The 69,491-nt window shown below is 49.7% G+C and overlaps 4 protein-coding genes across 4 annotated transcripts; 3 read left to right on the top strand and 1 right to left on the bottom strand.

Moving 5' to 3' along the window:
* The first annotated feature begins 1,327 nt into the window (after positions 1–1,327).
* Positions 1,328–4,234, top strand: POU3F1 (POU class 3 homeobox 1). The gene has a single exon (XM_032877319.1). It carries the CDS (start codon positions 1,350–1,352, stop codon positions 2,706–2,708), a length of 1,359 nt encoding a protein of 452 aa, XP_032733210.1. The 5' UTR covers positions 1,328–1,349; the 3' UTR covers positions 2,709–4,234.
* A 17,125-nt stretch (positions 4,235–21,359) lies between these two features.
* On the bottom strand, positions 21,360–30,482 carry UTP11 (UTP11 small subunit processome component). Its single transcript, XM_032877318.1, has 8 exons — positions 30,332–30,482; positions 27,147–27,208; positions 25,610–25,712; positions 25,112–25,225; positions 24,519–24,612; positions 24,298–24,428; positions 22,382–22,492; positions 21,360–21,659 (listed from the first exon to the last, which is right to left on the bottom strand). The coding sequence occupies exons 1-8, from the start codon at positions 30,392–30,394 to the stop codon at positions 21,576–21,578; spliced, it is 762 nt and encodes a 253-aa protein (XP_032733209.1). The 5' UTR covers positions 30,395–30,482; the 3' UTR covers positions 21,360–21,575.
* A 4,667-nt stretch (positions 30,483–35,149) lies between these two features.
* On the top strand, positions 35,150–42,725 carry FHL3 (four and a half LIM domains 3). Its single transcript, XM_032877317.1, has 6 exons — positions 35,150–35,301; positions 39,940–40,113; positions 40,199–40,373; positions 41,333–41,502; positions 41,599–41,785; positions 41,918–42,725. Exons 2-6 carry the CDS (start codon positions 39,958–39,960, stop codon positions 42,070–42,072), a joined length of 843 nt encoding a protein of 280 aa, XP_032733208.1. The 5' UTR covers positions 35,150–35,301; positions 39,940–39,957; the 3' UTR covers positions 42,073–42,725.
* A 4,050-nt stretch (positions 42,726–46,775) lies between these two features.
* SF3A3 (splicing factor 3a subunit 3) lies at positions 46,776–68,142 on the top strand. The gene is made up of 17 exons (XM_032877316.1): positions 46,776–46,990; positions 47,276–47,323; positions 48,534–48,586; positions 48,692–48,797; positions 51,104–51,176; positions 51,531–51,622; positions 52,892–52,974; positions 53,700–53,838; positions 54,542–54,610; positions 55,022–55,089; positions 55,244–55,351; positions 56,685–56,754; positions 59,397–59,561; positions 59,651–59,761; positions 60,978–61,068; positions 66,772–66,827; positions 67,838–68,142. The coding sequence occupies exons 1-17, from the start codon at positions 46,895–46,897 to the stop codon at positions 67,913–67,915; spliced, it is 1,506 nt and encodes a 501-aa protein (XP_032733207.1). The 5' UTR covers positions 46,776–46,894; the 3' UTR covers positions 67,916–68,142.
* Positions 68,143–69,491: the final 1,349 nt, after the last annotated feature.

Here is a 69,491-nt window from a genome sequence, read left to right as displayed (position 1 = left end):
CCCACCTTCCTAACAAGGCTTCCTCCATCTCAATTCCCTTTTCAGCAGCCCCCCAGCCAAGTCCGTTAAACTCCAGCACAGGGCTCCAGCGAGGCTGGACAGCTCCTGGCCTGCATGCAGGATTTCTGAAGTGCCAGCCGCCCTTTCCCAAGTCCACGCCACTCCTCACCTGGAGCAAGTTTCGCGTCCGGGCATGACCCGGTCATGACCTCGGCCAATAAGCCGGTAACGCAGAGGGAAGGAGCGAGAAGGCGGCAGCCGCGTGGGATAGATACCCGGGGGCCCAGTATGTCCACCACCCCCGTCGGCGGCGTTTTCCCCAAGCCTCGGTCTCCACCTCGAGGTCCTCTCACTCGGAAAGCCCGGAACGCGGCCTGGTTACGGGAGCTCCCGTCTCCCCGCAGCATCGCAGCATCGCAGCATCGCTGCGGTGCGGACCCCGAGCCGCCCGCGCAGTTCTCACCTGGTCCGCGTAGCCGGGAGGAAGGGGAACTTGTACGAGGCTGAAAGCCAGGGCCGGTCGGACTCGGCCCGCGCCCGACGCGCTCTCGGGGCCGCCGTAGGTTGGCGGAGTTGCGACGCTAGGTCTAGAAGGAGAAGAGGGAAAACGGGACGGGCCGGGGAGGCGTGCAAAGGAGAGCTCCGTGCCGGGTGGAAGCGCGGGAGGCGAGGAGGCCAAGGGGAACAACCGCGCCGGAACCGAGCCGGGACCCGCGCCGCCTGCCGCTCGCCGCCGCCGAGACCCGCGGGAATCCCGGCCCGCCGGCAGCGGCACTGCGGAGGGAGGAGAGCGGGGCTCCGCTGCTTCTCGGAGCCCTAGCGCCTCCCGGAGCCCGCAATCCCCGCCGCCGCCTCTTGGCCGCCCGGGCAGGAGACGGGCGGGAATTCAGTTCGCGTGGAGTGTGGGACCTGCCGGGCTCCGAGTCTCCTGCTCCGGGGGTAAGCGGGGCCCACGCAGCCAGGACGAGAGGGGGTGGGGTCCCAGTGCCACCCCCGCGCCACTCCCCACGTGGCGGCCGCGCCCCCGGGGCGTGAGTATGTACGCGGACGGTAGGGGGGCCGTGAATGAAGCCCCAGCGGCCAATCAGCACGGCGGGCGCGCGGGACCCCGGGAGCGAGGCCCAATGGCGAGCTCTGGGCGGCCCGGCCGGGCGGCGGGCGGACGCGGGGGGCGGGGGCCGTGGCCGGGGGGCGGGAGGCGGCTCCGCGGGCAGCCAATGGGCGGCGGGTGGGGTGGGGCTCCGGAGCGCCAAGCGGGTCGGGGCTTTAAGCCGGCGGAGCGCGGCGGCGGGGCCCGCAGACGGAGAGGAGCGGCGGCGGCGGCGGCGCGGCGCAGGGCGCGGGGCGGCATGGCCACCACCGCGCAGTACCTGCCGCGGGGCCCCGGTGGCGGAGCCGGGGGCACGGGACCGCTTATGCACCCGGACGCCGCGGCGGCAGCGGCGGCGGCGGCGGCCGCCGAGCGGCTGCACGCGGGGGCCGCGTACCGCGAAGTGCAGAAGCTGATGCACCACGAGTGGCTGGGCGCGGGCGCGGGCCACCCCGTGGGCCTAGCGCACCCCCAGTGGCTACCCACGGGAGGAGGCGGCGGCGGCGACTGGGCCGGGGGCCCGCACCTGGAACACGGCAAGGCGGGCGGTGGCGGCACCGGCCGAGCCGACGACGGCGGCGGCGGAGGAGGAGGTTTCCACGCGCGCCTGGTGCACCAGGGGGCGGCCCACGCGGGCGCTGCATGGGCACAGGGCGGCACGGCGCACCACTTGGGCCCGGCCATGTCGCCGTCCCCAGGGGCCGGCGGGGGCCACCAGCCCCAGCCGCTCGGGCTGTACGCGCAGGCGGCCTACCCGGGGGGCGGTGGCGGCGGCCTGGCCGGGATGCTGGCGGCGGGTGGCGGCGGTGCGGGACCCGGCCTGCACCACGCGCTGCACGAGGACGGCCACGAGGCGCAGCTGGAGCCGTCGCCTCCGCCGCACCTGGGCGCCCACGGACACGCACACGGACATGCACACGCGGGCGGCTTGCACGCGGCGGCGGCGCACCTGCACCCGGGCGCGGGCGGCGGTGGTTCGTCTGTGGGCGAGCACTCGGACGAGGACGCGCCCAGCTCCGACGACCTGGAGCAGTTCGCCAAGCAGTTCAAGCAGCGGCGCATCAAGCTGGGCTTCACACAGGCCGACGTGGGGCTGGCGCTGGGAACGCTGTACGGTAACGTGTTCTCGCAGACCACCATCTGCCGCTTCGAGGCCCTGCAGCTGAGCTTCAAGAACATGTGCAAGCTCAAGCCGCTGCTCAACAAGTGGCTGGAGGAGACCGACTCGTCCAGCGGCAGCCCCACCAACCTGGACAAGATCGCGGCTCAGGGCCGCAAGCGAAAGAAGCGCACGTCCATCGAGGTGGGGGTGAAAGGCGCGCTCGAGAGCCACTTTCTCAAGTGCCCCAAGCCCTCGGCGCACGAGATCACCGGCCTGGCCGACAGCCTGCAGCTGGAGAAGGAGGTGGTGCGCGTCTGGTTCTGCAACCGGCGGCAGAAGGAGAAGCGCATGACCCCGGCGGCTGGCGCGGGCCACCCGCCCATGGACGACGTTTACGCACCCGGCGAGCTGGGGCCGGGCGGGGGCGGTGCATCGCCGCCCTCAGCGCCCCCGCCGCCCCCGCCGGCCGCGCTGCACCACCACCACCACCACACACTGCCCGGCTCCGTGCAGTGACCCCGCGGGCCGGGCCCCCGCCGGCGCGCAGCGAGGCGCCGCGCGGCCTGAACTCTTTTTGTTCGGTTGCTTTGGATTTTACAAAAAGCCCAGAAACTTTCGAACAAAACCAAACACCCGGACGACCCTCTCTGGCGAGCGGCGAAGACAGCCGATAGGCTGCGTCGCCCGAGCCCCGGGAGAGAGGATCGAAGATCCGGAACGCGCCAACTCACCCCGGGCATCCTGCCCGCCGCCTGCTCCCTGCCCCCATCCCCTCGACGACCCCCGCCCCTGCCCCACCCCGGGCTGTTCGGGGCCGGATCCCGGCAGCGGCTTCCCCACAGCGACAGGTAACGCGGTACGGGGTTAGGGATCCCCGGGAGAGAGGACGGAGAGAGGAGGGTTCCCTATCCCTCTCCCCGGCGCGGACTCCCAAGCCTGCGGGTCGAGGGTGGGGGACTGTCACTTAATTCGCTCCACGCCTCTTCTCTCCCACAAGGATGCGCCCCATCCCCTTACCCTTCCCTCGGGCTTGGTTTTTTACGGTTTTTATTTATTCATGGAGCCTCTCGGCTCCTGGGGTCCTTCTAACTCCGCCCGCGCCCTTAATTTAAATCGCTGTATACTGTATTTATCGGGGCCCCGGAGGGGAGGCCGCGAGAGCCGCGTCTGTGTATAAAAGCAGGAAATAGCCAAAGCTTTAATCTAGCCTAATTTATTTTTTTCCCTTACCTTCCCTTTCCTACCCGCCAAAAAGCAAAACAAAAACAACAACAAAAAAAACTAACAAAAAAAAAAATTCGAGTGTTCATTTTTCGTTTCGTTTTATCCGAGCTGCGATTCGGTTTCCCGGCCACGCGGGAGGGGTCTGCGCTCCCACACACAGCCCACGGGAAGAGGCTTCTGCCGGGCTGCAGACTGACCGCTGCACAGCAGGGCCCCCGCTCCCCGCGGGACCCTGCCCTCCTGGCCACCGACAAACGAAACTTGAAAAAGTTGGAGATATTTTTTAACCAGCTGTAGAATAAGCCGTTCCCCTTAGAACCTTCTGCCTGATTCCCTGCATCTTCCGCCTGCTCCCTTTCCAGCCCCACCTGGGATGCGGGATGCTGGGGCGGCCAGGAGAAAAATTCCCCAAGTTTGGGGTGAGGTGGGAACCATGTAAATATGTGAGATATGTACACACATTTTGTGCTTGGTTTTTATTTTTGGTTTTTCCGGGCTGCCCTCCATCCCCATCCGAAAGGATTTTGTACACTGAATAATCCGAAAAAAAAATATTTTAATATGATTTCCAGATTTCTGACCCATCTCTATTTATTTTCTGGATGTGTTTGGAGCTTCCCCCCTTCTCCATTTCTTGTTCTGTTTGTTACCGTTTGGATTTAAATTTTGTTATTTTATTTTTCTTATTTCTCAGAACAATGTTTTGGTGCATTCTTTGTATCTTTATTGCAAAAAATAATAATAATGTAGACTGGGAAGTTCCCCTTATATTTATGTTATAGTAAATATTTTATTACTCACATAAACATGTACCCCAGGGCTGTGTCCTGTCCTTTTTACTACCAGGGTTGGGTCGGTGTGCGGGTGAAGTGTTGGGATACCCTGGCTAACCTCCCCTGAAGTTCTGGCCACACTATCTGGGACAAAGGTGACCACGCAGACCTTCTTTCAGGCCCCTACGAGGACTGCCTGCTACTTGGGCAACGAGTGAGCATAGGGGAAGCTGTCTCGTGTCCCCTCCTGTAAACAGACTATCCTGAGATCAAACCAGGGCCTCCGACACTGCAGACACCACACTGAATCTAGGACAGACAGCCATTCCTCAGGTACAACTCAACTGCTGCTCAGCCAAGGAAGAAGCCTGCCTCACCTGGACCAGCAGCCTGGTACCTCTGAGTGCCCCCCTGCCCCCAAGACGTCAGGCCCTGGCTTCAGTTTCACTTTGTGCTCCACGTGTGGAGTCCAGGCCAGCTCTACCCTTCCAAGTCAGGGGGCTGTTGGAAGCGGGGTCAGGCCACGTCAGCCCGCCCCAGCTGGCTCTCCACCCACAAACACACCATGTCCAAACCTAACCTGGATCCACAGGGAATCCTAACAGCTTCCACAGCGGCCCTGCAGGATGTAAGTGGGCCTGGGAAGGGAGTTCTGCCTGCTTGTTTGGCAAAAGCCGGTCCCCCTCCTCTGCAAACAAACCGTCTGGCCCAACTTCCCTCTGTGGAGGAATGAGAGCACAGACAACTGTGCCCCCACAAAGCCCTCCCATCTCTCCAGGGAGGGATACCCAAGGAACCCCCCACCCCCAACACTCAGGGAATGATGCGTATGCCAAAAGGAAGATTTGGCGGTTGTGCAGCCCTGACCTGGGGGAGGGGGGGTGGGGAGACATAGTCTCAGACATCTCCCCCCTCCCCAGAATCCTGATGTGTGGGGGTGGACAGGGTTCCAGGGCCAAACCCCAAGATTTACCTGTGTCCCCATCAAGATCCTCTTTTTCCTTTAAAGCAACTTTTAAAGAGACGAATGAAATAGCTCTTCTTGCCTCCTCACTAGACGCTGTTCCTTTCCCTTCTCAGGAGAAACCACATGAGGTTTCTTTCACTCTTCATGGACACAAAGCCTGAAGCAGCACAACTGCTTGATGGGGTGGGGGGAGAAAGTTGTGTCCTTAATGAGTGTGTGTGTGTGTGTGTGTGTGGCCCCCTGCTTCCAGGGAAGCGGCCCAAGCCCAGGGCTGGAAGAGGCCTTGGCTCCAGCCGACGCATCCAGGCACCCAGACAGGTGTTCCCCGGCCACCAGCTTGGTGGTCCCCAACCAAGCTGAGGCTTTGGGATGATGGTACCAGGCTGAGAGTTTCCAGTGACTTTCTGGGCTCTGACCCTCAGTCTCAGGAGGAGCTGTCTCTGCAAGTACAACGGCCGCTAAGATTTTCCAAGGCTCTACTCACCACTGCTTTCTTTTTCCTCCCTCCTTCAGTCCAGCCTGGTGGGCGCTGAGCCCTGTGATTGGCACCCATGTCCCAGCCATCGCCCGCCCTGGCGGGCCAGTGAGCATCCTCAGGCTTACAGATGGGGCCGGGGATGTCACGGCCAGGTGACGGCATGGCCTCCATTTCCTGCTCCACTAAGTACAGAACTTCAAATCAGTCCCGCACTCCCCCACACTGTCTCCTTATTTCTCCGCTCCTGGATTTGTCCCAACCTCGGGGCCCTGAAATGGAAGCAAGCGAAGCTCAGGGCTCCCTGCCGTCTGCTCCACCCTGAGCCTCAGCAGGTCTGGAGGTCGGGAAGGCGACAGGGAATACGGGGGCCTTTCACTGGCCTCTGCCTGCAGCTGACACCAATTGACTGATTGATTTCCTAATCGTCTGCTTAATCCCGTACAAGAGGGTGGATTTATTATTTAAGCAAGTCAACTCAAAAAACAGCAAAACAATGTGGCCTCCCAAGAACCAGCGGCAGCTGAGGAGAACAAAAAAATGGGAAGAAAAAAAAAAAGTGGAAACAAGGACGGAAGAAAAGCTTCCACGCTGTGAAGATTTTTACTTAATGAGACAGCAGCCTAGGACAGCTACCCAGGGACCAAGCCCTTGGTCACAGAAGTCCCCAGGGCTCCTTTCCCCAGTCTCCAGCCTGGGGTGACTATAGGACCCACAGCACATTTGACTGTGGAAGGAGAAACCAGAGGGAGAGAGAGATTTGGCCCTGGCGTCGTCTTCCCTCCCTGGCTCCAGTATGGGTATGGTTTAGGAAAGGTCTCGCCATCCCGCGTGGATGCGGAGCCACCGCTCCCGAGAGCCTCTGACTTGCCCTCCTTCAAGGGAGGCAGACAGCCCTGGCATCAGCATGCAAGAAAACCCAAGTGTTCCTGAGCAGAAAGCGTCCTCTGAGCTCATGTCTCTTCCCTTCTCTCTTGAAGAAAAGTATTGTCTATGATCATGTGGCCACAGATTGTGTCTGTTAAGAGAGCATCTCTCTCCCCATAGGAACCTCGGTGTGTTGGTGTGTGAACCACTGTGCCTACAAATCTGAGCCACTCCCAGAGACCACACTACGCCACGAATGCTTGGAGCTAAGAGAACACTGCTAGTGTGGGGGGGGGTGGCTAAAACGGGAAGAAGGAAGGTGGCCACTGTGGTCACCTGTGCTCCCCAAGGCAAACGCAGAAGGTGCCTGGCCCTAAACCCCAAGGACGTCTGTATTCTTCCCCCCACCTCCTGCCCCAGGAGGTTGTGCTGGCTTGTATGTGCTGGCTCAGGTCCCATGCAATCATCCCTTGACTCCAGGACCCGACTGGGCACACACAGGACTCGCTGACTCCCAACCACCGGTACCTACTCCCCAGAGCTGTTTGGAATCCAGTCTCCTCTGATGAGGCTCTGCATGTGGGAGGGTCAAGATCCCAGTGATGACCCAGGTTCAGGCTTTTCCCAGTAAGGCTTGAGCTCCAGAAAGCTCCAGATATGAGACCCATCTGAGCAAGGGTAGGAGTGAGAGCAGTAGGCTGGTTATCTGGCCCAGCTGCTCCCCTAAGCTTAGCAAACAGGAGTCACCCAGGGCCTCCAGCTTAGTGACTGAAGTCAGAGGAGCCAACAGTCTAGTCCCTGGAGCTACTGTTTGGCCGGCACTTCCGGGGCTCCATGTGGGAGGACTGCCCTCTATTGGTCCCTGAGCTGGGACATGGCCACGGTCACCAGGGCCAACCTCACAGCTAAACATCCTTCCAAAGTTCGGCTTCAAGTTGGCTACTCTATCGGGGGTCAGGTGCCAGGTAGAGCAGAGGCAACTGTCACCTCCAAGAAATCAAGCCTGAGTCACACACACACTCACACACAGGCTTGCCCACACCCTTCCTTCGCCCATCACCCCACCCATTCCCCCAGCCATTCTCAGGAATTCGCCATCACACTGCCTCCTCTCTCTCTCCCACTCACACCCATCCCCAGCCCTCCTCCCCTCAGCCAACTAAAACCCCGAGCCCACCCTTGCCAGTTTGCCCCCTCACACACATGCTCACATACTCGTGGTCACACCCGTACCACTGTAATGCTTCCCCGGGACCAACCCTGTGGTCTCCAGCACCTAGCTCTCCAGAGCTACCTGGCACTTGTAAACATTCGATTGAACACACACAACCATGCTTTGCAGCATTGGACCAGGGCCCTTTCTCTCAGAATTTGCAAGCACTTACCCCACAAACTGCTTTCCAATCCCTGCCCATCATTGTCCCCGGCTCCTCCCAGATCTCTCCTGCTCCCTTCAGATAATTAAAGTTAGGCTGTGTGTTTGTATGTATGTGTGATCTTATTTTTTAAACACACACCCCCACACGTACATATGCGTGTATATATACAAACACACACAGCAATTAGATCTATCCTTTCCTGCCGTCGTCCCTCTTGTGCAGCAAAACCTCAGCAATGCACATGTCCCCACATCACCACGCGATGAACCATCCCCTGGTCCTAGGCTCCTGATGTCACTCACACACACACACACACACACACACACGCACTACTCTCACACAGTCGCACCCACCCCACAGCTCCCTGGTAGTTTCTCCAGGGACACGACCCACCTCCCACCCACCTCCAGGGCATCTGAATGGGCTCCCTTCAGATGAGCTAAGTACCAGGAGGGCTCTGCTTCCACGCCCCCCAAGCACACAGCCAGTGGACATGTCTTTAGCTGAGCCTGACCAGGGTGGGTCTGGGTATTATTAGGCTGCACAGACAGCACGGAGGCATATGGTCTCGTACACAAGAAATAATGTTCATGTTAAATCAGACCTCATGCATAATGCATGGTGCCTGATCTCACATTATTTTGGGTGTTCGTCAAAATCAGTGTTCTTTCTTGTGAGGGCTCCTGAAAAGAAGGGGGAAAGACGTTTGCTAATTGCACCCACAGCCTGGACCCAGGGAGCCCAGAGTGCCCTGGGAGCGCCCCTCTGGCCCCACGTCACCCACCAGTGGGGCTCATCCCTCTGTCCCCTCTGTCTTTCCCTGTGGAAGGAGGGGCTGACTGGGTTTGTAGCAGGCGAGAGGCCCCGTGTTATTTTTATTTCTTTTCTCTCGGCTCTCTGTCCCCGGAGGGTTCTGGGGAATAGCGGTGGCTCCGTCGTTCTCACACCCGATTCATTTGCCGTTTTATGAACTCCCCGTTGATTCATCGCCTCCCTAAGTCAATGATTCACTCCTGATGGCTTTTCAGAAATCCTTCTTCAAAGGCTCCAGATTATTCAGCTCTGAACAGGAGCAGACCCGGACCCCGCGAGGCTACTGCTCTCCCTGTTTTGGGTGGGGAATTGTCACGGTCTTTGGCCTTTCCCTGGGGCTGGCCACCCTGAGGGGAGGGAGTGTTTCCTCCATGTGGAAGCTGCTAGAGTTGATCCCGGGGAGCTTGTGGGCAGACCTGGCTCTCCAGGAAGGCCCCCTCCAGCTGTTGTGAGTCACCTGCCTTCTCCCATCGTCATTAAAGTGCCCAGGAAAGCTCTGCATCTTACATCTAATGGCAAGCAGACAGCAGAAGGGTGAAGCACAGAATCTGTAGCACCAGACAGATCAGGTACAAATCCTGGCTCTTCCTCTTTGCAGCTGTGTGACTTCAGGCCAGCTACTTACCCTTTCTGTGCCTTGGTTCCATGATACGTTGACAAGGACAATTCCTACATCATAGAGCTATTTTGAGAATTAAGTGGGGTGACGCACAGAGTGCTTGACATCAGTAGGTGATGAATGAAAGCTGTTTTATTGTGGGGCCCATGCAGGGCCTTGTACAGAAACAAGTGAACGGGAAAGACAACCAAAATGTAATGAACTTTGACCATGGCCCCCACACTGCCCAAGGCTTTCTGACACAATACTTATCCAGCACTTACTTCGTACTTACTTTCATTATCTCTCATTACTTACTCTTATTTTGCAGATGAGCAAACTGGGACCCAGAGAGTTTTAGTGACCTATCCAAGGCAGCATGACTAGTTAACGATCAAAGCTGCAATAAAACCTACTTTATCTGACACCTAGGTTCTATTTACATTCCCTGCTGGGGCAAAGAGCAGCAGCCAGTGCTTGGGGCATGTAGCCAAAGCAGAGGAGCTTCCAGAACTCAAGACTGGGCCAGAGAGAGAAGCTTGGGGACGAAGCGTGTGGGAGCTAATGGACTAGGATCTGCTCCTGTTCTCCACCACCTTGCCATCAGGTAAGTCCCATGAGGCCCAGGGAAGTTGGATGCCTTGCCTAGGATCACCCAAGAGGTCAGGAAGCCCTTCCGATGCGTCCATTCGGAGAGCTGCATACTGAGCAACCACATATAGAGGCAAAGAAGGTGGGCCCTGGTGTCTGCCCAGGCTTTCATTCTGGCTACACCACCTGCTGCCTGTACTGTGGGACCTCAGGCAAGCTACTTATGCTGTCCATACCTCAGTTTCCTCATCCATCAAAAGAAAATGATAGTACCTGCCTGGCAGGACTGCTGAGAAATATACATAAACACTTCAAAGAGTGCCTGGCATGTTGTAAGTACACATTAAATGTCAGCTATAAAATTAATTTTATATGTACAATATATATTATTATATTATTGCTGGGCTGAATCAGTGTGGAAAAAATGATGCCTAGTGCTTCCCCCACCCCTAGAATTATTGCTCTTATTTCTCAAAACCGCTCTGGAAAGACAAGTTCAAGGTCTCCATCCCCACTCCACAGATGAGGAAATAGAGACCCAAGGACATTGAGGGACTTGCTGAAAAGGACCCAGAAAGTTAGTAGCAGGTGCAGTCTCCCAACTTATCCCTTACTTATGCCTCTTCATGGTAACCCCATGTCCCCAAGAATGTGCACTGAGCTTCTAAGTCTCTGTGTAGGATCTGGGGAGATAGCTCCCACATGGTCAGAGAAAACCTCATAGATGGTACCATCAATTAAGCTGGGTCATGAAGAATGAATATGGGTTGGCCTTGGAGCTCTCTGCTCAGGGTTTGATCCCAAGGAGGCAAAACCACTCAGCCCCAGTGCCCTCAAGACCCCACTCATTGCCCCTTCCTGAACCTTATCCTTCTTGCTCCCCTACCCAGGACCCTTCCACTAATGGGCTCTTACCTCCTCATCCGATCCGAGCACAGAAGACTCAACTCAGGATTAAGGGTCCCCTTGACCCTGAGGAGCCACCTGCTATGAGACTAAATCTGACTATAGATTCCTTCAGATCCCACCCTAAGAGGTTGACCACCAAACTATGCTACAGGGCATCCTTACATCAAAGATGGGGTCCAGGTACCTGAGTCCAGGCCTCACTCCATTGTCCATCTTCCTTATAACCCAAGTTGGGTCATCCCTGGAGTTCAATATGTGAAGTGGGCATTCCCTCATTTATCCTTCCATCTAGCCAGCCAGCCAGCCATCCTACATCCATCCACTAGCTCATCCATTCACCAGTCCACTCATCACTTATCCATTCATCCATGAAACCCTCAACCACCTTCAACCAACCATCCATTCATCTACCCAACCATCCACCATCCATCCACTCATTCAATCATCCAGTTTAACAATCAGGCCCTATGTTGAGCACTGAGAACACAGAGATAAATCAGACCAAGCCCCCTGTCCTTAAAACACTCCTGGATTTGCTTCTTCTCCTCCCTACCTCTCAGTCATGTAGTGTAGGCATGTGAGGGCCCAAGTGAGACCATTGTTTGGGAGGAAACAATGAGGCTATTGTTACATCTATGCATCTTGTGTGTCAAAGCACCAAGAACCTCCATGCTCCATTCATTTCTTCAGGGCCCCACAGAATATACAGTCAGTATGGCTTCTGTATGGCCCTAGGAGGCCTTAGGCTCTGATTTCTCACTCTAGGGATATAAAGCGCTGACCTGAACTAGAGAGATTTCAAAGGAAGTAGAGGACAGGAACGCACTTATGAACATAACTTCTGCCAAGGCCAAAGAGCACCACTGAGACTCAGTTTTTCTACCAGAAATGGCAGCAGCATCTCAGCACCAGGGACATATGGAGAAATGTTCTGGTCCCAGGCCTGTCACCACCTAGCTGTGTGAATTTAAGTAGTCCCCGCCATTCTCCAGACCTCAATTTCCCCACCAGTGTAATGTGAGGGGTGGTCCTCTCAGCTCTGAGGTAGACCCTCTCAATCACTGTTTCCCTTCTAGCCTGGGTGGGCCTGCCCCTCTGACAATGGGGCCTCTCTGAGTGGCCCACACATGAAGAAGGGTAGGAGATGATGTGGTGGGTGTCCACAGCCCAGAGTCCTCTGACTATTCAACATCCGCCACCGCCCACCCCCCCCCCCCTGCTGCAGGCACAAACAACCCTTAGTCGCCCCCCCCCCCACCCCCCAGAATCTGGGCACAGCTGGGGCTTGCTATGCCCTGGCCACCCCATGAATCACCCCTCTATGGTCCCGCAGGGGAGTGGTCCAGGGAGCATCCTACGCCCCCCATGGGGTGAGAGCCAGAATCGCAGCCCTCAAGTAGGCAGTGTCCACAGGAACAATGGGGGCCTGTGGCTCACAGCAGGAATGCAGCCATTGTCCTGCCGTGGCCCCCAACCCCAGGGCCTCAGGTCCCCAGGCCAGGCAGGCTGGCGTGGGTCGGTGCGTCAGGCACTCGTGTGCCAGGACCAGGACACATGGCCTGCCGGTTCCCCTCTCTGGGCAGGCGGGTGGGTGGGCCCATGGGCCGGACCCCATCCCCACACCCAGCCTCACAAAGGATCCCGTGCACAGAGGGAAGAGAAGCAAGAGGGCCCAAAGAAGCCAAGCCAGGCTCCAACCCACCCATCCCTGGGGTACTTGGAGCAGACTCAGAGAAGGGGCCTCGCAGCTCTGAGACCTGAGCTATACATCACAGTGGGGAGGGGCACCACATTAGAATAATGCAGGATTGGAGTGGGGTTGCTATAGCGACGTATTAGGGCAATACATCTAGGGAGCCCCGGCCCCTTGGTGATGTATGACTCTGCTGAGCTGAGGGGAGCAGGGGGAGGGGATCTATCCCGCCCCTCTGAGGGGAGCACAGACACCAAACATTCTCTTCACTGGGGGAGAACATCTGCCTTGGACTCCAAAAATAGGCTTCTCAGAATCCTGTCAAGACTGAAAGAGATGCTCTGCCAACCCAACCTCCAACAACCCCACCTTCGTCCGTGCTCTACTCGGCCTCAACTGCAGATCCTGGCCTCAGCCTCAGCCCCAGCCTCAGCCCCGATGTGCCCCGTGCCAACCTCAGCCCCGATGTGCCCCGTGCCAACCTCAGCCCCACCCTCCGTCCCAGCCCCCTCCAAGCTCTGTCCTTTTCTGCTTCAGTGCAAAGGACCACTCCTGCACGATCTCCCCAGCATCCAGTGGGATAAACAGAACTATACTGGGGGGGGGGGAGGCAAAAAAGGGAATAGAGAAGGAGGTGGAAATGTCCAGAGATGCTCCTCAGCCAAACCACTCAAAGCTGTTAATTTGAGAGATGCCTAGAGAGTAAGTCTGAGGTCACGCATGTTGTCCCTTTCTCACCCACGGGCCTCCTTGTGCTAGTATCTGGGCACCCATCCCCATCTGATCCCAGGTCTGGAAATTTAACTTCCCTCCACATAGCACCAGGGCCACCAAGGGGATGCAGGGTAGACTAGCCCTGAAGAAAAAAAGGTCTACGGGGCTCCCCACAAAGGAGAGCTCATTTAAAAATCTTTGCATAATGTTCATAATGTTATTTGGCAAAGTCAGGCCCTAGGCTCCCTTTCAAACTGCTGGGTCAAGTCATTCGTAGTGGCTTGCCCCAGCTCAGAGGCCCTGGCCCTCAACCCTCGGGAGACCTCAGGGAAAGACTCTCCTGGGAGAGCCCCCATTGGTACATCTGCCTGAGCATCTTGGTGAGGAAGAGGACAGATAACCCCACATAAGGATCCGAGGTATGATATGAGCACCCCTGCCTCTATTGGGACTCTCCCTGCTCATACCCTTGTCTGTGGTTAGCTTTTACTATGTATGTGTACGTGTTGGTGCACACGTGTGTGCACGCACCTTGCCTCCTCACTGAAGAGTAATTTTTCCATTAACTTCATTGATCATGTTAATTACACCACCCAAAAGAAGTCTTCTTCCCTTTTGAGAGTGCCCACGGCCCTGTGCCAGAGAGGGCACTATGGCTCCACGAGAGGTGGAAGATGCTCACCGGAGAAGTTGCCCCCTCTCCCACAGATGACACAGGTCACACGGTAAGCCCAGGGAGGGAGCGCTGATCTCCCCACAGACACATGTGTCCACTCTTCCCGAGAAGACAAGTGCGTAGACACACACGCATGCCCACTTTGGCCCTATACTGGTGTTGTCTCCACAGCAAAAACTAAGTTCATCCTCGATTGGAAAGAACCCACAAAGGGTGTTTCTTCTCTCACTGTCCTTCATCCTCAGGGTGCCTCCTTGCTCACGCTTACACACACACGCTCACACACAGTACACACACACACTCACACACAAGTGGAGCAAAGAGAAAGGGAAGAGAGAGACTGAAAGAAGGTAGGTGAAGACAGAGTGTGTGTGCCCAGAGGGCAGTGCCTCGGGCGGGGGTGGCAGGGTGCCCAGGGCACTGAGTGGGCAGGAGAGCTTCATGGCTTCCTCTCTTCCCTAGCCAGCGACCAAAGGTCAGCCCTGGCAGCTCAGCCACGTGCAGTCCATCCACCCCCATCAAGTCATGTGAGGCCAGAACCAAGTCCTCATCAACATGCCATTGTCCTACAGGGCCCAGCCTTGGGCTGAACTGGACCAGCCCCCTCCAGCCCAACTAGTCAGTGCCCCTCCAGAACTGATGGTCTCCACCCAATGGGACCCTCTGGGGAGGGGGGGTCTTTCAGCCCCTATCTTGAGAGTCTTTCAGCCCCTACCTGGGTGATGGTCCCCAGAATCCTGGCCCTCTTTAGGGCTTTCCATCCCCTTCTGAGAAATGGGAAGAAGCCCGCTTTCCATTTGCACTGAGAGTGCCTGAGTGGGAGCCACAGAGTAGGGGGAGGAAGGGCCCTCTTCCCGTGTTCCCTCCGAGGGGCACATACACCATCCCATGTCACCCCTCCCTGCCCATTCCCCCAAATGCTCTGGAGGGGAGAGTGAAGCAGAGGGGGTTGAAAAGTTGCCCTGAAGGTCATCTTGAACGTCAGCACTGGGAGGGGCCTCAGAGCCCCTTGCGCCCTGGCTCCTAGCCTGGATCACAACACAGGCTCCATTGACTCCTGGGCACCCTTTTTCCCAAGATGCACGCAAAGCTGTGGGCTTGTGGTTCCTGCCCACGAGCCCCTGGGCCCACAGGGCTCCATGGAGCCTGGGCCCACAGGACCCACCCAGGGAAAGAAGCCAGAGCTGGCTGGATGGCTAGTCGTGGGTGGACCCAGCTCCCAAGGGGCTGGCCTTCTTCAGAAGGAGGAAGGGATGGTTACGGCACCAGCGCAAGAATCTCTTGGATCTGGGCTGAAGGCCCTCATGGCCAACCTCCAGACCCTCCCCTGGCATGGAACCAAAGATACTGGGAACCTGGCTGGGACAGATTCTTCGCCAGCACCACCTGTACCCACCCCGTATTCCTTGCAAAAACAGGGAACCCCTGCCCCCCCCCCCATTGAGACTAAACCTGGGGTAAAGTCGCCCTGGCCCACCCTCTGTCTCCTAGAAGGGAAGTCCAGGAGAGAGAAGATGATGTGTCTGGGGGAGGGGGCTTGGAGGAAAGCTGGGGCAGGAAGGGGAGGGCTGTCCCAGCAGGATGACAGAGAGATGATTAAACCCACAGAGAAGATTGATAAGGGAGCTGAACAGCTGCAGCTCTGCAAGGTGGGCTGGGGACAAATCTCATCTTGTCCTGGCAGCATTCAGAGCACTGGGGGGCTGGGACAGCCAGGATGAGCTCATGACCTCCACAAGCTCCCAGGGCAGGGATGGGGTTGGGGGTTGCGCTCCCACCTTCTTCCTCTCAAAGGCCTCTGATGGTGGCTCCCAGAACCCAGCCCCCATTCCTACCACCCTCCCCACTTAACACCCCGGTGCACCTGGGCAGTGTGCCCCTTCTCACCGGCGCCCCCTTCACCCACAGCCTCTCTGCCACAGCTCTCACTCTCGTTATTATTAGATGTGATTTACAGCGGAAACGCTGAGTCAGACAAACTGAGACTCCCCAGACGGAAGCAGTGGCAGAGGACAGTCCAGGGGAGGCAGCCCTCTCTGGACAACATCCTCAGAAGCCAGCGAGCAGGTGGGGCTCCAGGAGGAGCTGGAGGTTCACCTCTATCATTTCTCCTGTCTGCTCCAGGCCCAAGATCCTCAACTGTGTCTCCTGGGACGTCCAGATCCCCTTTCTGACCCCCACCCAGCCTCCTGGCCTATTCCTGTCCACCCAGATCTGCCTTGGCAAGTCCCCGGAGAGCAGCCCAGGGATCCCGAAGTCTTAAAATCTGGGTGGTTCTACTGAGCCGTTTCCTCAAACCAGGGCCCGTGGTTCAGAAGGTAGCCCCTGATTCCCAGAGATGGAGACAGGCAGGAAAAGTGCACTGTTGGGGTCCCAGCCCCCCACTCTGCAAGCAGCAAACACGGGCACGGTGCGTTCATGTGGGCGTCCAAAGGCACAAGAATGCGTGGGGAGCACGCACTCCTGCTTCCACCTTGCTCAGAAGAGCTCAGTGGGCAGGTCCATCTTCACTCCCTGGGTCTCTGACTCCCTAGCAGGGAGGAACTGGGCATTGTTGCCAAAAATAAACGTTCCCTCTCCCGCTCCCTGGCTCTCAGCTCCCGCTCATTAGGATGCGTGGCGTTTGGCTGCGGTCCCACACCTTGCAGCTCATTATAAATATGCAGTCGCTGCTGGCGCTACCCCAATCATCTCTGCAATCAGAGCTTTTAATTAGGTTAATTAAATTGTATCAAATCTCGCAGGGACGCAGTTCACTGATGCTGATGAGGCAGCCAAAACAGACCCCAGCTCCCCCGCTAATGAAGGCCGCTGCCTGCCTGCGCAGTGAGGGAGCCCGAGCGCATAATAAACGGGCGCGTCCTTTGGGAGGAGCCGCTGCCCAGGCCCAGCTCTGGGGACCTAGCAGGAGGTCTGCCTCAAGTCCACCAGGCTCCAGCTGCAGCAGACTCCCATCCTGGGGACCATCCCCTTCACTTGAGAGCTAACTGGGGCAGCTCTGGGAGCCCGGGCGGGTGGGCAGTGTCAGGGCCCCGAGCCACTTCTACACAAGAAACTGGGTGTGCCCCCAAAACCCAAATGATCTCATCTGAGGTTCCCTCTTTATCTCTCCCCCAGAATGACTCAACAAGGCCAGGACTCCCATCTCCTAAACACACACACACTTAGCCCTGTCACTTTCCCTCTCAATTGTCTTATTAGCCAGAGAGGCCAGGCTGGGACTGGAAAGCTCACCCAGCCATCGCTGGCCTAGTCTCCATCTGCCATGGAGGCCATCTGCCCCTGTCGGGGGTCAGGCAGGGAGTGGTTTATAATACTACCAGCCAGTAACAGGAGGTGGACTCCCAGTCTCCGTGTGCCAGATGGACCCTGCAGCTTCCCACCTACCACCCCACCTAAAGAGCCCTCTCTGAGGGAGGGCCTTGCCCTAACCTCCTGGGATCAAATTAGCTAAAGATGTGAGATGGTTTCCTCCCCCAACCCCTGCCACTCCTGAGCTGACCGGCCCCACCCCTTGGCAATACTACTGGCTCCAGAGCCAGAGGGCTCCGCAAAGGCTCTCCCCTGCCTTTAAGCAGGAAGGCAAATGCTGCCACCTCCAAAGGGGCTGTCCCCAATACTCTACTCGCCCTAGCTCCAACCCCCACCTCTTAACCTCTCTGTCACTGGTCTCTGGCTGAGCAGATGAGGAGGGGACGGGGAAATTTCCAGTGCTCTTGGGACATGTTGTTTCTGCTGTAAAAGCTGGGGTTTTTTGTTTTGTTTTGTTTTGTTTTTGGTTTGGAAAGGTTTTTTTTCCACTCAGTAATGTAAAAACATGAAACCTGAAACCAACCCCCCACATTTGTCACCTCAAAAGAGAAGCCTTTGGGGTAACTGGGAGAAAGCTAAAAATGAGTCAGGCTGATTCGGGGGGGCGGGCGGGGGGCTGCCCAGCTGCCTCCGGGGCACCACAATTTCATTAACACTTATGATCTGAGCATGGCCATCAGGTGACAGATAACAGGAGGAATGGAAAGGGCTTCCTTCCCACCCTTAACCCCAAACACAGCAGTCCCCAGAAAAACTCCTCTTGCCTAGAAATAGTCAGGTCCAGCTCTGTTCTGGCCCAATGTCTACTACCACCAAAGCAGGGGACTCAGGACTGTACCACAGGCCTGGCACCAAACACGGTGTTCCCCGACACGCGAGAGGAAAGGGCTCTCATCGTTATCAGAGCTATCAAGTGAAGCAGACAAGACTGGACAGAGACAACTAGGTAAACTTTGGTTACGGGAGATACAGAGGAGACAGAACTCTCCAAATGTAATGATGGTGGATCCAGGAATGAGGAACACAGAGATTCCATACAGTCTGAAGAAGCAGGAGAGATTTTTTTTTTTCCCTCTCCAACCGGAGCAGTTTAGGAAAGCAGCAGCAGCATGACCCGTGCAGCCTCTTGAGCTTCCACACTCTACGGGGCGGACTTGGGAAAGCCGGCTCTGCCTCTCAGGCTTTCGAAGCTTCTCCCCAATCCTTCCATGCACTTTCTGCTGAGACAGACCCACAGACCTGGGTGAGAGCCCCGCCAACAGGGAGGTCCAGTGACCGGCTTCGTGAGAGAGCGCGTACCCTCTGACCCCCGGAGGCAGCCACCCAAACCCTCTGACCCCCGGAGGCAGCCACCCAAGCCCAAGAAACCTGCCGGCTCAGCCCCGGCTCAGCCCCAGTAGTACTCCGGGTCCACCCCCAGTTCCTCCACTCACCTGGGGCTTTGAGCCAAGACTCCCACCCAAGCTTTACACCCCCCCTTGCCCAACACCCTGTGCATGAGGCTGTGAATGGCCGCGCTGGGAGAGCTTGAGGAAGGAGGCCGGCACCGCACACCCACTTGCCTCACCAGTGCAAGTCTCAACAGGCCCTGGCCTCACCGGCCTCTACAGGCAGGCAGAGCAAGTCTGCGTCTGCTGGCTGCCTTCCCTGCTGGAGGACGTGCAGCTCCAATTGTTCACTGCCCCACAGCCAGCAGCGGGGGGAGAGCCAGACACAAACTCTCACAACTGCACATGGGGAGACCCCTACCATTTCCCGGTGGAACCACCCTCAATGTGGGACTCAACGATAAGCCTCCTCCGTAGGTCTCACTAGAAATGAGGGGAAAGCCCTTTCCTGCCCAGGCCTTGTCTTGGGGCCACACTAATCTCAAAGTGGTGGAGCAAGCGTGGAGAAAATTTTTTTTCCCAAGAGCTCTCCCCCATGGCATTAAATCCAATAAAGAGGCACTGAGCACCAATGGAGCACGCGATGCTTCCAACAGAAGCCAAGAGTGCTGAGAGGGCAGACACCAGCACCCAGAGAAATAACCCCAGCAAAGGGGCAGCAGCTCCACCTACTGGGCCTTTTCCTACCCTGTTGCCAAGAATCAGTTCCCTCCAGAGTTAAAAAAAGATATAATCCAAGAATAAAGCTAGGGCCTGACACATTCCTGCTTGAGTCACAAGGGCTCTAAGAAGTGGCAACAGAGTGGAACTAAGGCAGGACAGCTGGGTTCTCTACTGGGGAGACCTGGGTGTCCCACAGCAGTTAAAGTAGCTGACACTCTGGAGACCTCATTTGTACAAGAGACCCGAACCACACAAGTTCTGACTCAGAGAAATGCTTTCCACCTCCGTAGACTGCCCACGTTCATTCCCCTTGGCCTAGCCACAGCAGGCTCCACCAAGAACCCAAACCAGCCGCTGGGCCTGGAGGGGTGGATCCTAAGGAAACAATAGTCTTTCCCCTTCCCAAGCAATGAGCCAGGAGTCTGAAGCCCTGCCGAGCACCAAAGCATGAAGTCCTGGCCTGTTTTTAGGACGCATGAGGCTGGAGCATGTCTTGGGTTAGTCACAAAGGAAAGCCACTCTCTCCTAGAGCCTCAGAGACAGCCCTCAGTATAAGAGCAGTTCAGGACACCCAGTTTTATCCCCTCACAGTTCTCCGCCTCCAACCTGGCACTTGCGGTACTCCAAGAGGACGGGCTTTCCTGCCCCATCTGGCCTGTGCACATGCCTCTTCAGGTATCACTGTGTTCATACGCAACATGTGAGGACCCTGTGTGTCACCTGTGGACAAGAGTCATGTTCGTGTACCAGAGGGTACACAGATGTGCATGCACCTGTGTTTATGAGGTCTGAGCTGCATCTTGTGTATCTATTAATGGGAGACCCGATCAAGTACCTTTGTGTAATGTAAACTCCAACAAAAAGGCATCAGGTGTACTCCTTACCTCCTACCCAGCAGGGACAAGGGATAGTCAGAGCAGCAGTACCAAGCTGTTCTGTGTCAAGAACAGATTTCTGCTTAGTCTGCCCACCCCTCTGTCCAACACCCACGGGATAAATCCCTTCCCTGGCTCAGAACTGTCCCCCAGATCCTTCATGTCGTAAGACCATCAACATGTACTTAGCTCACCACCCCCCAAGAGGGAAACACACAGACTGGGAAGCCCTTCCTTCCTTAAGGCAAAAGCTGCTAGCTTCTATTCCCCAGCCCTCTTCCTATTTTCCAGGGATCCCAGATCTAAACCCCAATGGGTATACCCTGAGGAAACAGGCTTTCATTTTACACTTTGTACAGGAGCCTAGCAGTCATAAGAACATACTAAGTTTTAAGGATGATTTTTTTTTCTTTTTTTTTTTACTCTTTAAAATCCAGACACAGCTGTTCCCCCTCCAGGGGGTGAAGTGTAAGCAAGCCTCCCAGAACCCTGCTCCTCCCACCTTCGCTTTAAGCATGCTCAGCCCTGCCTTGACAGCCTCAGCCTACCTCCCCTCCATGGGCAGGGAGGGGTGAGACTCTGGGAAGAAAGCTGCTACACATGCCCTGGAGTCCCTATCGCCAGGGCAAAGGCCTGAACCAAGCCATTTATAGCCTTGGAATCATGAGTTGGCCAGAAGTGCAGAAGGCAGGAACAGAAGGCCTGGTCTGTTTGAGCTTCATCAATAAGGAGGTGCCACTGTGGGTTCCTAGTTCCAAGGTTTCTATCTGTAGCTATAAAGTGTAAGAGAAAAAAAAAATTCCTCCTTGGCTAATTTATGAAGCCACCTGAATAGCCAATAAACACAGAAGGAAGGAGGGTAAAATCAGTCTACCCACTGGATAGGACATGCAAATAAATGATAAAAATATTTATTTTAATTTTTACTACGGACATATATTACTTTTTAAAAATTTAGTGATGTAACAAAATGGAAGGGCTAACTTAAGTAAAAAAGGTATAAAATTGTTTGCTATAACTTACAGAACACAAAAATAAAGCAAACAACAAAAAAAAAACAGTACATGCCTTTAGAGAAGGGAGGAAATAAAGCAGAACATTCACAGTATTGTTCACTTCCAATGCCCTAGCTCCTAGCACTAATAACTATTTGGTGTTCTTCAGTAAGTACTGGGGTTAGAGATGAATTCATTTTTTTCCAAATTTGTCACAATGAGATTATAGAACGGTCATCATGAAGAAAATACATAGGTATATAAAAATATATTGGGGCATGATTTCATACCCCAAAAAAAGTAAGACAAGGGAAAGCGTTTAAATGTTGTTCGCAGAAAAATATCAAATGCCAGATCTGTAATAAATGAAAGTCACAAACAGGAAAAACCATGTCATTCAGACTAATGGAATGCGAAGTCAGGAAAAACAATTATTTTCCATGTGGAATGACAAAGCTTATCTACGCCACTTCAACGTTTTCGACGACACTGGAATTTGTAAATAGCTGGAGAGTTCACGGTTTGTCTCTTCACCTTCACCTTCTGAGTTTTATCCTACAAAAGAGTAAAAAAGTTACCAGTAAACAGCAGGAGAGGGTTTTGAAAAACAAGAAGGTTAATAAACTACCTATTAGAGAGGCCCTAGTTCAGTCCTTCTCCAAGTGCAGGAGAGACGAAGCCATCACCCCAAAGTATCCCCAAACACAACGAATCCTTTTCTCCCCCGGGGATCTAGAATGCTACCAGTGTGTAGAAGTTCTTGGAAAAACGGAGAGGGGAGGGACTCAAATCATTTTTTTGTAGGGCATATTCTCACAGAACCCTAGCTGAGAAAGGCAGATCTGAAGGATCTGCAAAGCTGAAGAATCTGACATTTAAAGGAACAATAAGAATATGAACGGGACGCCACATAATCCTTAGTTGTGCTCTTTAACTACACAATGTTGTCTATTTTTAAACACCAGTGAGTGACACGCACTGTTTTGTTAACCTGTTTAAATGTTACACGTAGCTGCTCACAAGCTATAAAGTTCATGTGCTACCTGATCCTACCCTTTGCTGTTCCAGAGCACTGACTAATAAGCCCCTTATTACCCTTCTTAATCAAGGAACATTTCAACACTGTCAGAGTAACAGACACTGGCTCAAACCACTGCCCCTGAGGAGCAGACATTTTCACTGGTGTTGATTTACACACAGCTGAAATCCAGTTTCAGTTAAGACCTTTACAAGAGGAAGGGGGGGGGGGAGGAAGGCCTCAGGCTCTCTCTCCTCACCAGAAGATCTTTTCGTGTTTGAATTTTCTGTGCAATAACAAACAATTTCTTCTCACGTTCAATCCGCTGTGTCAGGCAGTTATACTGCTTTTGTCTTTCTTTAGCTATCCGCTGCGGAAGAAACACACACACATTTTCAATAAAATGAACAAGATAAAAATGAATAAAAAACCCGCTTTTTAATCCACTTAAGTCCCAATGCATAAAAGGTTTCATCAACTCCCTTCTCACTCAAAAATCAACACAACAAGGGACTATAAAATTGTCCATTTTAGGAACACCACAATCTAGAGCTAAGCAGAACCCTGGAGACTTGCCCAGGGACACGTGGTTCACCTGGAACAGAGTCAGGACTGTCCCGAGAATCTCAGAGATCCCAGGAATCTTTCCACTACTACACTAAGCTGTTCAACCTCTATGTGAGCGTCCCGGTTACCTAAGGCAATACAGGAATGAGCCAGACCTGGAAACCCTACACAATGTGAAGAGAGGACAGAAAGGCCACTGGCCAGTGTGCTGGTGTCTGAGAACCATAGAATTCAGAGAGAGGGACTTTTTCAGTGAGAGCCGACCCAAGAACACTCCCTGCTAAATACCCCTCAAAGGCCAGGGGTCCTTAAATTGGGGGGAATTATAAACCCCTGAGAAGCTCATGAAAGCTCTGGATTCTTCTTTTTTTTTTTTTTTCATTCTTTCTTGAAATAAGTATGTATGTGTGTTGGTACAAATCTGTGCAAACATATATACCCATTTACACAAAGTATCAGTGTGTAAAGAGTGTTCACAGACTTCCTGAAGCCCACCCAGATGCCCACCCCTCCAAGTTACAGGTTAAAAATTCCCTTGCCATCACCCACCAGGAGTCTTAATGAACATATTTTTGCTCTCAAAAGAACCACGGAAAGAAACAATACCACTCGACAAAAATGGCAAGAGCCAAACCTTCCCAACTTCTCAAAAGGCGTGCTGGTGAACCGTTCTGTTTGGAGCACTAATCTCTTTAGGGACTACCACAACACTTGAGAAGTGTTAGTGACACAGCTAACTGAAAATACAACTAATTGACAAACAGGGTTATCACGAGGACACTAGTCAGCCAGCTCCTCAGCTGGAAGTGTTATCGTCAAGAGGGGACTATGACTGGGCTTCAGATTTAAACAATGCACCAATTCTAGCACAGTCTCACAGCAGTGGTTTCAGACAGCTTTTGTTTTCACTTTATTACACAGACTGTCAAATTTATGGGATTACCCAATACAGTCAAACTAATTAGGAGTATTTATATTACCACAGCAAGTTTAGCTGCCTCTGAGCTAGAGAAACTGCTGTGAAATTAAACATTGGAAGCAAAGCTGATGCGGTGTAAATGATTCAAATCAAAACAGAACAGCTGTCTGCTTGAAACACACTGACAGCATTTTTTTAAATGAATCAGTCAGAAGTGAGAGTTCAACTCCAGAAGGCTTTGAGAAAAAAGCATGTCTTCTGCACAAACCCAGTTCCAGAGATGGAAGGCACCATCAGGAAAAGTCAATACAAAACTCTGGTTACAAATGCATAACACGTAAAGACTTTCTGAGATATATGTTTGGTGCTAAAGGTTCGGTATCAGAATATACCAAATCCCTTACTCTTCAGTGTCCCCTCCTCTCTCTGCATCAGTCACGAGCCTTAAAAGCACAAAGCCCAGAGAGAGAGGTGGGATTCAAATAATGCAAATCTAAAAACCAGACCCTAAACTACTAACCATTAGGCCCCAAGTTCCCCAATCTTAAAAACCAAGGACCCAAAACCAAAAACAAAACCCCAAGGAACCCTCCTCCACTCCCATCCCCAATACAGTGACAAAAACCAACCAACCAACCAACCCTAGATGCTCCTAAGCTCAGACTCAAAAAAACAACAGAGGAAATTACCTTCAGTCGAGTCTGCTGGGTAACCCCCTTCACTTTCTCCTTCTGCAAAGTCTCTATTGTTGGTCTGTTAAAGACTCTGTCAACAAGTTCCGGGGCTGTTTGCAGGTGAGTGGCAACATCAAACTGCTCAACTGAAAGTCAAGACAATTCTTAAGGCACCACGTAATGCCAAACACAGACCAACACGCTAGAAATCCCAGAAACCCTCATATATTTCATACCTTCCTTTTTAGTGTCAAAAAAAAACACATGCTTATTCTGCTGCTTCCCCTGGAAATCCAGCAGATGGAGCTCTGATTTTAGTCTTTCAATTTTCTAGAATACAGAACATGATCTCATTTTACATCGGGTTCGTCCAGGGTATCAGAAATGAACGTGCACAAGTTTAAACCATTTCACATCATTATCACGAGCCACCAAAAAAATGTGCCTCATTTTTTTTTTAAAGGAAAAGGTAACTAAAATTTACCAAGCACCAACCACATGTCAGGTACTGGGCTACACATTCCACAAAACTCACTTAACATTCCCATGAGATAGAAATGAGGCATCAATCTCTCAAAAAAGTTAATTTGTCCATAATCATGGGGCTAATAAATGACAAAGCCAGAATTCAAACCTAAATAAGTCTCATTTCCAAACATGAACGCTTTTCACTCCACCATATTGACTATACTTCTAAATCACTACCACCATCAAGAAGCACTTTTAATCTGTAAATGCCAGAAGAAATCAACTTATAATTTGATACCAGTGAATTTTTATTTTTCTTCAATAACAAAAATACACCAGAACAACGGGTTTCAATTATTACCTTAGCTTCTGCAACCCTTTTCATTTCTATGTATTTGACATCCTGGGTCCTCATCAGTTTCAGTTGTTCTGGAGTTACTTCCTCTTTTGTCTCCTTAATAACGTGAACTCCATCCTAAAATCCAAATTTAAAACATACATTCCCTATGAGATTAAAATCATGAATAAGTCATTAACATAGCTCATGACTGGAACAAAGACAACCGAATACCATATGCAACAGCGGTCCAGTACACTAAGCCCAAGATGCATGTTCAATTTAGCACCTTGTCATCCACTCTAAGAACAGCTCCAGACATAAGACAACTCAGATTCCGGAGCAGAAATGCATGCTGTTCATGAAGGGGCAATTTGCCTTGGATACGGACCAAGAACACCTGGACCAACTAGAGAAGGGCTAAATAAAGGCCAAGGATCCTTCCTCTCCATCTCTTCCCCCATCCTTATTTTCTTTAATGAGGTGGAGCTCAGAATACCAACTGATCCATTAGGCACCCACCTGGAGTTTAACCCGAGTCATTTTGTAGTAGAATTCATCTGGATTTTTTTCAAGAGCCTTCTTCCGGAGAGCTCTGAGGTATTCCTGCTTTTTTCGGTAGTCACTAAAAGGTTAAATGAGGTTCACAACAAAAACAAAAAAACTCACAATGAGCAAACTTTACAAGCATCTAAAGTTTACTTAAAATGAAACCCAAAAAAGCCAAAGCAATGACTAGATTTGATCCAGACTCCACAGTCACGGATGTTGAGCTACTGTCTGTGTAGGCTCCTCTCCTATCCCAAAACTCACCTGAGATTAACATCTCACATATTTTAGTGCCGTTTACCTCCTCAAAGGGAAACACCAAACAAAGCACACATCAGAGCTCATTAGACAGGGTTCTCTTTTTTTCCCCAAGATTTTATTTATTTGACAGAGAGAAAGAGAGATCACAAGTAGGCAGAGAAGCAGGCAGAGGGAGGGGGGAAGCAGGCTCCCCGATGAGCAGAGAGCCTGATGCAGGCTTCGATCCCAGGACCCTGAGACCATGATCCAAGCCGAAGGCAGAGGCCCAACCCACTGAGCCACCCAGGTACCCCTAGACAGGGTTCTAAAGCAAACTTGGGCACCAAGTGACCAAGTAAGATTCAAAAACTCCACAGTGCAATACAGCATACGGACTAGAATCATGGACTCTGGAGCCAGACTATTTGGATGAAAATCTGGACTCTTACCACTTCTGGCTAAGTAATGTGGGTAAATTAGTTAACCAATCTGTATCTCAATTTAATCTGTAAAATGGGTATGATAATAATAGCCTCCCAGAAGGTTACTGGGAGGAATACATAAGTGTAAAAATTGCAAGTCTTCTAAAACACTGCCTGGTGCAGTAATAGCACTCAGTTATCATTATTAGCCTTAAAAACTCTGGGACGCAGAGCAATCCACTTAATCCATCACCATCTGTACCAGGAGCACAAAAGGACCTCAGCTGACAAGCATGGTTAACAAACAATTATAAAGTATTCTGCAAATAAAGTGCTAAAGGAAAAGAATGGGGGTAATTGTTTTATAAAATGTTTTCAGAGTTCATTATCACCCACGCTTCGTCTTATGAATCCATCTTTCACATCTCTTCATTCCACACCACACACGCAGTGATGTAAGAGACTCAATGACTGGAATTTTAGATTTTATCTCGCATTTCAAGAAAAGGGAGAGGGAAAAAAAAGATTCAGCTTTTGGCTCACACACCAAGGCAGGAGCAAATCAAAGCCAATCTGAGAAAACTATCTAGAGCAACATAATTAAAAAAAAAAAAAGAAAAGAAAAGAAAAAAAAATTTCACAATGCAACTACAGTTAAATAAATTATGCTCTGCCCAACAAAGAGAAAAGGTTAGGGTCACAGACAAGTATGTGACAGGTTGCCAGAGTTTTGGCCATTTTGTCAATGGCAAGAAATTATCCCCTGTCAGACACTTGAGCAATTCAGCTGCAGGGCAGGGAAGCTGTCAGCTTTCTTGGCGGCACCCCCACCAGAAAACTGAACTCACTCTGCACGAAGTTTGTAATCTTTCTTTTTCTCCAACAGGCCCAGATGTTTTCGAAAGCCAGGCTAGAAGGCAAAAGAAAAAAAAAAAAAACTGCTTAGTTCCCTCAGCAAAAACATACTGAAATCAACATGACATCTGACAGGAACAAGAGTCTCTGGAGTGCTCAGTAAATCCATGTCCTTGGAGCCAACTTGCTACCCTGTTCCCTCCCCTCCCCCAACTTGGCTCTGCCCAAGGATGAGAGGTACCACACAGCCGCCAGAGAGGTCATAAGCACCGCCATAGTAGGCTTCTTGGCCTATTAAGGACAGAGAGAGGCAACAATGACTCGGCACTAAGCAAGCAGTTGCCAGCTGTACTAAAATTACTACAGACTTAATCCAAGGGTTTATAAAATACTATGAAGGGAAAACATAATAACAGGGAGGCAACTGTGGCAAGGGCACTAAATTTAGTTTGGAGAATGAGGTTCAAATCCAAGCTTTACCTCTTAACAACCTGTGACCTTGGGCAAGTCTCTTAACTTCTCTGAGCTGCTGGTTCCTAATTATAAAATGAGAGTAACAGTACCTGCTTCTCATGGTTATCATGAGGATTAAATGAGCCTCTGTGAGTGGGAGTGTCTGCACATGGCCTGGCACAAAGCAGGTACCCAGCATATTACTATTCTATATTTGGTAAGAAATATGACAGAAAAAGCCAAGTGTGACACAAAATACTTTTTCTGGGAAAAAAAAAAATACTTTTTCTGACACAGAACTTGGATAGTATGGAAGGCACAAGGATTGTATCTTGGCATTATCTTTCTACAAGCTATTTGTTGAGCAATTAATACATGTGAGTGTCTGTGCTAGATGTTTCTGCCCACACGGTAACAGGCCACAGTTATTAGGCACCAACTCTGTTACAAAACAATCTGCTATGCTTGTTACAATCTCATTTAATCCCCACAACAAACAAGAGAAGTAGATAAAACACACAACTGTTATCCCAATTTCCCAAAAGGGGAATGAGGCTTGCCCAAGAACACAGAATAACTGGCAAAGCTAGAACTGGAACCCGTTCCATATGGGGCCACAGTCTGTGCTCTTCCTCACCACACGAAGACTACATCCTCTTCTGTTCTGAATAATCTCAACTTTTGAAGAAGTACATAATACCTCTCTCTGATTAAATTTCTCCAATAATTTAGATGAGATTTTTAGTCACGTCTCTTATCCTTGAAATGATGTAATAAATAACTCAGTAATTAAAATAACACCAACACTAAAAAGAAATAATAGTAACAAACAAAATACAAGAACAGGTGCTGGTGAGGACATGGAGAAAAAGGAAACCTCTTACACTGGTGCTGGGAACGCAAACTGGTGCAGCCACTGTGGAAAACAGTAGGCAGCTTCCTCAAACAGTTAAAAATAGAACTACTCTATGATCCAGGAATCACACTACTGGGTATCTATCCAAAAAATACAAAAACACTAATTCAAAGGGATCTGTGTTACAGGAGACCCGGCATCTCAGTGAAGGATCTAGAGAATAAAGTCCAAATTGACCCAAACATGAAGCGCTCCTGTCAACATGTCCACCCACCTCACCAGCATGGCCTTCTCTTCATCTCTCCCACAAAGACCCTCTACTCCTACTCAGACATGACCATGTCATGCTTACAGCCAGCCGAAGAAGCCCGGTCTTCTCTGTTAATCCAAATCAACTATTTACAACTGCGACTTTAGACACACTATTCAATCTCTTTAAGCATCAGAGTCCTCATCTGGAAAATGAGGATAATATCCACCTCACAGACATGCTGCAGATTTAAAGGACATGATCCTGTACAGCTGTTGGGCTGTACCTAGCATACAGTAAGTGCTCAAAATGCTATTATCATTGCCTTTCAAGTCCACCAAGTTCTATCGTGATGCTTTCCCTCATCATCTCTACTCTTTGCTTTCAAATTCCTCATTTGGCATTCTTCATGTGCCATCTCTTATAAAGGTGCCTCTTAATTCATCTTTTAGTGGCCTCTGGATTCAAAACATGGGGCCTGATTCCTGGCTTTGCTGCTTGCCAGTGACACTGTATGTCTTTGGGCAAGTTAACCTATCTGAGCCTTAGCTTCCCCATCTGCAAATGTGAAAAAATAGTAATACCTACTTCCAGACGGTGTGAGAGTTAAATGAGATAATGACAGTAAAGCATTCTGCACTTTCTCTGGCTCTGGACACAACAAACATTTCTATCATTAGTTTTACACAAGTCCACGAATAGGTTCAGACAAGGTGGCAAACAAATTTCACCACTGCTCCCAGCACACCACTGAGCACACAGCAAGTGCACAATAAAAGTCTGATAAATGCTATTAAGCAGGAAGACTGAACAGCAGTCAAGAAGCCTTAGTTCCATCCCATCAGTCAGAAACACAACTTTGCATGCGCCCTTCTCCCTCTTCCCCAACTGCCAAATGAAGCTGGACCAGATATCCCTAAGGGCCCTTCTGGATTGGTTACGATGTGATTTCTAAGCAAAGTGGAATGAATACACTGATTCTTCATATACTAAACGAATTTCTACTCAACCTTCTCAACACAGACACACCCTCCAAAGTCCTACAACTGTTTATCCACCTGAATTTGGTGTTTGTCACTAGGCAAGTCACTTCAGCTCCCTGGACCTCAGCTTCCTCATCTGTATAATGGGGATAGAAAACATCAACATTACAGTGTGAGACATAAACAAAAACGTTATGTGGCGGAGCTTCACGGATTTTGCACAATGCCCACGCCAGACGGTGATAAAAACATTATCATCACCAACCTCTTCGGTCACAGACCCCCTGTGCAGCGGGCAGGGCCCACAGATGCGGTTCCAGTTCCAGCCCGTGTGCGCTCTGACCTCACCTTCCCCCCCCCCAGTCAAGCGCTTTATACAGTGTCTCACCCAACTCCCTCCCTGAAAACTCTGCAAGACAACCAATGCTCCTCCTAGAGCGAGAACGACGACCCCCGACCTCGCCAAGTCGCGAGGCTCCGCCCCAGGCACGCCCGCGTCTTTAGCATACATTTGAGTTTATTTACGTGCCCCCTAGACGTTGGGAAGGGACCGGGGCCCGCAGGTGGAGAGAGGGAGGAGGCGAGGGTAGCACATGAGGCCACGGGCCAGCACTCGTGGGGCCTGTGCGGTCCTACCTGGCTTCGCTCTCGATGTTCCCGCTGCCGGGATTTAGCCGCCTTCCGAAAAGCCGCCGCCATGTCTGCTCACGCCTGTAAAAACTCGAGTAGACAACGCCTGCCCCACAAACCCTCGGCGGACGCGTCCGTCGATCCTACCGGAAATAGGCCGGGGAGCCAGCTGCTTAGAACAGCCCACGTCCTATCCGCAGCCTATCCGGCGCTTGCTTTTCCGGAACTACGTCCTCCAGCGGAGACGTCCAGCCCCAAGCTGCCTCTGGGAAGTGTAGTTTCCTGGGTCTAGTCCCGTGACTCTGCAGGAGTCTGTTCTCATTCGCCAGAACTTGTGCACGTGTACCGAGATCACGTTTTCGCGCTCGGCTCCGCGTTGGCTCCTGGGAACACGTGGCTGGCACTGCCCTCGGGCTGAGCCGGGCTTGGGTGTGCGCATGCGCAGTCACCTACCGCTCCGCTCCAATTACCCGATTTATGTAGTGCGTGACAAGGTACGAGTCGTGTGAATTTTTTATTGTGTGCGGGAAAGCGCACCCTATAGACAGGAGAACTTAAAGCCATGTTTGGCTCTGCCACTTACCAGCTGTGTGGCTTTTGACAGGTCTTTTGATTTTAATGAGCATCATTTTTCTCGTCCATAAAACAAGGATAATAATAGCGTGTTCTGCTTGCTTCACAGGACTGTGGAGAGGCTCACAGCTGAATGCAGGAGTTCTCTCCCGGCGGTAGTTAAAAGCTTTGAGTCCCTCACACCCTGAAGGAATGGCTGGCTGACAGAATGAGTTTCAGAGGCGGTACAATGTAACGATTAGGATCAAAAACCACAGAGGTGTGTTCTGATCCTAACTGCCACCAGCCAAGGCAAAATTAGCTTCAATGAACCTCGATCTCCCCATCTGTAAAATGATGGTAATAATAGTATGTCCACGGAATTGTTGTAAGGATTAAAAGAACTAATACGTTTAAAGTGCTTAATGCTGTGTTCACCCCTTACACGAGTTCACAATCAATTGGAGCAATGGTTGTTGTTGTTGTTACTAAAGCTACCAATAAGGCTAGAGAGAGGGTTGGGCACAGTAGGGCACTTCAGAGGTGTTTGGTTTTCTTTTCTATCACATGAAGCCAACCCTCAGTGAGTTCTGCAATTGCACCCATTTGTCGTGACAGAGCTCACGCCTCCCACTGAGGCTCTCCGAGGAAATCCTCTCCTCAGTCCCCGGAGGTGCCAGTCCAGCACACGGGTGTGCATGACAAAGCTGAAAGTAGCTGAGATCTGCCATGTGAAAAGTTTTTTCCTGCCTCTCAATCTGAGCCTTTTGCCCAACTCAGGTCATAGACATTAACAAACTTGCACCTCATTTGTGACTTAACCATTGAAAGACAAGGCCCTTCGTGATTTGATCCACCATTCCAGCCCCAGCTCCATTAAGGGGACCCAGGAATCAGCCTTGGGTTTGAATTGCATGGCAACCACGATCAGCTTGGATTTAGGGCCACGTGGTCAAATTCTCTGAGCCCCGCCTCCTATCCTATCAGACAGAAATAATAACATAACCAACTCATACAGCTTTTGTGAGAACCGAAGGAGGCAATGACTAACACTCAGCATGGTGCCTTGCTTGTAGAGGGCATTTAACAGGTTAATTCTCCCGCCCCACCCACCCCCAACCCTGCATACTCTTTAGAAGTCACTCACTTTACCCTCTACACCCACAGAGTATTTCGAGGCTTGGGGTCATGAGAACAGTGTTTCTGGGCAATCTGAAAGAGGGTGTCTGCTAAGCCATGAGGCCAGGCGGGGGCTCCAGGCAGCCCAGTGGGTAAGAGTGGGCAATACGCCCAGAGAAGGAAAGAAGTTTTCTCACTGGGGAAAGAAGGGCTTGTGATCACAAGCATCGCGGAGTGATTCAGCACCCACAGGAAACCGAGAGAGGCCTGTCAGTTGTCCCTCGGGGGCTCCTCTTTAAAAATGCTTCCAAGGTGACCCAGAGTGAGCCCTCTTCCAGCAGGAGATAAGGAAGGGTGTGTGGGGGCTTCCTGAGGGGCGAAGGGATTGCCAGATCCCACTCACCCAAGGCTAGTCATCCAGCTATCAGGCTCTTCTTCCAGCCCCAGCTGAGACACACCTGTTCCCTAGAGAGGGGGGGAGGACTGATGGGAAATGGGAACAGGGAGTCCATGTGGCTGATCCCTAGACCTCCCTGGGGCACGTAGTCCTCCTGGGCCAAGGGAAATGTGAGCCCACTAGAGAGCTAGAAATGGGGAGGGGAAAGGACACATAGCCCCTGCCCTCTACCAGTGTCCCTCCCCCAGGCCGGCCCAAGCCAGAAATCTAATTTTCTCTGGCCTCCAGACTCCCAATCCAAGCAGCAGAACCTTAACACTGGACCATGAAAGGGAATGTGTTGGGCCGAGTGAGTCCCACATACTCCATACCTACTGTGTACTCGCCTCTAACACTCGTGAGAATGCTGGGAGACAGGGAGTCAAGCACTCTTAAGGGATGAGCAAACTGAAGTGTAAAGAGGTTGAATGACAAAAGAGGCGGCAGGGCCTGCCGGTTAAGCCCTTTATGGCATAAGGAGCTCTGACATTTGATTGTGTGGATTTGAAGCCAGCCTTTGCCATTATTAGCTGTGTCACCTTTGGCAGGTTACTTATTCTCTCTGTACCTCCATTGTCTCATCCTTAAAATGGGGATAAGAATACACATTTCATACGGTTGTGGGATAATCAAGTACATTAATGTATGCAAAGTGCTGGGGCGCCTGGGTGGCTCAGTCCTTGAGCGTCTTCCTTCCGCTCAGGTCATGATCCAGGGTCCTGGGATGGAGCCCCGTGTCGGGCTCCTTACTCAGCAAGAGGCCTGCTTCTCCCTCTCCCACTCCCCCTACTTGTGTTCCTTCCCACTCTCACTGTATCTCTCTCTGCCAAAGAAATATAGATATTTAAAATCTTTTAAATATATATATTTTAAAGAATATCTTTTAAAATTTTATATATATATGCAAAGTGTTTAGGCAGGGAGGGACTGGTGCAAAGAACTCAGGACATGCCAGCTCTTATTAAGGCTGTTCAGCAGAGGTTCAAGCAGTGAGGAAACACCAGAGACCCCAACTCTGTCTTTGATCCGTCACCTTCCTTACTCAGTCTTAAGCCCTCCCTCTCTGAAAGCGGCTCATCTTTGCCCTCTCCTTACCCCAGATCAGACCCTGCCTTGTCATCTACTCCAACCAGGCAATCTTCCCTGCCCTCCCCAGGTCTAGGAGTCACCTATACCTGCAAGACAAAGCCCAGAGAAAGGGCCCACCCGTGAGCAGGCTGCTTACTCCCTGGACTCTGGTTATCAGGTACCTGTGGTCCAAACTGAGGTAGAGAGGAGTGGAAACTGAAGCAGTGCCATTCATTCATTCATTCATTCATCAGACATTTATTATGTGCCGACTTCGGAGTAAGTACTGGGAATGGGGTAGTGAACAAGAAGGACCTAGTCCCTGCCCTCATGGCACTTACAGTCCAGGTATCAGGAACAATAATAAAGCAATTAGTTTGATTTTGGAAGGAAACCTGGCCTCAAGGGTGACTTGGGACCCAGGAAGGCAAGCATATGATTCAGAGATGGGAGTGGAAGGAATTCAGGAGCTCCAGCCTGGATGGGAATGAGTCTCTGCTCTGAGAACTTGGCTGGACCCAGCCTGGGGGATGGGAGAACCTCTGTGGGCACCTGAATCTCCACTCTAGATGCTGAGGTTATTTCTAGGGTTGGTTTGTTGTCTCTTGTTTTTCGAACAGCACAGCAGAGCCTCCTCCTCCCTCCCCCACCCTTCTACATCAAGGCTATTTATGCCTAGTGACAAGCCTGAGGATCCCAGGGGAGTTGGCCTCAAGGACCTGGAGGGGCCTTGTGTCCCTGGCAGGCACCAGTCCTCCCTCCCAGGCACAGGGAAGAAGCCAGAGGATTGGAAACTGTAGAGGTGGGGGAGGAGGGGTTCCCTCCACTTCCCTCCACCAACCCTGCAGTGCCCCATCTGAGCACACGCTTCACACCCCTCCCTGAGAAACCCAAAAACCATGAGGCCAAGGATTAGGGTCTCCCCTGGGCTTCAAAGGTCAAAACTATTCCTGGGCACTGTGGAAACCAAGGCCAAACTTCTCTGTCCCAGGACGCGGCTGGAGGTAAGGAGTTGGTTACTTCTGTTTTTGCCACTCAGAGCCCTGAAATCAAGTGCTTTGAAGGTCAAGGCCCTCTCCGGGGTTAGGGGGTCTTCTCTTCACTTCTTGTTGCCAGAGAACACCTTGGTTCCCACTGAGAGGGCCATGACAGCAGAATCAAAACCACCCCCTCCCCCAGGCTTGATTAAGTACTCTTTTACAAACTCGGTCTAGGTGTGACTCCGGGGTGGGGGTGGGGGGTAAGCTGGAAGCGGGGGGAGGGGTGCACTTACGAAGAGGCGGGGACTCTTGGTCCCCTAATGGACCTTGGTTTGGTCTGCTGGGTCCTGTACCCCTTCCTTGAGATGGAGTAGAGCAGTCTCCCGCTGGCTGCCGGTGAGAGAGAGGAAGGCAGGGGGAGAGTACGGCGAAAGCGAAGAGGGGACGGGGGCGGGGTCCTGGCCACCCGGGAAGCTTGGGAGAGCCAGGTTAGACTGGGCCGGCCGAGGGGACCTGGAGCGGACTCCAGCGCAAAGAGGAAATGTGGGCGGGGTCTGGCCCCCAGCCTCTGGGATGCGGGGCCGGGGCGGGATCCCCACCCCGCGGCCAGGGGCGGCCAGGGGGCGGGGTCCGGGCGGGGCGGGCCCCGCGCGCACTTCCTCGGGGAGGGGTTGGGGCAGTGCTCCCACTCGCCCACACAGTCCGTGTGCAGCCGGCAGCCTCGCGGGCGGCTTGCTCTGCCCCAGCTCTGCCCGGCCCGCAGGTACGAGCCGGCGAGGGACGCGCGGCCCGGCTTCCCCTCCGCCGCCGCCCACTTCGAGGTGAGCTCCCCGCCGAACCCGGCTCCGAATCCCCGCTCCCTGCCCCAGCCGCCGCCCCCTCCTCCCGACCCGGGTCCGGCCGAGATGACCCGGGGCGCGCTGGGAGCGGGCGGCGCGGGGGCGCTGAGCCCGGGAGGGTGCCTCCCGGATCGCACTGATCCTGGACGCCAAGCGGGGCGGGGGCTGCTCCGAGACTTGGGCGGGGGAGGGGGCCAAGTTTGAAATGGAGAAGCCAGAGTGAAGCAAGCTACCGGGAGGGTTCGAAAAACTGAGGCTTCCAGAAAGCCCGGTGGAGCGCGACCGAGACTGGGACAGGAGAGTCAGGCTTAGACAGGAGGCTGCAGGGATACCCGAGGAAAGGACAGAGGCTTGGCGGTAGAGTTACCGAGAGGCAGACCCGAGGCAGAGGGACCGACCCATGTTTTGTGGAGCGGAGCATCTGAAGGAGAAGCATGCATTGCCCCCCGTGGACACGTTGTAGCGACCTTCCCGGGGCTTTGCAGGGTCTTAGGCAAGTGAGGGGCGCTGAAGCCTAAGATTCGTTAGCCTCGTGATAGATTAGCCTCTGTGAGGCCTAGAGAGCCGTCCAGAAACTGGAGACGGAGACACTCAGCAACAGAGGTGCTAAGTGAGAGAAGGGGTAGGAACCCCTTAGAGAGACTCAGGTACCAAGATTTGGGTGTCCAGGGGTAGAAACCCGCAGGGTGTGTGGGGGCATTGGGAGCTAACCAGCCAGAGAGATAGATACACGCAAAACAGAAAGACCGCTCAAGTGTGCAGAGAAACGGACTGGCTGAGTGGGGCAGAGCTGGCTTTGATGGGGACTCATTGACAGCTTCCCAGACAGACCTGTAAAGACTCTGGCCTGAAAGACTGGGAAGCAAGGATGTGGGGAAACAGAAACTCTGGGCCAGCCAGACCCCTGTGAGGCAGAGGACCTGAGACAGACGGAGATCAAAAAGGAGCCCCAGGCATATACCAAGACAGCCCAACTTATTTTTAAACTCAAATCTTGGACGGGCTGCTTCAGCCCTGGGGGACCCAGGGTGAATGAACTGTTCCTCTGCTGTCCCCAAGACAGCTGCTGGATCCTGCTTCCCACCCCCCCTTCCCCTAAACTCCTTTGACTCCTAGGCCCCATGGGGGGAGGGGAGGAGAGAAGGGAAAGTTTGGGGTTGGTGCCTGATAGCAGGAGGTGAGGGGGTGGGGGGAATTAGGTTTCTCCCCTTAAATCTCCTGTCAGTTCATGGGAGCTGGGGGAGGGGTCTGCTCTGATCCTGACTCACAGCTGTGGGACCTGGCCAGGGTCCTCCTGGACAGTGCATGGTGGAGGGGGGCAAAGGAGTTGAGCCGTTGGCATGGGTAGTTGGAAAGGCTTCTGGGTGTCTTCCAACAGTAGGGTTGGCAGCTGGGGGAGAAGAGTGAGGTTCCTGTGCTGGTGATGTCACCCCGTATCTCCCATACCCCTGCTCTTAAGTGTTGACCACCCCCTTTACCGCCACTGCAGCAATTTTAGGGAGAAAAACGGGAAGGGGCTCCAGGCTGGAAAGCAGGCCTTTCTGAGACCTGAGTGCCTTGGGCCTGGCTTGTCCCTGGTTTCTATGCTCAACTGTAAGATGGGAATGATCCCCTATCCTGCCTGTCTTCTGTGAGATATGGTGAAATGGTGGATAGGATGGCACTTCGTGCAAAGCAGGGCATTGTGCAGGTACTTGTGTACCCGGGTGACGGGTCTCTCTGGGGTCAGGCTGGTCCCACTGAGCTCCTTGGCCAGCCCCACGTCCTGGACATCTTTACTTCTCCCAGCAGAACAGGGACGGGGCGGCGGGTGGGGGGGCACTTTGTTCTATCTGTGGGTCTACCCTGAGAACTTCCAGGTCAAAACCCAGGCCTGGCTCAGAAACTTGTCTGACCCCTGGTGTGTGAAGGGCTAATAATAAAAACACCAACGGCTACCATTTACTGACTACTCACTTTCTGCCAGGTGCTTTCCAAGCACCAACATTTCAGCCTGACAGCAACCGCAGGAGTAGGAGGTAAGCTTAGATAAGGAAACAGGCCCAGAGACCTTAAGTGACTTGCCCAAGATCACCCAGCTAATAAGCGAAGAAGTCAGGATTCAGATCCACATGCCACATTTGAGCCTCTGTATGCCACATGCCTCAGCCATTTATCCAGTCGTTTTGAGCTCTGGGAGGTTCACCTGGATGTGCCAGATGTGTGTGTGTCTGGGTCAGGTGTAGGGGTGTGTGTGTGTGTGTGTGTGTTGGTGGAAGCAGGGGCTGAGAGCCATCTGGCAGACTGAGCAGTCTCCCTTGCACCTCCCCCCCCACAATACCCCACTAGCCATGAAGGAATATAAGACTGGCTGTCTTCAGTCCCCTAGCCCTGCCAGGGAAAGTAGGAGGGAGATGGTGAGGGAGGGGGATGGGCAGGGACAGGTGGGCCTTGATTGTGCCCTTCACTCTGTCCTCATTAGCATCCAGCTGGACAGACTAAGAGCCTGGGGGATTCTGGGAAGGAAACAGAAGCCATGCCCATACCCTATTTGGGGTGCCCCTGTTTCAGAGTGGTGACTGCCTCCCAGGGTGTGGCCCCAGGGCTAGCCTGGGCCCGGGAAGGTGATGGCTGCTGTGGGCCACACCAGGAAGGAAGGAAAAGATTCAGGTCACTCCCGGACAGACCATAGCCACACGCTCCACCTGTGTGGCCCCCTGCTGCCCAGTGGCTGACAGCCCAGGCAACCCTCAGATGCTGGGCCAGAGGAAACCCAGCCTGACTGGTGGGGAGTGGACAAGAAAGAGGGCTACCCTCTACTGTACAGCATAGCTCTCCCTCAGAATCTCCTCTCTGAAGATCCCAGCCCCTGGAAGCCTCACGGCCTGACGGCCTGGCCTGGGGTATGAACTTTGTATTCCTCCCCAACACACACATTGTACAGAAGGGCAGCTTTGAGTTCACAGAACATCCCTTCAAGAGTCAGGCCCTCCAGGCTTGGGCGTTTGCTGGCACCTAGAATCTGAACTCCAAGCCAGAGCAATGCTTCTTGGCCAGAATTTCCCACTGGGGGTGGCCGAGAAAAGGAGCACTTTTCCTTCAGCTTGAGCCTGGGCAGACTCTGGGGACTGCCAGTTAGTGGAGGTGGGGGGGTGGGTAGTGGGTTGGTGGGTTCCTTTGTCCTCTCCAGGCTCCTCTGCAGCTGTGAGAACATCCCCTTCCTATGAATCCTGGTAGTTCCTCTCCACCCAGCCAGGGATCCCAGCCCTTAGAAAGCAGGCTTCATGACGGAGGATGCTGGGGGCGGGGAGCTCTGAACCTAGGGCTAGAGACTGGAGTCAGGGGCAGCAGAAGAGACTGGGAACCCCACTTCCCTGCCCCCCCACTCCCCATGCTCCTGTTCCAGAGGCAGCTGTGTGGATGACCTCATCCCGCAAACATGCTTTGTTCCTGAGAAAATGGAAAGTGTCTGAGGTTTGGTGGGGGCTGGGTGTCTGCAGCGCAGCTCTCAGGGCTCCCCCTTGCCTGACTCCCCACCCAAGAGGGGGCCTGATTGGGGAGAAAATGTCTTCTGTGGCTCCCATTCCTTCACCCTCTACTCCCCCTACCCCAAACCCTCAGAAACCAGAAAAGCTGGGGAGATGCTGTTTCTCCCAGAGGCAGGGGGAGGGAAATAATGACCCAGGGGACTGGAAAGATCTGCCAGGAGTGATGCCTGGCTGGAGATGGCAGGGGCATGTTGTGTAATCCCTGTCTTCAGTTCCCCCTCCCACCCCAGGCATCTCAGTTCCCTTTTCTTGCCCCTGTTGCCAGCCAAACCTGACATCTGGCCATCCTTCTGCCACAGCTGCTGCAGATGTGCAGGCCAAGGCTGCCCGGGCTTGTGTGACCAGAGACCCAGCAGGGGCTGAGGGCAGAGGGTCCAGCTGGGGAAGCTTGGCTGTGTCCAGCTTACAGGATTTCCTTCCTGCTTAAACCTAGCCTGAGCCTCTGAAGTCCTTGCTTGGGCTGATTCTCTCGGACGGAAAGAGGCCCGAGGTGACTTCCACCTCCACCATTCATGGCCCAATATCCCTCTAACATTCCACTGGCTCTTGGACCAGGAGAGGGCAGGCACACCCCATTCACATCCCTAAGCTCCTCACTCCGGACCTCTGAGTGGAGGTTCCTTTTTCCATATCCCTAAGGCCCCTTCCTGGGAGTCAGAAAAGGGCGGGAGTGCTCTTCACTCACGATAGAGAGTGGGGTGACTCTCTGCCCCTGCTCCTGTCCCTTTGGGGACAGTAGGGACAGTAGAAGCTAAACTCAGGCTGGGGCAGGAAATGAGTCACTGACCCAGGAAAAGCCCCCTCCCCCCAGATCTGCCAGGGCTCAGATAAGAAAACAACTTCTGCTTCCTGATTTTTTCCTGACCCCTTCTCCCCCGCTCCACACGCCGTTAAATACAGAAATAAACATGCATGACTCCTGGCTTTCCAGAAGCACCCCCATCTTCATCGTGTGCTGTTTGGACCCCGCATTTCTTAGGCCTGGTCTCTTGGGTTTGTTGTTGTAGTTGTTGTTTTTAACACAGAGGACTTTTGCAAGGGGCTAAGCCACAGCCCGACTGGGTGACCATGCCCCACCTTTGGCGCCTGGCAGGGTTCACTCACAGCCACCATGAGCGAGGCCTTTGACTGTGCAAAATGCAGCGAGAGCCTGTATGGCCGCAAATACATCCAGACAGACGATGGCCCCTACTGTGTGCCCTGCTATGACAGCACCTTTGCCAACACCTGTGCCGAGTGCCAGCAGCTTATCGGGCACGACTCCAGGGTAAGGACTGGACCAGACCGGGCAATGAGTGGGTGGAGGCTGGCAGAGGGGCATGGGTGCCAGGCCCCTGCCATGCTCCCTGCAGGAGCTGTTCTATGAAGACCGCCATTTCCACGAGGGCTGCTTCCGCTGCTGCCGCTGCAAGCGCTCCCTGGCCGACGAGCCCTTCACCTGCCAGGACAACGAGCTGCTCTGCAATGATTGCTACTGCAGCGCCTTCTCGTCACAGTGCTCCGCCTGCGGGGAGACCGTCATGCCCGGTACGTCCCCGGAGGCCCCGCCGTGCACCTGCCGCCCTGATGCCAGGCCTCTGCACAGGCTCCATGCACGGCCGAGGGACGGGCACGTGTACGGCGCATCCTGGGAGGCTTAGTATTACAAAGACCTGCACGCATGGCATCTTTTTGGAAATTGAGCATGTACAGGATTGGTCCTGCCTGTACACTCCTGGGAGATGAGCATGCACAGGGACTGGCATGCCCAGGGATACACATGAGCGCTTAGCATGTGCAGGAACCCACATGCTTGGAATGTTCCTGAGGGTTTAACATGTGCCGGACCTGGTACAAACCTGTGGGCTTACCGTGCATGGGCAGACTGACTAGCTTGAGACATACCTGCGTATTTAGTACACTAGGAGCGAGGAGTCCAGTGAGACCATCCTGCTGGGCGCATTGGGGCTTGGTAGAGATTGGTAAACAAGGCCTAACATGTATGGTGACCTGCATGCCTTGTAGATAGGTGAGGGCTGAGGACATGTGGACAATGACATGATTAGGAGACACTAAGGCTTCGCGTGTACTGAATCCAGGTGCCTGGCGTTAGAACCCAGTGGGGGCAGAGAATCGCTGGCCTAGTCCACCTGGGTCTTTGTGGGTGTGCTAAAGCTCTCGTGTCTGGTGTGTAAGGGCTTAGCATGTGCTGAGTCATCGTGCCTGTGACATGGAGGCCTGGTGGATGCTGACGTGGTCCTATCTAGCACATGTGGGGACTTCACACATGCCAGACCCTCGTGTCTAGATTATGGAGGCCTAGCATGTGTGGTCTTGGGGAGGAGCAGGTCATGGGTGCCATGCAGGTGGTGAGGGTCCTAGTGCGTGTGTGTGGATGCCACCCAGCTTAGGCTTTGGGAACAGCGGGGTCTCTTCTCGGGGGCAGCAGAGGGCAACCCTCAGGAGCTTGGGACCCAGCCTCTGAGAGGGACCCCTGTTCCCTACAGGGTCCCGAAAGCTGGAATATGGAGGCCAGACATGGCACGAGCATTGCTTCCTGTGCAGCGGCTGTGAACAGCCTCTTGGCTCCCGTTCCTTCGTGCCGGACAAGGGTGCTCACTACTGCGTCCCCTGCTATGAGAACAAGTTTGCCCCTCGCTGCGCTCGCTGCAGCAAGGTGGGGGCAGGGCCGGTGGGGGGTGGGGAGTGAGCGAGGCTCTGTCCCAGGGTGGGGATCACCGCTCCCCACTGCTGACCGGTGCTGCCCCCACAGACGCTGACGCAAGGCGGTGTGACCTACCGTGACCAGCCCTGGCATCGAGAATGCCTGGTCTGCACGGGATGCCAGACGCCCCTGGCAGGACAGCAGTTCACCTCCCGGGATGATGATCCCTACTGCGTGGCCTGTTTTGGAGAACTCTTTGCACCCAAGTGCAGCAGCTGCAAAAGCCCCATCACAGGTGCGACATGGGTCAACGAGCATGGCGGGTAGGGTGCAAGCAAGGGAATGGGATCGGGATCTGGAATGGGGTGAGTCTGAGGGACAGGACTGTGCTCTGGATCCTCAGAGCTAACCTCCAGCCTCCCTCCAGGACTCGGCGGAGGCAAGTATGTGTCCTTTGAAGACCGCCACTGGCACCACAGCTGCTTCTCCTGCGCCCGCTGCTCCACCTCCCTGGTGGGCCAAGGCTTTGTGCCTGATGGAGACCAAGTGCTGTGCCAGGGTTGCAGCCAGGCAGGGCCCTGAGCCAGGACTCCTGGGCCCAGGGCCTCCCAAACCAGGGCTCCAGGACTAAGGCTCCTTTTCCATACCATCTTTGGGACCCAGCCCCTCCTCAAATCAGGGCTCCTCCTGGGCTCCAGGATTCAGCTTCCCCACTCCAACACCCCCATACCGGTACTCCCTGACCCAGGGCCCCCAAACCTGGACCTTTATGGAGCCTCCATGATTCAAATCCCTTTTGCAAGCCTGGACTTCAGAATTCAGCCCTTTCCCCACAGTCTGGTGCCCAGACCAAGACCTCTCCCCAGATCAGGGCTCTCAATCCAACCCTCCAAACCTGGACTCTGGGACCCAGGTCTCCTTCAATCTAGACTTCTTTCCAGAGACTTTAGGTCTTCTATGGGTGCCTGAGAAGCCCTCAGAAGTGGGCTCTTCTCAGGCTTGGTCCTCCCCACCCCAATCCCACCCTATCCCCAGGGCTGGGGCTCTCTGGGCAGCAAATCGGGGGTTCATTGTTTAAGGGGATCCTAGAGCACAGGGTTTTGCCCAGTCCGTGTCTGTCGAGTGTTTTCTCATTTTGTTTGCGCTCCGTTTTGCCCAGAGATGGGCAGAGGGGTGGAATTGTTTCATTCCCCCCCTCTTCCAGATTCTGCAATAAAGCAGTGTGAGGAAGCGAAGGCCTCTCTGTTTTTGTCTGCGGGTGGCGGGGGGTGGGGTGGGGGAAGGTTCCCTCGCAGACCGGGAGACTCAGGCTCTTCCAGACCTCCTCGGTGCAGGGCAGAGGAGGAAGCTGCTGGGCCACGGGGTGGGAAATCTCCAGAGAACTGGGATCCCCGACGCTGCGACCGTCCCTCTCAGGCTTAACCAGCCTCCCCGGTGCTGGCGAAGGGCTTTTTCCTCCGGGTGGGGGTGGGAGGGGTTTGGGGGAGGTCCCGGACTCGAGTGGAGTTGGCGGTGGGTTCCCCGCTGCAGTACAAACCGCCCCCCTCCTTTAGCAGCCCTTCCCAAATCCCGCAGAGCACCCCGTGCGGATTCCCAGTCTGGGCCCAGACCCCCAACCCCCTTCCCCCTCTTCCCGAGGATTAGCGGAGGCGGCCCGGGATCCGCTCGCGGCCGCACGTTTTTTGCCAAAAAAGGCAAGGATGCAGCTGCACGCGCCGCGGGAACATCTGGATCCGATTCCCGGCATGAATGGGTCATGGCCCCGCCCCTCCGTGATTCAGGGGCGGAGGCGGGAATGAGAGAGGGGGGCTGTCCCCCAAAGTGGGGAGATGGGGCGGAGCGCTGCTCCCCTCTGTCGCCGTCCGACGCCCGCGGCCCCTGCCCCGCCCTCGGCCCCGGACGGTCGGAGGCACACTGGTGCGCGCTCGCGGGGCGCGCGGCTTAGGGAGCTCCTGGTCCCGCCCGCCGCCTCCTGGGGTGGGGACCGGCGCCACGGTGCGGGTGGACCCTCGCGTCCCCTGGGAGAGGGGCCCAACGGTCCGGCTGACCCGCGTGATCATCTGTATCTCACACTAAATCCTCCCAGAAATCTGCGGGGCGCGCATTTTTCCATTTCACAGAGGTGGAGACTCAACTTGGCAGTTCCACAAAGTCACCTAGGTAGTCAGTCACAGGTAGATTCCTTTCAGACTGCCTCCCGGGCGGATTCGAATCCTAAACTTTCTGGGGCTGTGGTTGACAGGTTCAACAAACCTTTACAAATACCCACCACGCGTGCTTATAATTAATAATTATATGTTTACATTTTTGTCTCTCCCACCGGCTTCTTCGAGAACTGGGCTCGCGCCTGCCTTGCTCGCACTACTGTTCTCAGCTCCTGGTACTTACTACTTGTTCAATAAATACTTGTTGAGGAAGAGTAGTCCGAGCATAGAAAACAGCTGGTGCAAAGAACGGGCGAGCTGAAAAAACATATGGCGCTTTGGGGAAGCAGCAAATAATTTCATTCGGAGGAAGTGCCAAAAGACTAAAATGGCAGGCAGAGGCCAGGTCACAAAAAATTTAATGCCAAGTGAAACAGACCTCACCCTACGGGTAAAGCAGCCAGTGGAAATGTTTAAGCAGGGGCATAAGTGATCACTCTGGCTACAGCATGAATAATGGATAGCAGGGGTAAGATGAGCAGGCTCTGTTGGAAGCTGGTGCACTGGTGGAGGAGAGAGGTAAAGAGGCATCGGTGGAAAAAACACAACTTGGTGACTGGCTCAAGGGACCGGAAAAGGAGAAGGCTTTAAGGGAAAGAAGGTGAATGCTTTTCCTTAAGTGGTCCACCCCCCTAAGAGGAAAAGATACACAGTTACGGTGTCATTGATTTCAAGAGAGACATTTTTCAGATTTAACATCTTGGAAACCCAAATGCATTGTATAGTAGAAGATGTGACATAGTTTAACAATTTTTTTCTTTCTTAGTGGAACATAAAATAATGATGGAACATAAAACATTTGATGGCATCTCATATTTGATGAAGTATGGTAGATTCCAAACCCTACCAAACACACACACACACACACACACACACACACACACACACACAGATTGTCTTCAATCTTGAATGGAGATTTCCCACCTCTTTGGGGGGGGGGCGCTTCTGGTGAATTTTGCCAGGGGTGCTCTCTCTAAGGTTGAAATCTTGCTTAAATTTTTAGGCATAAATATAACCCTCAAAACACCCCATGAGCCGGCAAGACAAGAGTCATTATCATCCTGTGTTATTTTTCAAGCTTTAAAAAACAAAAAACAACGCATTCTTATTTTAGAAAAATTGGAGACTTACAAAAAGTAAAGAGAATAGGTAAATCACTAATAATTCCTTGATATAGTACAGCCTCCTGGTTCATTTTTGTTAAGCATGTTTACGTACATACATATTTTCATTTTGAGTTTTAAGTTTATTTTTTAAAATGTGAAAGTGGGGTGAGTGGCTCAGACGGTTAAGCAGCTGCCTTCAGCTCAGGTTATGATCCCAGGGTTGGGCTCTCTGCTCAGTGCAGAGCCTGCTTCTCCCTCTCCCTCTGCCATTCCCTCTGCTTGTACTCTCTGGCTCTCTCTCTCTCTCTCTCTCTGAGTCAAATAAATAAATAAATAAATAAATAAATAAACATTTTTTTTTAATGTGAAAGTAATATATGTATATGTTAAGAAAAAACCTTTCATGCATACACAAAGAAAAGTTTCCCGCCTGAACCAGATCTTCTGGGATATCTCCTCATAAACAACCATTGTTTACTGTTACTTGGATATCCTCACAGAAATAACCTCTTCGTGCATCTATTTTTATACACACTATTATGTGTCTAGATTTTTTTTCACTTTGTGTGGCCATCTTTCCATTGAGTTCATATAGATTCTTTTTAATAGCTTTATTGAGGGATAAGTTCCATAAAGTCCATAACATAAAATTCACCCGCTTTGAGTGTACAATTCAATTACTTTGAACAAATTTAGCGTTGTGGAACTCTCTCCACAATCCAATTTTAAAACATTTCTATCACCACCAAATTTGCTGTCACTTCCAATCTTATTTCCAGCCACAGACAACCACTCATCTACTTTCTGCCTCCATAAATTTGCCTTTCTGGACATTTCATCTCAATATATCCTATGTCGGTTTTTGTGTATGGCTTCTTTTTCTTAGTATGATGTTTTCATGGTTCATCTATATTGTAACATTCCTTTATTGCTGAATACTATCCCACTGTATGGATATACCACATTTTCATTCATCAGCTAATGGATGTTGGAGCTGCGACCAGTTTTGTTAATTATAAATAACACTGCTATGACCGTCTGAATATATGGACATACGTTTTAATTTCTATACCTAGAAACTTGCTTCATTCTTTTTTTGTGGCTGTATAGCATTTCACTGCGTGAATGTACCATTTTTTATTTAACCAGGCCCCTTGCTTACAATTAGATTTTTCTCCACATGTGAACTTATTATTGTTTTTTAAAATATTTTATTTATTTCAGAGAGGACGCCCCCACTGGCGGGCATGGGGGGGGCGTGGGCAGAGGGAGAAGCAGACTCTTTGCTGAGCAGAGAACCTGATGGGGGGCTCGATCCCAAGACTCTGGGATCATGACCTGAGCCGAAGGCAAATGCTTAACCGACTGAGCTACCCAGGCAGCCCTCCACATGTGAATTTCTTGAAGAAAAAAAAAAGAGAGATTTTTTTTTTAAGATTTCATTTATTTATTTGACAGAGAGAGAGATCACAAGCAGACAGAGCAGCAGGCAGAAAGAGAGGGGGAAGCAGGCTCCCTGCTGAGAAGAGAGCCCAATGTGGGGCTCGATCCCAGGACCTTGAGATCATGACCTGAGCGGAAGGCAGAGGCTTAACCCACTGAGCCACCCAAGTGCCCCGAGAGAGAGATTATTAACAAGAAAGACACCGAGGTCTAGAGAAGGAAAAAACGTTAACAGAAGTCACGCTGAAAGCTAAAGACTCAACGTCCGGTCCCCCAACTCCCATACACGTTCTTCAACTACTCCTCAGTCCGGGAGGTCCCTACCTGCCCCGCCCGCCTCATAAAAACTCCAGGAAGTCGGGCCCTTAACCTCAGATTCCTGAATTTCTGTACGCCCCCTAGAGGCACCTGGAAATTACTCTGCATCGCTTCACGACACCTCCGGCCAGCAGGGGGCACTGCTGCCACCTCGAGCACACCGGCTAGGCTTACCTTGTGATGCTCCCTTTTCTTCGAGTCCCCGAGCACTTCCGGCGTCCGCGGAACTTTGGTGCGCACGGACGCTCAGCGTGGGGCGCGGGCGCGCAAAGCGGCAGGAGTCGTTTCCGGCCGTGTCGGTGGTCTGAGTCGAGGTGCAGAGGCGGAGGAGAAATGGAGACAATTCTGGAGCAGCAGCGGAGGTATCATGAGGAAAAGGAACGGCTCATGGATGTCATGGCCAAAGAGATGCTCACTAAGAAGTCCACGGTGAGTGGGGCCTGGGCAAAGGCTACGTCGAGGCTGGGCCCCATCCCGGTGTTTAACCTCGGAGAGCTTTCTTTGGCCCCGAGACCCTCCCGCGCCCCATCCCCGGCTCCCTCCGGGGCTTCCTCTCTGAGATCCGGCCGTGGTAACCGCCCCCCGAAGCCCAGCGCCTCCCAGGCCTCGGCGGCAGCCGCTGAGACCTGGGCGGTTAAGCTCCGCCCTCGGGCGGCCTTTCCACCCTCAGAACTCCGACTAACGGCGCCTGTGTCACCGTTTGCTTTTTTCCAGCTCCGGGACCAGATCAATTCTGACCACCGCACACGGGCCATGCAAGATGTGAGTGCTCCATTGTCCGCTTCTCTTTGGGTCGGGATGAGCTGCGAAAGAGAGGGAAGGCGGAGTTCGGGGTCTCAGTATGAGACCAGTCCAGCCAAAGGTAGCCAGATTGACCAGTCGAGAGTTGTCTGATTGGAGAAGTCCTCGCGGCTTCCAAACCCGAGAGTGCTGAGCTGTCCTTCCTCTCCCCTGAATGGGACCTCTTATTCATACCATCCTGTGCCCCATGATGTACAAAGAATAGTTAGGAGGAGTCAGTGGCCCAGGCACAAAAGGTACCACCCCTACCCCCGCCCCCTCCCCAGTGTTGGGTATTAGTGTTTTCCTCCCAGAATACCATTTTTTTAAAATTTATTTATTTATTTGACAGAGATCTCAAGTAGGTGGAGAGGCAGGCAGAGAGAGATAGGAGGAAGCAGGCTCTCTGCTGAGTAGAGAGCCTGATGCGGGCTGGATCCCAGGATCCTGAGGTCATGACCTGAGCAGAAGGCAGAGGCTTAACCCACTGAGCCACCCAGGCACCCCTCCCAGAATACCATTTTGAAATTTTTACCTAGCAAACCAGGTTTGCTTAGTAATAGTTCAATTTTGTACTTCTAGGAATTGAATCAAAATGTTGATGCTAACTGCTCTGTGATAGGTAAATGAAGGTTCATTATACAAAATGCTTTCTATTCTTGCATGTATTTGAAGTCTGTTTAGAAAGGATTGAAAGACCTAATCAGAGTTTCTGATTCGCAGAAGATAATTAATATTGTTAGCCTCTAGTTCCTTATTTAAATTCCCAAACCCAACTACTGTGAAAACAAAGATTTTCTTTGAGATTTTGGGGGCGAAGGGGGATGTAATTACTTGGTGGCAAAATCTGACTTGATCTCATTTGGCAGCAAACCCCTGACCTTAACAGATAAACTTTGGATGGTCTTTAGCCCATTTGTTAAATAATGCATAATTTTCACTGCAGAATTATTAATAGGTGTTCCAGATTCCAGTAGGGATGTTACATGATATATAATATTTCCCAACTTAGAAATTCCAAATTCTGAAGCAAATCTGGTCCCAAAAGTTTTGAAAAAGAGACTAGGAACTTTTAACATCTCTCAGGGTTTTCCTGGGCCTTGACTAGTGAGCTCTGTTGGTTGTTTAGCCCTTAGCAATCTGTAGTTGTACAGATTGCTTTGTTTTGATGAGTTTTGTGTTTGTCTTTCAGAGGTACATGGAAGTCAGTGGGAACCTGCGGGATTTGTATGATGATAAGGATGGGTAAGTGACAGTCACTTCTAGTCCAGGAGTTAGCACCTCTGAGGAGCCATGCTTCAAGGACTGATTTTGTGCACTGTGTTCTTCGAATTTTTTCTGGTATTGCAGATTACGAAAGGAGGAACTCAATGCCATTTCAGGACCTAATGAATTTGCCGAGTTTTATAATAGACTCAAGCAAATAAAGGAATTTCATCGGAAACACCCAAATGAGGTATGATACTCAGAAAGTATTTTTTCCAAACCTGCCTGAAGAGCATACTAAAGGAAAGGCATAAGGAGGATGGAGGTACACCATTCAGATGTCCCTTCAAAAGAACCATTTAGGTGACATCCTGCAACTCCAGTACTTTCAGTTTCCCCCTCATCTTTAGGCCAAGGCCACACTCTTCCTGGGTAGCCCCAGCCACGGTTAGAGCACAAGTGAAGATACTGTGGCCTGGATATTTCCATTCAGTGCAAGACTCTTGTAATGAGCATTCTTTGCTCCACAGCTCCCCACTGGGAAGGAAAAGACTTGGTCTGAATTGCAACGTAGGCTATCCCTGCCCAGTCATCCTTTCTCTTGGTTTTTATCTTTCCCAGGCATCACCCCCAATAAACTCCTTGCGCTCCTAATTCTGTCTTGAAATCTGCTACCTAGGGGATCCATCTAACACAAAGAGGCTTTACTTACTTAACAGTGATCATTATACTGTCAGGGTTTAACCCAGAGGCCAACTTTTTCATGAAGTATATTTCTTTATCCATTCCTCCCTTGAAATTAATCTTTATGATCTGATTATATTTTATGACAGTGAATGTGTACCCCACTGTATTGAAATAGTATAAGGAACAGGGATTATATTGTAGTTATCTAGAAGCGATTGAACATCTTGAACAGCTGACCAGAGTGCTAGGGGGAAGAGTTTTTGGTTTGGTTTGGTTTGGTTTGGTTTGACAGAGGCACAGTGAGAGCGGGAACACAAGCGGGGGGGTGGGGGAGGAAGAAGTAGGCTTGCCACCGAGCAGGGAGCCTGATGCCAGGCTCTGTCTTAGGACCCCAGGATCATGACCTGAGCTGAAGGCAGGTGCTTAACGAATGGGCCAACCAGGTGCCCCAGGAGAAGGAGTTCTGGGGGGGGAAGGGAGCAAGGCCATGGCTGTAGCAGATGTGGAAAGGGGTTGGTTATGGATTATTCTGAGCTTTCATGACTGTGTAACTGGAAAGTTGTTTGTTCCCTTGGAGGAGATAAAGAGATAACCCACTTGCAGTGGGAATGAATTTTTTTATATGGAGCTTTTCAAGTGATGTTCTACATTATATAGGTAGAAGTCTCCTGTGGGTAGAAGTTAGGTGATGGGGGTCAGGCATGAGATTTAAAAAAAAAAAAAAGCTTGTGGTTTAGATCTGAAAATTAGCTCATAGACTTAATGGTTGAGGTTGACTTGATGGATGAGGGCACTTTCTCACACCAGCAGAAGTCTTCCCACCCCTTTGAAGCATCAAGCGTGAAATCTTTTGCTAGCTAAAAGAGAAGACATGAGTACCATTCTGGTGTATTAACCTTATTCTAGCCTTGGTAGAAAGGTGATGAGAAATAAATGGTTTGGGTTTGTTTGTTTGTTTATTTATTTATTTATTTATTTGACAGAGACGGTGAAAGTGGGAACACAACCAGGGGGAGCAGCAGAGGGAGAGGGAGAAATAGGCTTCCCACAGAGCAGGGAGCCTGATGCGGGGCTCGATCCCAGGACCCTGGGATCCAGACACTTAATGACTGAGCCACCCTGGCACCCTGAAATAGATGGTTTTTAAAAAGGATTGGAAGGATGCTCAAGATATACTAAGGAAAAAAAGTAGAATTATGTGAAAAAATAAATGCCTTGCACTTGCCTGTAGGTGCTTGTACATATGCATGTATTTAAATATACAGAATAGTGGTTTGCAAATTTTGCAGGATATGTTTAAATCCTTTGGGGATTTTTATATTTTAATTTTTTTTAAGATTTGTTTTGTTTTGTTTTTTTTTAAATACTCCCAGGTAATCCTAATGTTGAGCAAAATTTGGAAACAGGTGGTATAAAAAGGTCTCTTAACAGTGCTAAAGGGGGACTTTGGTTTTTGTGAGCATGTGTTACTTTAGGAGTTTTTAGTCAAATGATACCAAAAAAGGAAAAGAAAAAAGCAAGGTAACTGCGGAATTCTAGTAGGCTCCTAATGAAAATCAAGTTTCAAACATCAGAAGTCTAACTTACTATACAGCGCATTTCTGCAACATTGCAACTTTTTTGTTAAAAATCCACCTGAAGGGGCACCTGGGTGGCTCAGTGGGTTAAAGCCTCTGCCTTCGGCTCAGGTCATGATCTCAGGGTCCTGGGATCGAGCCCCGCATCGGGCTCTCTGCTCAGCCGGGAGCCTGCTTCTTCCTCTCTCTCTGCCTGCCTCTCTGCCTACTTGTGATCTCTGTCTGTCAAGTAAATAAATAAAATCACCTTTTAAAAAAAAAAAAATCCACCTGAATTCTTTCTTCCCCTCAGATCTGTGTGCCAATGTCAGTGGAATTTGAGGAGCTTCTGAAGGCTCGAGAGAATCCAAGTGAAGAAGCACAAAGTAAGTAGGTTTCAACATTTCTCTCGAGCACTAACAAAAGTGCAGGTTCATGACAGAGCTCGGATTTTCCCTCTGAGCCCTGGAAAACAGAGCCCCAGAGAAATGTATTACCGTGTTCTCAGCTGGATTGACATCCTAAATTGGGCTTGAACAAAATACTCACTTTGTACTACCCTTGCTCAAGTTCAAGGGAACTTGGCCTGGAAAACTGAGGTCTGTTGACTTTGTGAGCATAGGGAGGACATTTGGGTGAAGGGCTATATCGTGTCACAGAGAATTAGCCATCCATTTGAAGAGCCACCAAGAAAGTGGTCTTTAATGTCTGAATCACTGATATATCTTTGATTCTTTCAGACTTGGTCGAGTTCACAGATGAAGAGGGTTATGGTCGTTATCTTGATCTTCATGACTGTTACCTCAAATACATTAACCTAAAGGCCTCAGAGGTAGGGCCAGTGGTGGTGGTGGTCGGGTGTGGGGGACGGGACACACGGGATGACAGTGCTGCTGATTCTAGAGGTGGGTCAGGATGGCAGGCTGGGGCTTCTGGACAGAGAGCAATTACACTATCTTGTGTTTTGTAACCGTTAGAAAAGACGTAATGGGCTTTCTTGGAATGAAACAGTATGTAAAATGAAAGGTTTTTATAGTGAATACAACAGTCTTATTTTATTTTTAGTTTTTAAATTTTTAAAAAATACATATTTAGAGAGAGAGTGCATGTGTGTGTACATGCACGCACAGGGTAGGGACAGAGGGAGAGAATCTTAAGCAGACTCCCTGCTGAGCACTGACACCAGAGTCTGACACCAGGCTCCATCTCACAGTCTCGAGATCATGACCTGAGCTAAAACCAAGAGTTGGACACTCAACCGACTGAGCCACCTCGATGGCTATTTTTTTTTATTTTTTTTTATTTATTTTTATTTTTTTGAGTGAACTCTGCAGCCAACATGGGCCTTAAACTCAAGACCCTGAGATCATGCTCTATAGACTGAGTCAGCCAGGCGCCCCAAGCATACTATTTTATTAACAAATTTTATTGCTTATTGATACATATTTTGCTTTTATAAACATAAAATAATTTTTTAAAAAGCTCACAGTGAGCCCCTGCAATAGGCACACGTAGTAGGTATGTGAAAAATATGAAAACATAATCTCTGCCTGCAAAAGTGTCTTTTATCACAAGATTTGGGATCCAATGTGACAATCTCAGAAAGGTCACAAGAAGATGTATGATTAAGATCCTCATGGAGTTGTGAGGAAATGTCCCAAAAGCTCAGTGACTGTACTTTAAGCTCCAAGAGGGCAGGTCCTGTATTTGTCTTGTTCTCCTTTGTATCCACATACTTGGTCCAAAGGTGCTCAGTAAGTGATGCCATGAGTGACAAATGGCACTTCAGAAGCTTAGTTTAGGATGTAGTGGGTGTCAGAGCCTTCGGTTTGCATTCAGTTAGTGTTGGACAAATGTTTCTTTCATTTACTGTTGATTGATTTGATCTTTATTTTTCAGTTAATTGCATGTCTGATAAGTATGCTCAGTGCAGTGACATTAACACCCCAGGTTGTGTAGGAATTAAGTCATGGGCAAGAAGAGACTAAGATGAGCTGGTCCTTGTTATCAGACAACACTCAGTTTTTATCTCATTTATTAGAGACTATAGTGCAACTTGGTGCAAACCCCTAACTGGATCTCTTGTCATTTCTTTTTTCAGAAGCTGGATTACATCACGTATCTCTCCATCTTTGACCAGTTATTTGACATTCCTAAAGAAAGGAAGAATGCTGAATATAAGAGGTAGGCATTGCTAGCCTCTAGGCCTCTCCTGGATTTGATTAGGTTATTTAATGTAAAGATTTGATGGCAGAGTTCTGAATTTTATTGCCTGAAATAAGGACACAAATGACTTCCAGGTTTATTGAAGGAGAGAGATTTCGAATGCCAGTTTTAAACATGTGTCTTACTCTGGCTCTGGAAGAACTTGCATCTGTTGGCATATCTGTGATCTTACACCGAGGCTGTTCTTAAATTTGTTTCATTGTAGAAAGAAGTCTCATTCAGGGATCTGTGTCTTGAGTTTAACAAGAAAAAGATTAGCATTTCTCATCGTGACCGAAGTGAGGTGCATGACTGATGTACAGATGGAAAGTTTTTTGTGTGTTTTTATGCCCCTGGTTTGTGATCTGTACTACTGACTTTCTCTCTTCCTCATTTTCTCTTTACCTAACATCTTTTACGTGAGTTAATTAAGATTTCATCATTTGAAATTATGATGATGAAATGAGATCAGAAAGGTCAAAATCAAGATGATGTGTTAGAAAATTGTGATATCTCTCTGTCGAATAAATAAATAAAAATCTTTAAAAAAAAAAAAGATGATGTGTTAGGAAAAAATTCAATTGTAAGCTCATTCTAAAAATTAGTATTATTACTTTTAAAAACTGGTATCCCTGGAATTTTATTTTACAGGACGTAGCAGTATATAAAAAATACTCTGTTTTCTCTGTATCGTCCCTGTACAGGTATTTGGAGATGCTGCTTGAGTACCTTCAAGATTACACAGATCGAGTGAAGCCCCTCCAAGATCAGAACGAGCTTTTTGGGAAGATTCAGAATGAATTTGAGAAGAAGTGGGAGAATGGTACCTTTCCTGGATGGCCGGTAAGCCTTAGTGGGGTTGGGGAGAGGACATGCAGAGGAATTGGATTGATAGTTTTACTTGAATACTGAGCCTCTGCCTTAGGGCATTAGCTGCTGATCCCTCGGGATAAGTGTGACTGTGACGTGTCCCTCACAGTATGTCAGGCGTTCTTGCCGTGCGTGCTTTGGAATGAGATTTGTCAGGGCCTCCTTGCCATTGGTCGAGCCTAGCATTTTCGCCAGCTGTGTCATTACTGCTGTGTGGTTCTTATTGACCCCAAACTGCAAAGATTATGTGCTAGAATCTCCATCATGTGTTTTCAGTCCTGGTGATAAACTTGGATTTTCCTGAACTCTCAGGGAGAGAACAAACGATCTTGTCTTTGGTTCTGCTCTTAATGGGAGTTCGATTCATAGTCACACATGCATATAAGAAAGAGGCCATCTGGGACACCTGGGTGGCTCAGTGGGTTAAGCCTCTGCCTTCAGCTCAGGTCATGATCTCAGGGTCCTGAGATCGAGCCCCACATAGGACTTTCTGCTCGGAAGGGAGCCTGCTTCCCCTTCTCTCTCTGCCTACTTGTGATCTCTCTCTGTCAAATAAATAAAATAAAATCTTAAAAAAAAAAAGAAAGAAAGAAAGAGGCCATCTGCCATCTGGTAACGTAGGTAGATGGCTCCCTTGTCTTCATTTAAACCTGGATCTCACTGTTGTTCTTGCCAGAAAGAGACAAGCAGTGCCCTGACTCATGCTGGAGCCCATCTTGACCTTTCTGCATTCTCTTCCTGGGAGGTATGTTCTCTTTAGTAACTATACTGGCCCCACATGTTCACTCCTCAGAGAAACCACTCAATCTGTTTCTAATGCCATGGTAAGACATCAGTTTCTAGAACCAGGCATCTACAAAAAACATGGAAAGATAAAGCTAAAAAAAAAGTTTACCCATCTACTTTGAAAAGTATAAACTTTATGAGACTTATAGTGGAGGTAGTCACTACCAGTATGATTACATATGAACTAGACCACAGAGTCAGTCCTTGAGAGAGTTTGAGCTGAGTGCTAGCTATTGGCTATGGAATGTACGGTCTTGCCACAGCTTCAAGAACACCCACACACCCACCTGTAAAGACCTAAGCTTACGCATTTGTTGTTTCTCAAAGTCTATTTATATAAAATTGTAACTTGGCTCTTTTTTTTATGTAGGAGTTGGCCTCCCTGGGTCTGGACAGATTGAAATCTGCACTCTTAGCGTTAGGCTTGAAGTGTGGTGGGTAAGAGACTGCTTTTTCAGAACTCTCCCAGTTTACTGTATGTTTGCACAATAACTGACTCTGATGCCATTCTTTCTGTTACCCCGCACTGCCGAAGTATGCAGAACCATATGGTAGAGTAACTCTGATATCTTTACCCCTCCTGTCTCCTTAGGACCCTAGAAGAGCGAGCCCAGAGGCTCTTCAGCACCAAAGGAAAGTCCCTGGAGTCACTTGACACCTCCCTGTTTGCCAAAAATCCCAAGTCAAAAGGCACCAAGCGGTGAGTGGCTGGGGTGGCATCTCTGTGGACAGTTCTAAGATGTTATTCCCCAAAGAATTTTTACCGCAGCAACCGGGTTTATCGCCATTATTGATTCAGAGAGATACAGTTTGCCGTTTTTCTGTGCAAATGGTAGAGAGCGCCATCATTGTTATATACTAAGAATAGTTTGTACTGTGGTGATTGAGAGTGGGTTAATGTTGAAACGGCTCTAGGTACTTTTTTTTTTTTTTTTAAGATTTTATTTATTTATGATAGAGAACACAAATAGGCAGAGAGGGAGAAGCAGGCTCCCTGCTAAGTAGGAAGCCCGATGACCCTGGGATCACGACCTGAGCTGAAGGCAGACACTTAACCAACTGAGCCACCCACGGGCCCCTCTAGGTACTTTTTGTTACCTCAGGAGGCTATGGAAGTTAAATAGGTTCCAAAAATATTTTTCTAAGTTTGTTTTTACTAATGATAATTGAATCTTTTTAAAATTATAGTATAGTTGATACACAATGTTACATTAGTTTGAGGTGTACAAGGTAGTGATCTGACAACTTTGTACGTTATGCCATACACAAGCATACCTGCCATCTGTCGCCATAGAACACTATTACAGTGCCATTGGCTGTGTTCCCTGTGTTGTACCTTTCATCCCTGTAGTTGAATCTCTTCTTGAGCCACATGCTTGTACAGGGTACTTTTTTTTTAATGTGTGCTTTGTAATTCTGAAAAGTAGCTTTTGGGGCATCTGGGTGGCTCAGTGGGTTAAGCCTTTGCCTTCGGTTCAGGTTATGATCTTGGGGTCCTGGGATCGAGCCCAGCATTGGACTCTGCTCAGTGGGGAGCCTGCGTCCCCCTCTTTGTCTCTGCCTACTTGTGATCGCTGTGTCAAATAAATAAATAAAGTCTTTAAAAAAAAAAAAAAGAAAAGTAGCTTTTACCCTGATCTTTTGCAGATACGGACTTAGAAAAGTTATGGCGTATCCCCACTATCTCATAGTTACTAAGTTGTAAGGGTCAGAATTTGGGCCTAAGTCTGTCCCAGAGCTTGTCTCCTATGCTACATTTTCTTTGTAGATTATAATGATGGAAATTTAAGTGTCTTGATGTGTTTTATGTCTTCTAGAATGAGATTAGAGAGGCAGCTTCCATGCATTCCAAGAAATAACCTTAATACTTTCATCAGCAAGTCCTGAGCTGAACAGAGCATTTGCTTTCACAGCATGACAGTTGTCACATGCTTGTAGTTTTTAATGCACACTTGGAATAAATGTTCCCAGACATGGGATAAGGCTTTGGGTAAAAGAATCCTTGAGTGATACACCTTGTTTCTTGTTTCCAGAGACACTGAGAGAAACAAAGATATTGCTTTCCTCGAAGCCCAGATCTATGAATATGTAGAGATTCTTGGGGTGAGTAATGGACTCTGCTGAGAGCAGTAAATACTGTAAGGTGTGGGAATCAAGAGAAATGTGAACTCATAGGATTTTTTTTTTTTTTAGGAGCGAAAGAAGAAGGGTAGGTTTTAAACTAGTTCAGCAGAAAGTAAGGTTCTCTCAGGTACTTGACCCTTCAGTGAGGTTCCCTTCTGTTCATAGGTGCCTGTTGTTGGGTGATACTCCCAAGGTTGCCCAGTTGCCATGAAGCCCAGCGGGAAGGACAGACAACCCTTCCGCGTAGTATCCAGAATGGTGTAGGTTCTTTGCATTCCAGAATATGCCTAGAAGTTCCTGAATATATCTAGGAGATAGAAGCAGATACTCAAAAGACATTAGAAGGAAGTCTGCTTAGAGCAGCATTTCAGGTATAACTTGCTATGAAAAGACACATATTCAGAAGATAACAAGGAATTTGCTAGGGCTAGAATGTTAGTGGTACAAAGCTTGCTATGAGCTGATTCTTGAATACTCTTTCAAGAAAGAGCCAGGGGTGGGTTGGGAGTAGAAAAAGGCCTCACCAGACAGGATGCTTATCTCAGAGAGAAAGGAAGAGGAATACTAGGGAAATTGCTCTTTCAGGGAAGAGAAGGTAGAAGAAAGGGCAGCACTCATCCAGAAAAGATGGGCACTATCTCTGGGAGTCGTGCAGAAGGGCAGCCTTTCAGAGTGTCTGTACAATTTTCAACTGCTCCTAGAGCCTTTCCCTTTATAGATGTTCAGATGGTGTTTTAAGTGATAGTTCTGGCTCAGATAGCTTGTTTACATGTCCCTGTCAGTTATGTGGATGTTTTCATTCTGCCTTTGTTCGAGGCATATAATAGCTATAAATGCATATAATATACATGCATATATTAGCTATATAACTAGTCACTTGTTGGTTCCCAACTGCTTTCACTAAAGGGCTAGTTAGCATGTTGGACACTAGGGCCACTAATATTCTCCACAGTGAACCTGGCTGTTACTATGGACAGCAGTCTGAGTTGCTGGTCCTCTAAAGATGATTGGGAGGCTAATCTGTTCACGTGACCCAAGATGTTCTGACTACTTTTTGTTCTCTCCTTTGAGAGCATTTTGCCTTCCCTGCCAGGAGGTGGCACCACTCTCTAAAGTTTCAGCCAGAATGGTTTTTAGAAGTTGCTCCTCTTATGTATTGATAGGATTTTTACAATTGGCTTACCATTTATTGATGCCTGTTGGTTTCCAGACATTGTGCCCAATCCTTGGATACGATAGTGAATATGACATGCCTCTTGACCTTGAAAAGGCCACTTTGTGGTTGGGGTAGATAAGTGACTGCAGCAGAATAGATGCGTGCTGTGACACATTAAGACTGAGCTTTCTAAGTAGAAAGAGGGAAAAAGAATGTTCTAGAAAGAAGAAACAGAAAGGATGAAGGTAAAACATCATGGAGAGAAAACAGATATTAGGACATAATGAGAAGAAAACCAGTGTGTGTGGAGTGTACCTTGTAAGGGTGGGAGTGGTCAGAGAATAACTTGGACAGTTATGTTGGAGATTTGGACTTTGTTCTTTAAATACCAGAAAGAGGGCACCTGGGTGGCTCAGGCGTTAAGGGTCTGCCTTCTGCTCAGGTCGTGATCCTGGGGTCCTGGGATCGAGCCCTGAGTCAGGCTCCCTGCTCAGCAGGAAGCCTGCTTCTCCCTCTCCCACTCATCCCATTTCTGTTCTCTCTTCCGCTGTGTCTATTTCTGTCAAATAAATAAAAATATTTTTATAAATAAATAAAACTGTAGAAAGACAGGAGGTGCCTGGGTGGCTCAGTTGTTAAGCGTCTGCCTTTGGCTCAGGTCATGATCCCAGGGTCCTGGAATTGAGCCCCGAATTGGGCTCCCTGCTCAGCAGGAAGACTGCTTCTTCCTCTCCCACTCCCCCTGCTTGTGTTCCCTTTCTCACTATGTCTCTGTCAAATAAATAAAATCTTAAAAAAAAAAAAAAGGACAAAATGTTTTAAACAAAGTGTACCCTTAGATTGGGATTTTTTAAAAGTACATAAATTTGGGGGGGTGGAATGGAAGTTGGACTGGAATGAGAGACTCAAGGCAAGTTAGAAGGTTGTCTTCTTGGTGAGGAAGGAGAAGAACAGACTGGGTAAGGAAATATTTTTAGAGACAGAAAAGACTTTGTTCTCGGTGGTTCTTCAATAAGTCCGTGGCCTAAGATGAGTATCTTAGGCAAGTGACCTAAAATTTTTGACTTTTTCCTTCAGGATCAGGGAGAACCTATTGATAAGGAGTTTTGATAAGAAGGCAAGATTTTCCCTTTATTGTACAAGTAAGAAAACCGTATCCGGGGCACCTGGGTGGCTCAGTCGGTTAAACGGCTGCCTTCAGCTCAGGTCATGATCCCAGGGTCCTGGGATCGAGTACCTCATCGGGCTCCCTGCGTGGTGGGGAGCCTGCTTCTCCCTCTCCTCCCCCTGCTTGTGCTCGCTCTTTCTTTCTCTCTGTCTGTCAAATAATAAAATCTTTAAAAAAGAAAAAAAAAGAAAACCGTATCTTCAGAAGTTGAGGGGTCAGCAAGAGTTGTAGAAAATTGCCCCTCTTGTTCTGCACTACTTTTCTCTGACTTCCCTTTCATTTCTGGACCTGACTCAGGAACAGCGACATCTCACTCATGAAAATGTACAACGTAAGCAGGCAAGAACTGGGGAAGAGCGAGAAGAAGAAGAGGAAGAGCAGATCAGTGAGAGTGAAAGTGAAGACGAAGAGAATGAGATCATTTACAACCCCAAGAACCTGCCCCTTGGCTGGGATGGCAAAGTACGTGTCTGCATTACCACCTTCCTTCCCATCGCCCGTTCAGGAAGCGGACATGAGTCTAATACTGTTTCCTCTCTGATTTCTTTTAGCCTATTCCCTACTGGCTGTACAAGCTTCATGGTCTAAACATCAACTATAACTGTGAGATTTGTGGAAATTACACCTACCGAGGTCCCAAGGCTTTCCAGCGGCACTTTGCTGTAAGGAGTTCAGAGGAAATTCTGGAAATTAAAATGTGAAATTTTAATTTAATTCTGGAAATTAAAGTGTGAAACATGCAGCTTTTAGAGAGGATAGGAACACCGTGAGAGTTGCACTAGTGCCCAGAGCTTAAGAGAAGCAAGGAGTGGATCTAAAGTCAAGCATGTGGCATTTGACCTTTGGTACCCTGCTAGCCTAGAATAATGCCTAAGATGGTTTCTGGAGGCATTCTGGCACTCTGCTATTTAAAATTCATTTCCGTTTGCTTGTGCTTATTACACTTCTCTCATTTTATCTTTCTGCCAGCACCTTAAACCATCCTCTGACTCCTTACTCAGCTCTCTACCAATGCTAGTACACAGGACCAAAGAAGGGACTGACTGCCTCCTTTTTTGTTTCTTAAATGGGTGTTTGCCTCTTTGAAAACTAGAGCTAAGAGGATGACATTTATCAAGCAATTCTTGAGAAAAGGCCTTGTCTGGGTAGTACTCCAGAAAGTGGATTCATCCTTATTGTGTTTCTGCCTTTGATTCTTAGTACTCGGAAGGAAGTTTTACAAATGGAAAGATTTGCTAGACCCAGGGCAGAGAATGTATATGAACTCCTCACTTCCTTCCTCAGACATCCATATCACGTGGGTCTTTTCTCTTGAGCCCCTGAGTCATCTCTGAATTTTTCTCAGTACTACCTCCAGTACATTAGAATTGGCGGCCAAGATAAAGCCCATGCCATTTGCCATCCATGAGCCCAAACCGTCATTGCCTCTCCGTGCTCTCTTGCACATCCCTGCTTATGCCTGGTGCGCAGTCTTCGCCCTTACTTACAGAGGTGACCTGCCATCAGTAGTGCTTACTCATGCTGGTGGGGCGGGGGGCTCTGTAGGAGGCCACTGGTTAATTAGAGTGGTGGCGTTTTTCTGTGGTCTTGACACAGGTTTTGTCTGGACTATTATTAGATCTGGATCTTGGTTTGAGAAAACAGCCCGGTGAGGAGAACAATGCAGTGCTGCTTTGAAATAACTGCCCCTTATCAGTCGTGGCCGGCTATTTACAAACGGGAGCCAAAGAAGGAATGCTGCCATTAGGTGGAGTCTTTTGCAAAGGGTCAAGTTAGGGTTTATGAATAGAGTGGAGCTTGTGCCCTGTGATCAGTTATTCCCATTTCACATCCTTTTACTTCTCATTTTCACGTCCTTTCTCTTCTCTCTTCTGCTAGGAGTGGCGTCATGCCCATGGCATGAGGTGTTTGGGCATCCCAAACACGGCCCACTTTGCTAATGTGACACAGATCGAAGATGCTGTCTCCTGTAAGTATGCTTTATTTCCCGTTCCCTAGACACCAGATCAGTGACCAGTCCTACAGCTCACTGCCCCCAGTACCCTGGTGTATCCAGGGCTAGGGGCAGCAGGTTGTGGATATGTGTATATTTTTATGTCCTGCAATTTGCCTCATTCCTTGAGGTTGATATTGATAACATTTTAAGCTTACACTCATGCCAACTGCTAAAACAAAAGTGATACTTTCATTAATTTTGTTTCATGTTTGTTTGTTCCATGGATAGGATCCTAAGCATTTTCCCCAAGTTTTATGTTAAATTAAATAGAAGTAGGTGATAGGTCATTCTTACCTGGCTGGTGTTTTCAAAGGGAATGATGCTTGTTCATCTACACTGACTTTAAGATTGGCTGATGGTTTTATTAATCACATTGCACATGAGAAAGATTGCACCTTTATCACTCTTTTATTGGGCGTTGGATTAAACAGCATTCCTGGATTCTTTCCTATTGGGGGTGGATACTCAATGCTTTATTTATCCTATTAGGATTCTCCTCAGAAGTTTTATATTTGTGTGTCTGTAAATAAAAGATGTGCTTCTTGTTTTCCTTTGAATCATTTGTCAGGTTTAGGGATCAAAACAGTATTGAGGATATAAAATGGATGGAATTACCGCTACATTCTCTTTTGTCATTTTAAACTACTTATATTTAAATAGGTTATTTTTTCATACAAAGGGACCAGCCTAGAAAGATTTTCCAGTTAATAACCCATAAATGCCTTGATTCATCATGACAAAGTAGAAACCAAGTGCTTCATTTCTCTTGTGTTTTATATTCTTTTTCCTGCCAGTACTTTCTGTAATCTCAGGGATTTTTTATTCCTTAAGTCTTTAGATGAGAACCTTCTTCTTTTTGTTTCTTTATTCTTTTTAATAGAGGCATATAGAACCAGATGTCATTCTTTCAGAAATCCATTAGGAGTATCCATTACTGATAGGTTATATTGAGACTTTATTAAAGATGTTATTTCTGATTCTTAAGAAATTATTTAAAAGAGTACTTTTAATTATATAGTTGATTGAGGTAGTAGGTCACCCACATTTTCAGAAGAGGAAAGTTAGGTAACTTTTTCCAGGTCCCATATCTTGTAAATGGGAAAAACCCGGGGATCAAACCCATGTCCCACGGTAGAGTCTTTTCTCTTTCCACAGTGCTATACTTCCTCCTTTCACTCACCCTCACCAATTAAGGAGTTCATGGTCAGGGCGCCTGGGCTGGCTTCGTTGAAAGAGCATGTGACTCTCCGGGTTGTGAATTTGAGCCCCATGTTGGGTGTTGAGATTATTTAAATAAACAAAAAAATTTTTTTTAAGTTTTTTTTTTTTTTCTTTTAAGGCTTTATTTATTTATCTGAGAGAGACACAGCAAGAGAGGGAACACAACCAGGGGGAGTGGGAGAGGGAGAAGCAGGCCTCCCGCCCAGCAGGGAGCCTGATGTGGAGCTGGATCCCAGGACCCTGGGATCATGACCTGAGCCAAAGGCAGATGCTTAACAACTGAGCCACCCAGGCGCCTCTTAAATAAATAAAATGTTTAAAAAATAAAAACAGTTGGGACACCTGGATCAAGTCCCACATCGGGCTCCTTGCTTACTGGAGAGCCTGCTTCTCCCTCTGCCTGTGCGCACACTCTCTTTATCTCTCTCTCTCTCTCTCTCTGATAGATAAATATTTTATTTCTTTTTAAGATTTGATTTATTAGGGGGAGGGATGGGGTGTCTGGGTTATGGACATTGGATAGGGTATGTGCTATGGTGAGTGCTATGAAATGTGTAAGACTGATGATTCACAGACCTGTACCCCCAAAGCAAATAATACATTATATGTTAATTTAAAATTTTTATTTATTTGAGAGAGAGAGAGACAGAACATGAGAGGGGGGTGGATCAAAGGGAGAAGCAGACTCCCCACCAAGCAGGGAGCCTGACATAGGGCTTGATCCTGGGACTCCAGGATAATGACCTGAGGCCAAGGCAGTCAGTCGCTGAACCAACTGAGCCACCCAGGTACCCAAATAAAATAGTTTTTAAAAATAAATAAATAATAAATAAATAAAAATAAAAATAGTTGATCATTAAATTGATTCCAGGAAGAAATGTCATGGATTCTCTCCTTGGTCTTACCTAGATTTTTAGAAAAAACTTATTTTTTTCCAGAACATTATTGGCAGGTTCATGATTCCACCATCTTTCCATTAGCCAAATTATTTTCAGAATCTACCTCTTCTTTTTTTTTTTTAATAGAGAGAGACAGAGTGCAAGCTGGGGGCTAGGGCAGGGGCAAAAGGAGAGAGAGAGAGAATCTTAAGCAGACTCCATGCCCAGTTCAGAACCTGATTCAGGGCTCTATCTCCCAACCCTGAGATCATGACCTGAGCTGAGATCAAGAGTTGGACTCTTAATCAGCTGAGCCACCCAGACACCCCCAAAATCTGTTCCTTTGATTCAGATGTCTTGATTAATCAGTCCCATACACATTTTTATTACTGCCACTTCTTTGATTTGTTGCAGTATTTCCATCCATCATGACTTTCCTTAATATTTTGTTTCTCTGTATAACATTTATGGTTTTACTTCTATCTCAGTATCATTTTGTCCTTTCACTTCTTTACTCCACGCTCAGCAGATCATAAATTTACTATAAATTTATCATCACCTCTCCCCTTCTCATTTCCCCAGGCATAGTTCCTCCGTTTGAGTATCCTGGATTAACTCTCTGGCTTCCTTTCCGACTTTCATAGCAGAGCAATGAATTGTACACATATTGGCTCCCACTAGATGGTGACAGGCTTTATCCCAGATGTCTCACCAGTATTAAGTAATTAATTACTGAATGGAGGTTAATTCTTTTATGATACAGTTTCTATAATTTTTTTTTCATTTCCTGTTGGTGGTAGAATTCTTTTTTATTAAACCTGGATTGTCCTTTTTTTTTTCTTGAAGATTCCGAAGTAGACATCTTAGAAATGTTTGGTTATAAGGAAGAAAGCGTATTAAAACTAACTGCATGCTCTCCACCCTTTTTGCAAGAATATGCTTATTCAGCTGTGCTTTTCTCTGTATATACACCTTCTCCACTTTCTTGTATCTTTTCACCTGAGTTCACATGCGGGCAACCCTAGCCCTGCTCTGATGCCCTTCCTCAGTTTTCAGAGACTGCTATCGTCCAGCTCCATCTAGGTCTCGGTGTCCCCATTTATAGGACTAGGGGGAGACACAGCTGGTCCAGTGCCATCTGTAGTCCAGTCGGCCGGGTGTCCAGGAGTCGGCAGCACAAGTGGTTACTGCTTCTTCCAGAACACATCAAGAAGATATGTTCCCTAATAAGGGGGTGGACAGGGAAGTAACCATTGGCATAGCTTTTATGCTGGATTAACTTGTTGGTCTTTGTTTTAGATTATTCTGTTGAAGTTTTCCTTCTGGAGTTTTTAGCCAGGAGGGAGGGATTTGGCACTCCCATTTAAACTATGGTTATTTGTTTTTAATCTAACTTTTATTTTTATCATCATCATCGTTATCATCACTGTTTTAGAGAGAGAGCACACACATGCTCACACACAAATGGGTGGGGTGGGGTAGAGGGAGAGGAAGAGTGAGAATCCTAAATGTACTCCACACGTGGAGCCCAATGCAGGGCTTGATCTCAAGATCCTGAGATCAACCTGAGGCGAAATCAAAGCTGGACACTTAACCAACCGAGCCACCCAGGCACCCCTGTTTTTGTTTTCTTTTTTTAAGTTATAGAAAAAATAGTTAAGAAAGAGCACTGTGGGGCACCTGGGTGGCTCAGTGGGTTAAGCCGCTGCCTTCAGCTCAGCTCATGATCTCAGGGTCCTGGGATCGAGTCCCGCATCAGGCTCTCTGCTCAGCGGGGAGCCTGCTTCCCTCTCTCTCTCTCTGCCTGCCTCTCTGCCTACTTGTGATCTCTCTCTGTCAAATAAATAAATAAAATCTTACAAAAAGAAAAAAGAGCACTGTGAAATTGCCACCAGAGACCCCCATGATTTAGATGGGTGGTCACCATAGACCAGTATTCACTAGGTACAAATTTATCTAACTGATAAATTTACAGCATCAAGTTCAGTTACCACCATGTTGTCTACAGTAATAGCATAAGAAACGTAAATGTTGTAATGAACTCTGGACATTGCCAGTGAGAGGAATGACTTTGCTAAAATTGTGATACCCTAGGTCTCTGGCCTTTTATCGGGTCAGCAGCTCATCAGAAACAGGAAAATCAGTTCATTCACTTCACTTAGTAAATCCACACTGGCTCCCAAGGTGATCCCATTCTTTTCTAGTTGTTTCCAGATCCTTCTGAAGACTATCATCCCCCTTACTGATGCGTAGTTTCCTACATCCATTTCTTTTCCGTAAAGAAAAATCATGATGGCTCCAAAGAAAAAAAAAGGCAGTCACAACAGCATTTCCAGTCTCCAGTATTATAGTACCACTCTGGACTGGATTCCTGAATGGCCTGGGGATAAAACGTGACAAGACACTGCCCTGGGTCCTTGTAGCGCATGATAAGTTTTCTGTTCACTTGTAATGTGTATGTTGCCTGGGCCTGAAGACTTGAGCTCATTTAAGATTTGAAGCAATGAGCAAGGAAGGAAGGGATGAAGCGAGCATTTGTACACCAGGAACAGAGCCAAGCACTTTCTCATCTGTTGATTCCCTGTTAGGTCCCCTGTGTTAGGATTCAGCTTGCTCTCTGTGGTGTTTTTTCCGCTCTTGTCAAGTATCTTTTTTAATATTTCAAGTTTTTATTTAAATTTTAGTGGTTAACACATAGTGTCAAAGTAGTTTCAGGAGTAGAGTTTAGTGATTCATATCTTACACATAACACTCACTGCTTATCACAGTATAATCTTGTCAAGTTTGAAGTCACTCCTTCGTGGGAAATGTGGAAGCAGCTAGGAGTCAATATTCCTCATACTGGTAATATGTAACCTCTCTCCCTCAGTGGGCCTGTCCTAGCTGTTCTGTGTGGATCTCTGTTCTGGGAGTGCACCTGTCCTCACCAGTCTGTCAGAGTTAGGTCTCTCTTTCCTGGTTCAGTGCCTGTCCTGCCTTATATATGTGTGCTTGCTCCCTTTGAATCTGTGGTCATTTCTGGAAGCATCTGGTCCCTTTCCTCTTCATTGGAATACTTTCACTGAAATGTCAGAGTTCTCGTTTTAATATTTTCAGTGTTTGCTGAGCTATCTTACCTTTCGGATTTTTTGGTCATGATATTTCATCTTTTATTTTCCTCCTCTGAAGCTTTTGAAATCTACATACCAGGCTTTAAAGAACATACTTGACCCAGCCTGGTGTTTCCTTTCTCTTCTGTAATGAACTTTAAGACCATAAGGTCACTTTGTCCCATAATTCCCATAGGTTGTACATACTAACTTCTTTGAGGGCATATCAGTTCTCTGTTCTAAGAGGTCTTTGGTTATATTTGGTCCAACTTTTCTTTTACAGCAAAGCAGAGATTCTGGTAAGTATTGCCATAGAGGGGTTTTTTTCTGTGGGTGGGCCAGAACTGAAATTCCAGTCCGGGGCAGGCAAAAGTCTCAAGCACAGGGTCATCCAGGAGGACCTTAATGGGGACAGGGATGTTGTAACATTTGTCTGCCTGATGGATACTCAGTCCAGTCTTGACTGCTGCTCATTTCTCATCCTGTAGTGTGGGCCAAACTGAAACTGCAGAAGGCATCAGAACGATGGCAGCCTGACACCGAGGTGGGTGCTAATGTAGCATCGGGAGAGTGTCAAGTGACTGCTCCCTCACCCTGTAGAAGGGAGGAGAAAGGCGGTCCCTGGGTCACAGTAGTGGCGAGTACTCTGTGCCAGTATCTGTAAATTGGCTCTTGACTTGTAAGGCTAGTTTATTTGTGATATTAACATGTGTCAGACTTGAAATGTGTGTCTTAAGACAGACTCTATTCTGCTCTTGAAATGTTGAAGTGGCAAGCAGGAGTACCCAATGTCCTGCCCTGCCACGAGGATTCACAGGCTAAGAAGTTATGAATCCATATCATAGGTTAGGTCTCCTTTGAGGAAAGCATCCAGTGAGAGATGAGCCTGTCTCATGAGGTGGGGAAGCATCCTTGTTTCCTCGTTGGTCCTGAGATAGTCATCCCCACAGAGCAGATTTCAGAGATGAGGAATGATGTGTATGTGAGGTGTGGCAGCTGTTCCTTTTTTTTTTTTTTTTTAGGTCACTGATTTCCAATATTCCTTTTTCTTTTCTTCTTCTTTTTTTTTTTTTTAAAGCAGTGAAGTCCTTTACAAACTGTAATGTAGAATTCCACTATGTAAAATAAAGGAGAATTATACTTTAAATGAGGAAGCTCAGCCTTCTCGGCCTCCCTTTCAACCCTTCAGTGGTCTCGGGTAGAAAGGGCAGAAACCTAGGGTCTTGGGAATCGTTAGAGAACTGTTGCCTTTGGTCACCCTTTCTCAACCAGCGTTCATCATCTTAGACGCAGAGAGTGATGTGAACAGACTATTTTCTCAGTTATCCCAAAGGTCATACATGGTAGCACACTAGATGCCTCGGGTATGTTAGATCATTGCACGCAGTGGATGCCTGGAGCTGTCGGGTTGGATTGTCCGGCAGACCCCTGTTGAGTAAGGCTGTCTTAGATGCACGCCATGAGATCAAGCCAGGGTGAGCTCAGGTACCCAGAGGCTGGTTCCAGACATTTCTCCCAGGAGCCATAGCTAATAGTGTGCCCCTTTCCTTCCAGGAGGAGTATGAAGACTCCAGTGGGAATGTTGTGAATAAGAAGACCTATGAGGATCTGAAAAGACAAGGACTGCTGTAGTGTTCAGGGACGAATCTCAGCTTTGGGCCTTGCCCGGGCTTCCCTGGAATCTGCTTTTTCTATTTCTCCCAACCAAATGCTCCTAAAGACTCTGCTATTTAGTCGTAAGGTCTAGCATGCTTCTTGTAAAGAACAAGGCGTGCTGGCAGATGGCAGGGTTGAGATGTTTTATCTTTGTTTTATATTAAAAGATTCCGTCAGAAAATAAACTCAGCCCTTCTTCGGAATGTGTCTTGTACTAAAGCCCAGGATTGTAGACTAACGCAGTCCTTTAGTTCTTAACACTTCCCTACCTCTTTCTCATCAATTTAAGTGGCAACTAAGGTTTGAAGAGCACTGGTTATGTTACATTTATTCTGTTAGGTAGATCTGACTTAACCTTGTTCCCCAGGCCCATTTTCTATGCTGTCCCCAAAGGTGCATCACCCCAGGATACGCCCTGCCCTAGTTGAGTCAGCCAGTTCTGCAGGTATTAGACAAAGATGGGGAGGGCGAGCCAGGGCCTCTGCTAAGGACAAGATTGTGGCACCAAGATTTGCCAGGAAGGAGTTGAGCTGTCCTGGAATGGGCCCGCAGCCCTGCGCCTGCCCCACACCTCAGCGGCCTGGCACACAGTGGCTCTAAGACCAGCTGTGAGTTCACCGGCTTGCTAGTTCAGTACAGGTCTTTGGTGATCCTGTCTGTCTCTTCTGCAAGATCCCTACTTGACTAGGAAGTGGTTAATATGCTTGTGTACTCCAACCCAAGTAACCAAGATTCAGGTGGCTTGAGCAGTTGCCCTGACATCTGAATCTGGTATCCCACATGGAAGGACCTAGGGGAGCCAAGGAGGCAGTGATCTGCCCACAGGCATGATTGTCTGAAGCCCGGAGCCTGCTCCAGAACAGGATTTCTCCAGAGGCCTCCTTTGGCCCTCAGCACTCAGACCTTCAGTTTGTCTGTCTGTACTTTTTTTTTTTTTTTTTAAGATTTTATTTATTTATTTGACAGAGACACAGCGGGAGAAGGAACACAAGCAGGGGGCGGGTGGGAGAGGGAGAAGCAGGCTCTCTGCTGAGCAGCAAGCTTGATGAGGGACGTGATCCCAGGACCCGGGGATTATGACCTGAGCAGAAGCAGACGCTTAACAACTGAGCCACCTAGGCGCCCCTGTCTGTCTGTAATCCATCTGCTTAAAAGTCCCAGCTCCGGAACTGGAACTCTTCCTCACGCTCCCATGTTGCCCTAGTCGCCTCCACGGCAGTAAGGTTTCACCACCCCTGCCCTGTGGCACATCACTCTGGGCTGCTGTTTCCCTCCTGGTTTAACCATCTCTTTCGGCACTTCCTCACCTGTTTCTTTGTGCTTTGACTCCTCCTGTTGCTTAAAACCCCAGCTGGACAAGCTCCCCAGGGACTGAGCTCCTGAAGCGCAGTGAGTGGATAATTAAATCTAATTGAGCAACTGGAAGCACTGAATACCAAAAACTGGCCTCCAGCGCAAGGAGATCCTGCCATGTGGGAAGAGAGTTGAACAAAGCCCCGGAAGTGGGAAACAGGAGGGCGCGTCCTCTAGCCTTCCTCCTGGTACAGTGGCA

The sequence above is a fragment of the Lontra canadensis genome, unplaced genomic scaffold (genome assembly GCF_010015895.1).
Source record: "Lontra canadensis isolate GAN:19392208 unplaced genomic scaffold, GSC_riverotter_1.0 scaffold60, whole genome shotgun sequence".
Classification (NCBI taxonomy): Eukaryota; Metazoa; Chordata; class Mammalia; order Carnivora; family Mustelidae; genus Lontra; species Lontra canadensis.
Note: the sequence above shows the minus strand (reverse complement) of the source record. Positions and strands in the feature narration are given on the sequence as shown.

Coding starts and splice junctions, on each gene's coding strand:
- SF3A3 (XM_032877316.1), top strand. CDS start 46,895: ATGGAGACAATTCTGGAGCAGCAGCGGAGGTATCATGAGGAAAAGGAA. Junction 48,798..51,103: donor ATCGGAAACACCCAAATGAG/GTATGATACTCA, acceptor TCTTCCCCTCAG/ATCTGTGTGCCAATGTCAGT. Junction 61,069..66,771: donor GATCGAAGATGCTGTCTCCT/GTAAGTATGCTT, acceptor CTCATCCTGTAG/TGTGGGCCAAACTGAAACTG.
- POU3F1 (XM_032877319.1), top strand. CDS start 1,350: ATGGCCACCACCGCGCAGTACCTGCCGCGGGGCCCCGGTGGCGGAGCC.
- UTP11 (XM_032877318.1), bottom strand. CDS start 30,394: ATGGCGGCGGCTTTTCGGAAGGCGGCTAAATCCCGGCAGCGGGAACAT. Junction 25,713..27,146: donor GATTACAAACTTCGTGCAGA/GTGAGTTCAGTT, acceptor TTAACCTTTTAG/TGACTACCGAAAAAAGCAGG. Junction 24,429..24,518: donor TTTTGACACTAAAAAGGAAG/GTATGAAATATA, acceptor CTTGACTTTCAG/TTGAGCAGTTTGATGTTGCC.
- FHL3 (XM_032877317.1), top strand. CDS start 39,958: ATGAGCGAGGCCTTTGACTGTGCAAAATGCAGCGAGAGCCTGTATGGC. Junction 40,114..40,198: donor TTATCGGGCACGACTCCAGG/GTAAGGACTGGA, acceptor TGCTCCCTGCAG/GAGCTGTTCTATGAAGACCG. Junction 41,503..41,598: donor GCTGCGCTCGCTGCAGCAAG/GTGGGGGCAGGG, acceptor CTGCCCCCACAG/ACGCTGACGCAAGGCGGTGT.